Consider the following 72,089-nt stretch of genomic DNA (forward strand, 5'->3'; position numbering starts at 1 on the left):
GAGAGATGCATTGGAGTGTCACAGGTTTGGTCCTTTCAGAGGCTGAAGAGCTGATGGCCTGAGGCTAACATCTATTGTCACACAAGGACAAAGGACAGAATTTAACTGGATGATTAACTGGATATGTCAAAACAGTCAAATCTGTGTGAAAGGGACCTTTTTGCACAGTTATTTCACACAACAATTTTGCAGAATAGAAAATTATTTATGTTATCAGACTTGCAAGCAAGTTGAGCATTGACTACAAAGGGACAAAGTAAAGTCGGACATAAAAACAAAAAAGGAAATTTACAATAAAAAAGTTGATGTGATTGTGTTTAAAACATTTCTAAACATATGAAAAACAGATTGTTTCCCCTAAATGACATTAAAAGATACGTGTAGACTTGATAACATTTTTATGATTATGTTCAGATTAAGACATTTGCACAGTAGTTGGGGTCTCTAAAGTTGAGAACCTGCTGGCTGAGTATTTTATAATATTGATTTAGACTGATATATTCAATTACTTTCTTATATAAAGATAAATAAAAACATGCAACACTTTATGGTTCTATAAGTCTCTGCAAGTATTTACATTTTCAAATGATCACATGTACAACATTGTCACTTGCCACTAACAATTTTTAACAAATCATGCACTATGTTGCACCATGTTTACACAGATGATCACTTATGTAACTATGTAACAAAGAAAAATCAAGTTTCTGATAATACTGAACTTGTCACCAAATCTGCAGCATTTTTTTTTAAAAATGATCATATAGTACATTTAACGAACACATCTGTTTTTCAATATTTAAATCCAACTTTACCATGACATTGTCATGTTGCCACTGAGAACATCTGGTATTGCTTTCTTTGTATGTTAGTGGGGACCCTGGCATTGCGTGCTGTTCAAAGTGCAGCACCCTTTTTCTCTATAAATGCACAGAGAAAATGTTCGTCTGGACTTGTTGCATCATGTCAGCAACAATCTTATCTTTGTCTTGGAGCTCACCGTTCAAATAGTCCAGTTTTCCAGTAATGTCCGTTAAAAATGCAAGATCAAGTGTCGACTCAGTGTCCTCCATCAGCGACGTGTCTTCGCCTTTGGATTGCAAGATGTTTTAATCATCTCCTCCTCTTTGCTGACAGCTAGCTTGTCTCCACGGCAACCGTTGCTGTGAAGACCAGTAGTCCTGATCTAAAATGAAACACTTGTTGTTGTTTAAATTAAAAAAATAAAATAATCTAATTTAGACCAATGCAAGTGTGATTTAAAAAAAAAAAAGAATAGCAACAAAAATCTTAGATGCTGCTCACTGCTAAGTGGCGCTATGGTGAGCTATTTTTAGAACAGGCCGCTGGTGACTCGTGGTCCTTGTGGCCGTGGGCACCATGTTGGTGACCCCTGATCTAAAATAATAAAATGTTTTGATCGAAATTATTTTGTGTTGTGCTCTGGAGAACTGTTATTATATGTTGATGTACAGTGATATAGTCCAAGAATATAAATATGGAGCTTGACAAGAGGTAACATTTCCACTTTAACAAGCGCAAAGGTAACAAATGAGACACGGCTTGTTTCATTCAAAGTCCCCAAAAACCGTGCACAATTAAAAACTACTTCAAAATCATCTGATCCTTATGAGTATTTTAATCCAGGCATCACAAACACGATCCCTGTTCTCTTTTTGTAGTGCTTTTCTGTTTTCTTTAAGCTGTGCTGATACGCACACTGGTTGGACTGGTGTGTCTCTATTTTCTGCCAACAGATGGGGGTGTTGCTATAGTAACGGAGGAAAGCATAGTGCGTGACTGAAATGTTTTCTAATAAAGACGATCGACATAAATCATCACAATAAATGTGATGGCCATTACAGGTGTCTGATTAGACCAATGTTTACACCTGGATGATATGTTGAATATGAAAATAATTCCCTATTTGTAACATATAGTTATATTTATACTTAATTAGCGTATATTGTAGGGAACATAAAAATATCATTTGGAACAAGAGGGAGCAAGTATAAGGTGCTTTTTATTTGAGAACTAAACTAGTTTAGCTACCCTAAGTAGTTTTATGTATAATTGCGCTAGATGACGCAAACAACGGCCACCTGTCGCTACGCAAAGTTTTAAGTAGATAGAAAATATACATCAAACCTATAAGTATGTAACACATTGTGGATCTTGTGAGGTACATGTTTACATTAAAGGCGTTGTCGGCGTCATGCGTGATCGCCATGGCTCATCAGACAAGGAGTGGGGGGGGGGGGGGGGGGGACCCTGACAAAAGACGAGAGAGAAAGTAGGGTTTGTTGGCCAGAAGTTACTCCGAAACCCTTTGGGACTATTCAATGCAACATCTGCCAAGGGTGGCGACCCCTTTCACACCACTCCCCTGCGTTCATATAGCATTTCTAAACGGGCTTTTCACCAGTGCAATGACACAGCGAGGAGAGTGAGCGAGCAGAGATATCGGTAAAGGCTTTATTGGACAACCCCGCAGTGACACCCCCCACCAGGCTTTTTTTTCTTCTCGGCTGTGCGCGCGCAGGAGCAGCTGTCATTGGCGCTTGTGCCCGCGCGCTGCATTTAGCGAGACTACCCTGTTTGAAGATTATGCTGCAGCTCTTGGCCATCTTGTGTCAGACAGGATGAGAGTGTGAAAAAAACACCTACAAGGAGAGGAGCGTTTTTTTTCTTCTCAACGTTGACAGGCGAATACCACAGAGGCAAAAATCACGTCTGCTATCGGCGCTGTGTGTGTTGGAAAGACCTCGTACGAGCTGTGGATTATTCCTAGGACATCACACTGAAACCATGAGCTGGGGGACAGAGCTATGGGTGAGTCCTGGTGCACTTGTAACGTTTGCTCTCGCTTTATCATTGAGTGCGTGCGTGCGTATAACGGTTCTCAGAATAAACATGCGTGTGACAATGCGCAGTACCCCGCTTTTTTCCGCTAAAAACGATGTCTAGTGAGCACGTCTTTATGCGTGTTAGTGTTCGATGACACAGGCTAAAGGGGGGCTAATTTGTAGCAGTTATTGCGTGAGATTGTGTGTTTTATTACTACGAGGTGGCATGGTGTTGTTAGCAAGAAGGGAATGGTGCATAAATATGGGCAGCTAGCGTTAGCTCGCCATCCATTTTAGTTTACATTTGAGCCTTTCAAACCACGCTTTTGCACACACCCCCTCGCAATATAACACGGCAATTCCCGTTTCCCAGCGCAGACAAATCGTTGTGGCTGTTTGTTCTCTTTGCGGCGACGGTTGCCTTTTTTTCTCTTTGCTTGTTACCGTGTAATGAATGCATGGCTAACCCGCAGATAAATGCGCACATCTCACAGGCTGCATTATCAAAGCAAGCAGAGGAAGTAGATAAGGTTAAGTTCCCCTAGTTGTGCATCTCTGATCCTGAGGTTACTAAAACCAGAGGCAAATGTTGAACTCGTTCTTCCACTAAGTAGCAGGTTACACTCATTTCACTACTTATGGATTTATTACAGTCGCTACTTTTAAGCCCCCCAGCTGTGTAGTTGTTTGCATTCTCTAAAAAGTATTTGCATCTACAGAGAGATTTCAGATAGATTTTGAAATAAAAAGTTTTGCCATAGTAGCTGTTTCGAAATAGTAGGTTAACGCAGGTGTTGCTAATCACATTAGCGAAGGATCAGAGGTGTAATTAATGTGATTAGTAACACCTCTTATTTCATGTCAAGATAGTTGCTGTGAAAAAAAAAGAAACCGCATACTACATAGGCCTGTCTGAAAAGACAATAATATGGTTCCTGGAGTCACCAAGACCTTTATGAGCAGCAGCAGAAGACAAAGTAGAAGCCCGGTGACCCGACTACAATAAATTCCTCTACCATGATGTCACTTTTAAGCCTATTCCTCTTTGAAATTGACTTTCAGGCAGTGTTGAACTTCTTACAACCTGGAAGTAGCCCTCATCAAGCTAGCTGGCATTTCCTAATTTGTATTCAGACACATGCTCACACTTGTAAGGCAACCATGTAAAGAAAAAGGAAAAAGCAAAGCAGTAATGAACATTACAGCACTCTTTTTTTATGACTCGATAATAGGTAGTTGCTGCAAGTGTGAAAGAGTGATTCTTCTCCCCCCCAGAGGTGCTTGCTTGTTGGCTGTTTCACAATTAATTGCACGTTTTAAATATAGCACATGTGCTAGTTTGTGCTTTGGCACAGACATGCATGAAGCCAAGCACGGAGTATAGATTTGAACCCGTCAGGAGGGTCAGAGTGTATTTACATAAACTCACGTTGCACCGTTTTTCATGCAAATATTTATAGCAAACACAGCTTCTTTTAATATGAGGTGTTCAGCTTGGGAAATGTATTTGCTTGGTTTTTACCTGTGTGCAATATATCACATTACAGTCTCTTTAGGATTGCAGCTTGGAGCCCTTTTTGCCCTGACACAAACAGCAGTCTAAAGTCAATGTTATAAGTTTGATTTTTTTTCTTCTAGTAGACATCAAGTGGTCTGGAGATAGTTAACGTAGGGATGTTTTTTCATTTTAAAAAAAATGGAGGGGGAGCCACTCACTGAATTCTCCAGTAATTTACCTGGTCCAAAGTTCACAAAGAAAACCATTGGCACTCCACATTTTGTTGCAGTTTTTCTGTGCTCTCTGTGTATTTTCATTTTTGTACCACAATGCTTGGCTGACAAATGCTATTGCCTAGGTAGTCATGCATAGCCAAAATACCCTTGAGGTACTTTACAGACTTTCATGTGTACCTTTTGGTCTGGAAAGCATTTACAAGTTTTTTTTGCAGAGAATAATGTATTACAACCAGATGCTTGCTTTTTTTTCTTAGCAGGCTGAATAGAGTCCAGACACTTGATTCTTCAACATGCAGGTTGATTTGAGCAGTGCTCTGCAGGTGGACAATGCACACAGCTAATTGGGCTGTCGTCCCAACACAGCAACCTCAGCTATGCTATTGTGGCAGCACCCACACTTTTAAGTAGAACAAGGATGTAACTAACCAGTATGTGGTTGGTTAGATTGCATAGTTGTGCCCTGCATCTATGCACGATCTTTATTATGTACAATCCAGTTACTTTTATGTTTATTAAACAAATATAAGTAGACATCCCTCACATTTGAAGAGCTATAGGCAGAAAAGTTTTCACAATAAAATTGTTATCATAATAACTGTTTTAAGATGAGTGCACGGTTTCAGCATTAGCTGTCACAAGGCTCGAGTGTAATGTTGCACTCACTTAATGCAACGCTATCCATTTGCTATAAATCTAGAGAGAACAGCATAGCTGAACATGAATGGATGAAATATCAAAAATTCTGCTTGCGTAAACCATCCATTGCTTAATCATTGCAGCTGTAGTTATTATCCTGGCACAACACAAATTACTGGACATTAGCCTTAAAAGGAGCATGCAGCGTGACAGATGAAGGTTGAGTCACGACATGCACTGGACTTTTTCAACAAGCTCATCCTGTTGTTTCTCGCTTTGAACAGGAAAGTGTATGATATTTCAGGAAGTGAAGTAAAAGTAGAGCACAGTTTCTAAACTCTTAGCCACATGGTGAGGTAGTGCAAACAGATCTTATAGCGATATTTCTCCCTTTGCTGCTTTGTGGAGACAGTAGAGTATAACTGAAACTTTATCACAATAGAGAATAAAGTGTTAGCAGAACTGTATCAAATTACTTTTGTGGCTTGCAAATGTGAGCGTTAGACAGACTAACAGGGTAAATAAATGAACTTGACTTGTGGTGGGTCTTTATTGTTTGAACTGCATTACTCACAATGAGTAAAGCACCAACCAGTCAACTCCAAAATGTTGAATACCTTTGGTGCAACATCACAGCACCGATAATAGCATTCACTGTGTTCTTAAAGAAAGGTTTTGAGAATGTTTACTGGCATGCCATCACACTCATGTCCTTGTCACAGTACCAGTTAGATCAGTGTTACAGAAACAGTGTGTCAGAAGAGCCTAGCTATGGTTTGCAACATTATTTCTAAACAGCATTTGCCACTGACAATACAACCTAACCAGGATATTAAACATCATTACATTCTGACAAAATGCTATAAAAAGTAAGTTGGCATCAAAGTCTTTGCAAGATTGTTAGGAAATAACTGGCTTTCTTTTTGTGAAAGCAGAGAATTGAGTAAAACAATTAGAATCACATGCATGCACAAAAGGGAATAAGCATTATGTACAAATGTGACCGAATGGAACGAAACAAGAAGGAAGTCAAATGTGGTCTAACTTGTGACTGTTTCAATGTGGACCTGGTGTCAGAAAAAAATTACAATTTTGTTCCTAACTATAGAGGTCTTGTCACCTTTAATTAAAAAAAAAAAATCTAAATCAAGTCAGATTGAAGTATTGAAGAAAGCAAGACCGCAGCATTTCCTCTGAGATGTTGCTCAGATGCACAGTGTAGAGCTGGTGCTTTAAGCTGCAGAGGTGCTACTATATGAAGATCAATGAAAGAAGAAGATGCACATAATATTCTCAAAAACCAAAGTTGCATAGCTGTGAAAACTGAAAAAAGAAGTTAACCTCACCTTCTGGCTTTACAATGTGACTATAGAGCTTTCCATTATGACACACCTTGAATGTTTCACTTCTCTCGTGTGGATAATTTGGGAACTGGACAGAAGCTGCTTTTCTCACAGTTATGTTGGAGTCCACTAAGTCTGCACTGCCTGTAGGATGTAAAAGTGTCTTTTCCTGTGACATAACTAATTGATGAGGCAACATGGACAAGGCTGAAACTCTACTCAGAGAGCAGCAGCTTAAGGTGAGTTGAGCTTTACAGAAGCATCTCTGGATTTATGAATGAGGACACAATATCCCACAGAAGTGAAGTGAACTTTCCCAGTTTCTTTGATTGTGCATTGTATTGTATTGACAGTTTCACCCAAGACATGGATCTGTGTATTGGCCATCAAAAGGGAAAGTTGTACGGTTTGGAGAGGATTTGTAAACTTGCTTGCTTTCTCTTATATTTTTAATTGGAAATTTTAAGTCAACACCTGATGGTTTTAGTCTTGCATTTGCAGCAGTGAAGTATTCAGGGCTCTTTTCCTGGTGGTGTTTTTGGAGTCTAGTGTTAGGCAGATATTTCCCCAGTGTTTTCTGCTGTTCCATTTCATCTTGATTCAAGCTCCCCTGGGGTCTAGCCTCATCCCTCCTGGTGTTCTCTTGATATTCAGGGCACTTCCAGGACTGAAACCTGAGCTAGCTTGTTTCTTTCTATCAGTGTGTTGGAGTCAGTGGGGGTCAGAGCCTGAAACCCTTGGCAGACTACAACCACCATTGCTCTCACCATTAAATCTTGTACCCGTCACCACCCACCTGCTGACTCAGTGATACCACTTCCAGTCCATTTTCTCTTCTCCTCCTCCTTTAAGCTCTTGTGATGCTAAAACAAAGATGAATGAATCTGGATTTGTTCTAAAGGCTCTTAAGGAGTGAAGAGCAGAAGAAAGTGGTATTCATACAGAATTGGCTCACAGCATTTTTTTTTAAATTAGCTAGACCATTTAGAGTAGAATTTGATTTGATTCTCATTTGCTGGTTTCTTAAATGTGAAAATTTGGTGCTTTTCAGATGACACGTGACTTCCTCCACAATGGGAGCGGTTTAGGCTGTTTTGTCATGTTGTCCATGGAAATGTGACTCATTTCCTCCCACCACAGAGTGTAACTGTAACCTCTAATCTTTAGTCACCACCTCTTTTGTTATTTGTAAAGCCAGACTCTAATCATTGCTGTGACAGTGGCAAATATACAGCTGTTGAACTGCAGTCACTCCAAGTTGACATGTTGTCATCTGAACCTTGTAGCTGTCTGTATTATCCTAATTGCTGTTATATTGTACTGCATACTGTAAGTGTGACTTGTAGTGATGGTAGTGTATTTATTGTCTGTTATTTTTGCGGCTTTTACATTTTGGTTATCCCCAAAGACAAATTGTATGTGATAGCACAGATGTTACATATAACCATCTAGGAAGCATCAGAGTGTGTGTGTGTGTGTGTGTGTGTGTGTGTGTGTGTGTGTGTGTGTGTGTGTGTGTGTGTGTGTGTGTGTGTGTGTGTGTGTGTGCGTGTGTGAGAACGTGCTGAAAACATGGGTTTAGTGGTTGTTGTGAATGCACTTCCTGATACTTTGCCTTCTGGAAATCTGTTCATTTTTATTCAAGATGTGGTCAGACCATATTATCAGTTACTTCAGGACTTGATTCATGTCAAATTTAGTTATTTAGTGGTAATAAAAACTGGACCATGCAGACATCCAGTTACTACATGTTTGTCTCCCACTTTTTTAACTGCGGGACTCCATTTCTACCAATTACTCTAGCCCACTCATACCTTTCTTTAATATTGCTCAGTAGCTCTAGTCTCTTACACTCTTTTCATGTTCACTCGTTTGGAAACAGCTTTAAAATACTGTTTGTTTGCTTTGACCATGTCAATACAGCATTTATGCGTTGTAGTTTTTTGGGGGGGATGCACCAACTTCTTAAACAGGCATTGGTTCTTCAGCCTCAGTCCCTTCAGTTTTGATTATATCTGTGATATTCCTTCCTTTACAGTTAGAATAAGAATAAGAACTGACTTCATATTTTATGGTTAATAAGTGACTGTGTGAGCTTTTTTGAGGCTTCCTTGGAAAACTACAGTGTTGTAATGGATTCTGCTTTTGCAGGATTCTGCATTAAACCTATTTTGTCTCAGCTAGACTGGTATTTTGAATAAGGTAGAAGGTAAATTGTGTGCACTTACATTAATAATTAATAGTTAATGATGCCAGGCAGAGAGGACAGAGAGCACTGATTGTAGTGTAAAATAGCTTTAACAGTAAATGCCATTTAAATCTTTAACCCTGATTCCCATTCAGTAACAGCTATGTCCCTCACATTTCTCCCTGAATAGGTGTTGCCCTCCATATACTGTACATTAAAATAGAAAACACTGCATAGAACTTTGTCAACATTTTTTTTTTTGTGTAAGTGCCTCCATGATGAGTAATCTGCCTGTCTTGTCAGGCAGCCCCTAAAAAGAGGCATCTTTACTCATATCCTGAGATGAGGCATGTTAGGGTGGAGCGAAACGACTGCCACATAATTTAGAGATTGCCTGGGAAACTGTAGCACATATCTCAGCTCATTTAGATAAGTGAAAGTACTCCATGTTCCCTAAGGCCTTTACCTTGTGGAGAAGTAGTACACATATTAACATGAGCGTAAAAGAGAGAGAAATGAATGGATTTATAAAATCCAGTTATGGTCCCACAGTTTGTGTGGCCTGTTAGCAGATTACTGGCTTTTGTTCAGCTGTGTTGGTTTAACAAGTACACTAGTGAAAAACAAAAAAAACAACAAGTACACTAGTGAAAAACAGCGCTCTCTGTTGTATTAGCAACACTGCTCCCTGACTGCGCTAGCAGTAGTTGTATGACTTCACTTTTAAATTGTGTTATGCCACTCAAGTATAAATGACTTCTTGCTGATGTGCGCCTTCACCTTAAAGAAAGTGGTTTGACCCTTGTTATCTGAAGCTAAGCTGGAGTGAGTTGGAAGCATTTGCAATAAATGTTCCGTGTCACTTCTGAAGAAAGTCTCTAGCAAGACAGTTGGGTCAAAGTGTAAAATACATAAGATGCAAACATGCTTAATCTAGTCTCTCATTTACAACCACAATGTTTGCCAGCAGACTTAATTATAAGGTAGTGCAGTTTGTTTGTGTTATTTTTCTTTAAATTACATAAGTCCCATGGCAGCCATAATTTGATTTTAAGACTTGTTGACAAAGATGTGCAGTAATCTCAGACAGTATAGTTTGAGCCACTGCAAAGGAACATGTTGTTAGTATGTTATTCAGTGGAAAGTATTTAAATCGGGCATGTCATGGCAACATGTAGCATGACTGCCTTGAAACCCGGCATCTATACTATTAGGGACAGCTGAGCAGGGGTGTCATTTAGAACCTGAAGTCACTATTAACTCACTGCTTTGGCATGTGTCTGTATTTATTTACCAAGCAGCAACCTCTGGGCTTGTAAAAATGAAGCCAATGTCCAAGTGCCAAAGGTGCATTTCCTTAAATGGCCTAGTGAGGCTGGTTCCAAAGATGAGCAATCTGCAGCTGTGCAGTTACCACTCTCACTTAAAGTGTCTTCACACTTAAAAGTTATTGATGTTTGAGACATGGTTGCTTTTAATGCAAGGTGGGTGCTGAGACTGTTTTGGTGCATGTTGGAGCTTTTTTAAGCTCATTATTTTACATTATCTGACACTAGACTGACAGACACTGCAAGAAGTCTTTTCATAGCTTATTTATTTATAGGGGATGAATTTTAGCAATGACGAGAGGGATTGTGTTTGTGTAATACACCCTTAGCTATGGATGCCTTGAGCTGGTCAAACTGGTGATAACTTAGCACTGCCATTAGCACTTAGCAATCCTCTCATAATTTAGCTGTTAAAAAATAAAACAAAACAAAAAGTAGCAATAGTAATTATGGCTGAAATCTTTAAAACAGTAGTTCAGGTAAGTTCACAGAGGATCTTTCCTATGTGCTATAATAGCATATATCTGCAATAAGCTAATATCAGAAAATGCTGTTACAGGTTGATTCAATTGCAAGTTGTTTGCAAATTAGAGTGCCAGACTTAGGTAAAGTATAGATCAGCCTATATGTAATGGACAGTCAGTACACCTCTTGCTTTAGTGATCCATTTATATAATCTTATGAGGCTTATGGACAGGGAATCTATCACAGTTAAATGTAGATAACATTCAGCTTGAAGAAATGAGAGATGATTATCAACTGACAGACTAAAATATAAATTCATTACAGTTCATTCAAATTGGGCATTTTCCAAAGTTCAAAGTTTCCTTCATTCCACAGACCGTGTTATATAAAGGATTAAAGAGCTTTATCCTCCAAAAAGAAGAAAAACAGCTCAGCAGGAACAATGGCTAATGTGTGTTTGCAGGATTAGCCACAAAGCAGCCTATTGGGTAGTAAAGGTAGAAGGGGGTGTAGTAATCAGATTAATGACTTCATGGTTTAATCAAGTTCTGTGCTAGTTCCTTCTCATTATGCTTCTTATTCTTGGTGCATTCTCGGAGTTTACACTGGCCCCTGTGAAATGAAAATGTTTGCGTATTAGGTATTATCAGGAGTCTTTGCACCACTGTATTCTGGATCTTCAAACTATCAGCACTCAATTATTATTCCAGGACAGGTTTTTCTTTTCTCTTTTATCCCAGTGAGACGGATTAATTTGCGACTTATTTTCCTATCCTGTTGCTTCATGAAAACAGTGACCATGTTGCGGAGAAGAAGTGAGTTTTTTGTTTTTCTGGACAGTGCTCTTTCTGTGATTACACAAAAAGAGGAACAGAAAGAAGAGCCACCGCTGAGCCCTAGTGACGAGTATCTACAGGTGCTACTGCAGATGAAAACGACCAGTGCTGTAAGTCAAGTATTTCTGACTTCAGTCATATTTGCACAGTGATTCGTTTAGTTCAGACAAACAGCAGGATTAGTCAAAGGTATGGGTAACAGTCATAAAGGGTTCTGATATACTGTCTGAGTGAAAGAAGAGACGCCGAGCTGCAGCAGAACTTTCCATTTGATGTCCAAACTTTCCTTCTTGAGTTGGCTATGACTAACAACTGACATGCAGAAATGTCCTGTTACATAAATGCCACACGAAGCTCTTCTTATTAAAGGAGCAAACCTATGAGAGCTCATACTTCTTACCAGTGTTACAAGACAGAAGTAAATAACAAGATAGCACAGTAAAAAAAAAAACTATAGCTTAAAGCAAGAGTGCATTATGCACATGTGCATGAATCAACTTCCATCCTTAAATTTTCAGACCATCAGAGGAGTTATTTCTATAAATACCTGCAGTGCATGCAAACAAGAGTTGTTTTACGTAAGGTCATCCACCGCCTCAAACAGCTGTTCATATTTTACAGGAAGTTTTGCGTGTATGGTTGCTGCACATGTGCATTTGCCCTGGACACGTGTGCCTTGTACTTTCACAGTTATTTTCATATTACCTAACATGAGACAGTTGATAGCTGATCCTAAAAAGTGATAATAAAAATTGTTTTCATATCATCATCAGTTTTGCTGTTGTTGGTAAGGCTGAGGCAGGGGGGCACTGTATTTGAAGAGTGTTCTACCTGCTAGTCTTTTTTTGCTTTAATTCATTATGAGGACATAGGTAAATTTAGTGCTTACACCATAATAAGTCCTTTTAACCCAAGTTATGATGCCTCTGAGTGTACTTTCTTTCTTTAAAGTTGCCATTGCCCGTAAGTTTGCAGGTAGGCTACTTATTGACTTTTATAACTCACTGAATTTTGTGCTATTTATTTGTGCTATTTAAATACTCCACGCTGCAGCTGGTGGAGCTGTGATTGAATACGTGTACCATTTACAAAACTATTATTAGACCAAACCTACTTTGAAGTAATCATCATAATTTCACACTCAAAGCCTTAAACATTTAACATTAAAGTTAGTGTAACATCCTAACACAGACCGGCTTTTAGATGGTGTTTGATAATGATTTTGTTCATAGTTGGAGATAGGGCTGCCACGATTAGTCGACTAGTCACGATTACGTCGACTATTAAAATCGTCGACGACTAATTTAATAGTCGACGCATCGTTTGAAGCTTTGTAAGATCACAAAGGACGCAGGAATGAGTAGTAGGATTTAAGAGTGTAATAACGGACTGAAACAGAAGATGGCAGCACTGCATGTACAAGGATGCCAGCTGCCGTTAAACCCCGAAGAAGAAGAAGCTGTGTCCCAGAATTCATAGCGCAGCCCAGCGCAGTTGTCAACAATGGCGGCAGCTAGTTAGTTTTAACTTTACTCTTATTATTCTTTCTTGGTCACAAAATAAACGTTTAACATATTTTCAGGCGAGAATGTAGCTGTGTAAACCTCAAATATCTGCTCAGTTTATCAAGACACCACATATTTTCAAAAGCGCTCCGACGTTTTCGGAGACGTCTGTTACCCACTAGCTCGTTAGCTAGGCGGGGGCAAGGCTAACTAGAGCCGTGAGAACACCGGACTCCCGGCAAATCGTTTTCAAACCCACCGCCGTCTTTCGCTAGTCAGGTTAAACATATATATAAGTCACTTAGATAACTTAAAAATGTTATTGTTTGGCTTTCTTTAGTATTTTATTTGTTCCTGAGTAAATCGGTTTGGCTGAGATTAAAGTTATAGTTTTTGCACAGCTAAAACTGTCAAGCAGACAGCTGATTATCAGAAGTGTGAGACGCTGGAGAATATACTCCGGTGTCCTGTTATATTTTAGAAAGCAAGGAGTTTATTAAACTTCACCGAAACAATCTGCAAATTTCATTAAAAATTAATAAACTACCATATTGTCTTTATTTTTAGTTAGCACAAACACTTCAAGCTGTAAGCTAATGATAGTTATATAAGACCAGATGCTGCTGGTGCAATAAGCTGTACGCTGTACGTCCAGTGGATGATGATCTGATTAGTCGACTAATCGCAAAAATAATCGGTGACTAGTCGACTATCAAAATAATTGTTTGTGGCAGCCCTAGTTGGAGACAAGTGACGAGTACCTACAGCTCGTGCTGCAGATGAAAATAATTTTGTTTTGAGCTGTAGTATGCAAACAAATGCAAAATTTACACTCGACTGCTTATTTTAACAAAATGAAGCAACACATCTGTGACTTGGTGTCAGGTAGTTTTCAGCTGACTAAAAGTAAACTTTCAGTAATTTTACTAATTAAGCCATTTGGTTTGGGGGGATTTGTTTACCACAGTTGTGAAAACACCTTGGATTTAAAGATGTAGCTCTTTAGTTTAAATCAATCGTGACCAATTTCTCCTCCTGGACTAGGGGGTCATACCGAGCTATGGAGGCATTGTTCCACCCCACTTTATTGGACAAAGCCTGATGTGTGTCAGAGAGAGGGTTTGGCATCTCCACCAAATATTTGTTCTTGCAGCTGAACGCCCACTGTCGTGAGGAGGCACAAGAAAACGCTGCATTGACCCACTCAGGGGGACATCAGTTTTCACTCCATCTCTGAGGGTGGTGCTTTTGTCTGGTCAGTAAAAAGCTGTATGTAACGTTCTGAATAATCACTTAATAAACCAGACCAGGACATTTTGTGCAACTTTGTTTTTTTTAAAGTTGAGGCTACATTTGGTAGAACAATTGGGCTATTTGTTTTTTTTCTTTCTTTCTTTGGTGTGACCCTCACAATTTAATGACCAGTTCTCAGTGAAAGCAGATTCTTCTCATTCGGGACGGGGTTTGTCAGCTAATGAGACTCAAAATAGTTTGCTCATATTTCCCGTGATTAGAGTTTAAAGCTGTTCTGATACCCATAACACTAGTTTGGTGTGAAACAAAACAAAAACCTCTGCAACTCAGTCAGTCAGTGGTCTGTGTAGGAATCCCCGTCATTATATACCTTGCATGATTCACTTCCACCAGCAAAAGTCTAGACAAGTAGAAAAGAAAGAGCTCCTCCTTTGACAGCACAGGCCTGCTGTTCTTGCTCTTCAGTCAACGCATTGACCCTTCAAAATAAAGGCAAAAGCATCCATGGACTTTTGCACTGCTCCCTCTCTAGGTGAGCATCTGTCTCCTCGACCTCTCCGGGTTACCCTCTGTGCTCGTGTGACCTCATCACTTTCTGCTCTTTCTTTTCATTCAAAGCCTTTCAGTGGGTGGTTAGACTCCTTATGTTTAAAGTTGAAATCCGATTAAAGGCTTAATTGGAATTTTGCAATTGCATAAATAAAAAAAATAAAAAGCGATGCATCAAAATAATTTCAGTAAAACATTTCCCAGTGGGGACTTATTGTTATTTTTAATTTATTTTTCATTTACTGTAGAATTGATTACGTTGCAGAGAGAAATAAATGAAGCACATTATACAAACTCTTTACTAACAAAACAAAGCCAAACATAATTCATACTTTCATTTTTTAAAGTTATTAGTCTGTAATTCCTTTTCATGTTCTTTCCTCTGAGTTGACAAGTGAAATAGCCCCCCCTCGCCCCTTTTTCTTTATTCTTGTGCTTTAATGGCATATTGATTTTTACTGTGATCAGCAGAGCAGCAAACTGACCTCTTCAGGGTTGGTATGAGTCCAGTAATATAAGAAGTGTGCCCAGAAGTTTGCTGATGTAACACAGGGCCTGTTTCAGGTGCTTTTTCCATGATCTCATTATCCTGGCTGTACAAAAGGAGAGATAACTATGCTAAACGGTTTCCTTTTGGTGCTCCCTGCATTCCTTCATGAAGTGAAAAGTCTAGGGCTGTCCTAAATACTCACATTTCGCTTAGCAGCTTTGGTAGTAATCAAAAGCAAATATCTCAATCTTTAACCTCTTAAGCCCCAAGCCTAACTGATCTCCTGCCTTTTGCCCCCGTATCAGGGGGCGTTGGGGCTTAAGAGGTTAACAAAACCTGGGGAGCAGGGTGCTAAAGATGATTGATCTGATGCCTTGTTCTTTAAACATAATTTTTATTTTAGGCTAATTATTTTAATTGTTGATTCTAAGCTTACTAAATATCTGAATGTAAGCGTGCTGATACTCTCTACTGTCTGCTGCTGAAGAAAGGAGAACAGACAGTAGGCCAGAAAATAATTTTTCTGCTTCAATACTATTTGTATATGACTTTACTACATTTCTTTTGACAGTTAAAGAAATATATACTGCTTAAAAGGTGCATTTGTTATTCAAAATCATTCAGTGGTTAGGAACTGATTATTAGGATAAGACTATTTTATTGTTTCCCATAGGATAGATAATAAAATCTTCATAGATTAGGCCACTGTTACATCCAAAAACGCGTAACATCAAAGATAACAAAAAACCCTGAATGGATTACTCCAAATCCCTTCAAATAGCTCTTATTGCTAATGTTGTTACGATAAGAAAAGAAGCCCCTTCTTTCAGTTGAAGGAAGAAGTGTAAGGTATACATCATGGAAGCAATGAAATGACCTGGAAATGTTTATTTTAAAGCTACTGAGACCCAGATTGGGTCAAAAGATTAGTTTTGACTTTAAATACCACTAAATTCATAGCAATTGTGAAATTTAGCCTGAGGTCTTCGTGAGGTTTGATTTAATTACACTGGTTTTCAAAAGCTCTGCTATTATCAGAGAGGTTGGAGTGATATTTTAAGGGCCTGAATGTTGGTGTTTGAATTTTTTTTTTTTTAATACTAGTCGCTGTTCATATATAACTTGTGCCCTTTTTTTCATTAGATTTTGCATAGAGGGAGAAGTTCCAACCACATAATATCATATATTGTTTACAAAGTGAAATATTTCTGTGAATTTAATCCAACAGGAATTTGTAACCATTCCAGTGAAACTGGCTCATCTTTGCCTCAGATGAGTTGATGTGTTGAGAAAGCCTGTCTTTAAATGGGGAGCAAGGCAATGGCCTGGGCCTTTATTATTTGTGGGATTGCAAAAGTTGTTGTTCAATAGTATGTATTAGTTCAGATTAAGTGGCAGTCTGATACCTGCACTGCAATCTTCCTAAAACGCTCAAGAATAACTAGAGTTTATGAGGCTGACCCTTATACAGATATGCATTAGTTTTCTTACAGCCCATGGACCACCTACGTAAATTTAGTAACTGCTAATGTTCCCTTTGTTCTCAGTTTGAATCTGTTTTCCATTTCCTGAATAATAAAAAACATTTAGTCACACAGTTATATTTATTTTCTTTTACATACGACCACACTAGTACATGTGGCTCACTGACTGGGACGGTATCCTGAAAAAATAAGTGCAGTGGACCTGGGTCATCTCCTGAAGGGATTCCAGCATATTGGCTTTGATAGCAATAAAGTCAGGTGTCCGAGGCAGCAGATGAAAGGATGGTTGTCATAAGGTATTAGTACAAGGGGCAGTAGGAGGATTAATGGAATGGATTGTTTCAAATTTAATGTCTGTTAGAGGTTTTGTTTGTATTCAAACCACTTTTGTTATCATATTCCGTATTTCTACTTGAATTTTTCTCGTGTTTTTTAGGGCTACGATTAATTACACTTGATTGAATTTTGGCAGTCATTCATTTAGTGTGTTCCGTGTCAAAAACTAGTTACGTTTTCACAATTCTGCAGAGCAAATGTATGTATTATATTGGCTAATATTGGCTTAGTTGACTGGTGTCGGTCTTTTGGCAAGTAGCATGACATTTAATCAGAGATGGTGAGCAATTTGAATCTGTTGGGTCACATCTATTTTGTGATTCCTAAATCAGACATGTGGAGACCTTGCCCAAAAAGAGCCAGCACCAAGATACATAAGTCAGTCATGTGGAGGTTCAGCTTCAGCTGTGCAGTGACAGGCCTGTTTCTTGTTATTGTAATAAACAGTGTTGTGAAAAAGTCTTTGCTCCATACTGGTTTACTATTATTTTTGTATGTTTGTCACAATTAAATGTTTTAGATCATCAAACAAATTAAATAAGATAACACAAATGTAAACAAAAGGTCTAATGTCACACTTTTTCACACAGGGCTATATAGGTTTGGATGTTTCTCTCCCTTAATAATAAACACATTCATAATGTAGCATAAGTGTATGCTTTAAAAACTTTTTTGTGGCTTACTAGTTCTTTAAATTGAATCAGCGTCTTCAATGGTCTCATGGGATTAGCATCTCTGCTCATCACGTTGACATTGTGGTTTGAGCCATCATCTTGTGAATGCACATGCATAGTGGAAGTTTTAAAGTTTTTAATTGAGCAGTTCTATATATGCATGTTTTATGTTCCTCTATCCATTGAAATGAAAGTTATGCCTGAGTCTACATTCATATAAATAGAGCCTTCAAAATACCTGACCTTTTATTTGATGCCTGTCAAGTAGAGGTACTTACTTTGAAATATGTGGGGTCAAAACCTCCCAGCAGAAAGGTTTAAGTCTGCCCCACCTGATACGTTTGGGAAGTCAGTAACTCCAGTTTATCAATAAAACCAGCTTGAGATGCTCCTGTTGTTGAGATCATGGCATTACAATACAGGATTGAAAATGTGGTGTGACCTAATGATAAAGTATGAGTATATGCTTGTGTCTTACTTTCACATAATGCATTTCTTTCTTTGATCGCACTCTCTTCTAATTCATAATTTATTAATACACTTTTTCTCTTGTAGCCTGCAAATTGCTTGGTTGATGGCTTTTCCATTTTACTTCAGGAAGTGTCTCTTGATTCGTGATCTCAGAATGACTCATCATTATCATGGATCCATTTTTTTATTTATTTTTTTATTTTTTTAAATTAGATAAATGGTAAAGTGAACAAGGTGACAATGTTTACAAGACCCCAGCAATGTGGGCTAGTCCCTCTTGTAATTTTAATCCCCTCGCATATAATCCCGCCTCTTCTGCCATTTCCATTCTTTTCATGACCCCTCCCTCTTTTTTTCCGCTCTCTCTCACTGTCCTCTCTCATCCCACTTATTCCACCTTACGGCTGATGGAGCATTAAGCCTGAATGCTGTGGGCAGCCATAGCTTCAGATTCAGAGCGTGCACTTGAGTGAGCCACTGCTGCGCGAGTTCCTCCCCTGGTCTTTCACATTCTTGCTGTTTCTGGATAATCAGAACTGGCCAGTTTCTGTTGTTATTGTGTAGAAGTGGGGGTTCATTGTTCCCCATAACGTTACCCCTTTAACTGTGGATATCTAGAGCATGGTCTTGTGGATGCCCTCTCCAAATTAACCACAGCTTTTTGGTGCTCTAATTTGGAGGACATCGGATGGACATTTTCTGGATTTGGATATTTTTGAATGATTCCACGACGAGACACAGTGGATAAGATGGTGCCCCTACAAAAAAGGGTAATCTGAGTTATGTGTGCAGAGGAGGAGAGGAGGGTTTTGTGTGCATGATGTGGGTGCAGCTATGCGTGCTTATTGTTTTCTGTTTTGTGCCCTGAATGCTGGATGTCTGTAATAATTTTCATCATGAAGTAAATATTGTTAATTGCTTTAATTGGAACATGGCGTCTCAGAGTGAGCATGTGCTTGGGTGATAACAACAAGCAGTGGATGGGTGTCTGAAAGTTTAGACTTTAGGATTGATGAGGCAGAGTTTAATTTCAGTAAAAATGTGTAAATCTGTTGATTTCATCTTCTGCTGAGTGGCTCGTTGATGAGGAGTGATTGCTCATTGAAACTGACTAACAATGCAGAGTGCACCGCTACCCCTCACCCTCATCCTTCTCACTCCATTGTTTTTGCTTGAGTAGCAGTTAATTGTGTGAAGGCTTGTTCAAAGGTGTGCAAGAAATTTTGATCACCCTCTAGACAACATTTTGTGGCTTCAGTAAAGCTAGAAATATATTTTCCTGAAGTGTTTGAATATTTTGCACTTCTAACAAATAAGCCAGTTTAACACACCTTCTCATAGGCTACACTAAACCTCTTAAACTTTTCATCACCACAACCACTTCCTGTGTCTAGGGTAAGAAAGCGCACTTTGTGGAGGATGTTCTAAAGTGCCCTGCATGGTTTGCGTTGAGAATTAGAAAGAACTTTTTGCACTGTGCTTAAGAGCAATTATCTGCACTCAGGAAGACTACCGACATGTTAGAAGAGAGGATGGGAGATTGTTGGAGCCGCACTAAGGTTGTCCGTGTCTTCTTTGTTGTTCACCTTTGGAATTATTTTGTAATTCTCTTGGAATTAAGCATACGATTGTTAGTGAAACTTTGCACGTATGTAAATCGATATTCCAGATGAAGGCTTTTCTTTTTTGAAGTGATGAATTTCAAGACGTGACCTCAGCCAACTAAAGGCTCATTTTTTCCTCACAAGTCATGAACGAATCATGAAGAATGAGTTCAGTCTGAACAGCTGTGTTTGGTTATCAGTAGTGAGGATTGCTGCTGCTGCTACTGCTGCTTGTTTTTATTATGAGCTCTACTTTTTCTCTGTGACAGACCACAATTTGAAATTAAATTAAGAGTAGCAAGGGGAAACTTGCTGGAAAATGACTCGGTGTCAGGAGGAAAGTTGCAGGCTTATTCCAGGAAACACGTCCTTTGAAGAGTTTAAATCACAATTTAGGTTGTTTGAGATCAATTACTGAGAACAAACCAATGCGTGGCCTGTGGGAAGCCAGATGAGCAGTAGTCTACAAACAGAAGTTAAATTTTAATAAACTTAATGATTAGTATGAGCAGTGCTCAACTGCAAAGGTAAAAATGCAAGTGGGCCAGAGTAAGTGAGCAAAAGATCGACAGTAGGTCCCTTGCAGTGCCGTCATTGAACTGATTGAATCGTTTGTAATGCTTAACTTTCTTATTACAATGTAAATGGCATTACAGAGTGCTTTATTTTCCTTCTTGAATGATGTAATCACCATCTTCTTCTTTTCTGCAGGATCAGTTTGACAACTTGGAAAAGCATACACAGTGGGGGATCGAGTTTGTGGAAAAGTACACCAAATTTGTCAAGGAGAGATCAGAAATTGAAACCAACTATGCAAAACAGATTAGGTGAGTATTTAAGTTTACTCAGAATCACATTGTAGGTTGCAGAAGCAGTTGTAATAATGGTGAATGTTTTCCTCTTGATGACATAGATAAAAAAGACACACACAGAAACAGACACTACAGCAGGATTTGACCTACCGAAGTGCCCTTGAGACTGAATCTTAAACACCACATTTTGAAGCTGACCTTGACCTCTGGCTTCCCATAGGAAGAGGAGACTAAATGAACAATCCCATGTGGGAAACCGTGCATTGGAATACAAGTTATCAAGAAATTCTCTTATTTTCACAGCAGTGTTGTTGTTTGCCTGCAAGGAAGCAGAATTACCTTATGTAACTGCAGAACCAAACATGCAAGCGGAAGAGGTTGTCTATTCCCCTCCATCCTTTTTGTCTGTGAAGAGTCTGTCTGCTGCTTTGCACTCTCTCCTGCGTGCTGTCTGATTGTGTTGCTAGCTTCAGTTTCAGGCAAGAGGAAGTCAGGTTGTGGGGGAAGGGGGTGAAGCTTGTGTTTCCATAGAGATTACTAGGTATCAGCATTATCAACCCCAGGTCTGACCCAGATTTTTTTCCCCCTCCAATCACAAGTGTTGGTCCCGCCCCCTCCACTGTGTTTTGCTGCAGTCACTTATTTTTTTCAGGGGAAGTAGTGGGAGTGTATTCGGTCCTGCATTGACAGGATGCGCTTCACAAGACCTCTTGCATCCATGCACAGTGGGAGATACCCCCCAAATCCACAATCCTCCTATTTAAAGAGGCCAGGCAATATGGCTAATGCTTTAAGTATTGACCCCCAACCCCCAGTTTCACAGAATCTAGCCACTACCATTCCAGTATTCACAATGAAGGCCTCTGTAACACGCCCTGTGATCCTGTATGCAGACCTTGCCATGCCTGTTTCTTGATAATTAAGTCAGCTTGAGATAATAGGACTATCTGTCTGTGTTTATATGCATGCATTACCTACATATCTCTGTATTCACTAACTTTTCAGACCTAAATACGGACACATGCAAACAGAGGTGTTTTTTTAATTGGTGCATATAGTTTTCCTAACTATTAATTTTGTTCTGTTCTTTTCTTTCTGCAAATCTGCTAAGTAATAATGTTGAACTTTAAGTATTTAAGGTCCTCTTTTATTGTCTGGATCATTTTAATGGCATGTAAAATACATTGCCTCAGTTAAATAAAATTAGTTAAATTAAAGCACCGCATTAGTAAAATAAGGTGGACCTAAGGTGGGCTTGTATGTAAACAAATATAGATATCCAATAATTCTGTTAGTTACTAGCATCTGTCACTGTGTGTTCCGCTCATCTAGCTATAGTAGGTTTATTGACCTGGAGGCTCTCCAGATGGTCCGAATGTTTTCAGGGCTTACTGTTATCTAGCATACACATATACACACAGATATATGTGCATATCGACATGCTTGACAGAAAAGCTAAAATGAGATAGTTGGGACATTAAGACAGAGGTTTTGTGACTCATTGAGTTTTCTATTGTTTTCAACACACTGGTTCTTTGTTGTGGTGCTACTTGGCCATACCTCAGGACTAATTACCCTCTGTAATCAACTTGATTTGTGACATCAGGTATAATCTATTGGGCACACTCATGCTAAAAAAAATGCAGAGCTCTTAAATCTAATAAACTAATGGAACTAATCCTTTGATCTAGTCCTCCTTTCTCCCAGCTGTGTTGCTGGGCAGATTTTTCAGGCTCAGAGGTAACGTCTTTAATCACAGTAGACAACTTGATAAGTCACAACAGGAAATGCACAGGTGTATTTAAAGACATTGCTTAACCTTGTGCAAGTTTATAGTTATGGTTTAACTTGCTGGGTTGCATATGAATCAGTTTTTTAATTTAAAAAAAAATAATTCAAATAATTCTTTGTTCACCCAGATGTTATATCTGGGTGAACAAAGACTCACATTTTATATTCCTCTAGGCCAAAGGATTAAGAGAGAAAATGTTTGTCAGATCAATAAGCCTGCAGAAATGGGTCAATTATGGGGGAGGAATCATCAATAAGTGAGGCCACAGTTTTAACACAGTTGCAACAAATGCTTCGTGAAACATATGAAACACTTTGCTTTTCTAAAGAACTGAATGCCATGTATGACTATAAATCTACTTTACACCATTTCATCACCATACCAACCACACTGCACCAATCCATGAATAATCCTCTTTCCCTGAATTGGTGTAAACATGCACAATGCTTCAGTGTAGTCATTGCAGGGGCAGTGCATTAATGCCCCACCCTCCTCTCCCCTAGAGTCCAGTCTGGAGTAATCCAAATCAAAGTGGGAATAAAATCTTGCTGAAAACACACTGGTAGAGGGAGAAAATGTTATCAACTGCTTCAGAGATTTTGCCTCAGTAACGGTACAGAAAAATATGGAGACATATCCTCTTAAGTTGCCCCAAACCCCATTTAACCATCCTCATTTAAAGCTAGTTGTTACCCTAGTTTCAACACATTTGCTAAATATGTTGCTGAGTTGAGTGGGACACATACAGTCTGACACGTGGCTTCTGGCTGTGAGTGAATGAATGAGTGAGTGGGAGCTAGGGCTATAATTAGAGGTTGGGTGAAAAGGAGAGAGAGATAGGCACATAGATCTGCCTAGCAACAGTGCAAACACCACTGGAAAGTCGTGTGGGGGATGTGGGTATGAGGGAGCTGGATGGAGTTCATGCAGACCCACATTATATCTTTCTTAATACATTTATTATTTATTTCGGCATGAATTAAGCAAGCTCTTGTGCAAGCTGAGGCATTTAGGTCCCATCACTGAACAAACTGCTGGAATCCCAGATCAAACACAGTCACCAATGACTGTAATCAGCTCTTTGCATCAGTTTACATTGACATGGTGTAATAATTTGGACAATAATGCCACCAAAGGTTCATGACATTAGACTGGAAAATTTCACTTTCTCCTTTTCATGTTTTTTCTCTGTATGAGTTAACAAATTTGTGGCTTTTTCATTTTGGTATGTCTTTTTTTTGTTAGTCCACAGCTTGGATATGCATTTTTAATTTGACAACAGTTCCTCTAAATTAGACAAAGGATCCTAAAGTGCAAGCACACAGTGTGCTCAAATCTTTCAGAACATTGAGTATGTTATTATGATTTGGTGACAGAGTCCCAGTTGGCTGATAATGAGTCTGGCACAGTGTCTTTATGAAACGAGTGACATGATGTACTGTAGCCTGCAATGCATCACGTTGCTGGGCTGCATGAAAGACAGTGATAAATGCTGCTGTAATGACATTAAAGGTTGTTATTTGTGTTCCACACACAAACACAACCATGCATCTATAGTTACAACCATGTTTTATTTCATCTTTACACATCCCTGTTCACTATATGTCTCATTTTCCCTCCCCCTCTTGGCCCTGCTCTAGTCACGTACTGCTAACATACAGCCAGAGTCAAAACAAGGGTAATGGCTGCTTTAGAACAGCTTTATTCTGGTGACTGGCTCTGCATGCATGCTCCTTAAGGGCAATGATTTATGACATGAAGAGAGAGACCATAGCAGCAGGAGCAGAAAGCACTCTGCTGGATTGAATGGTGTACTTGAATGATCCTTTGGCAGGTCCATAAGGGCAGTGTCAGGGAAATATAATGGCAGGGGTGCACTACTGGTCTGAAGATAGGGCTCTTTGTAAGAGTTCCAGTAAGGAATATCTGACTGGAATCTTTTTCTTTACAGGAATCTATCAAAGAAATATCAGCCCAAGAAGAACTCCAAAGAAGAAGAAGAGAGCAAGTAAGTTAAATGATGCTGCATACGAGGTAAAAGGAATGCTGTGAAATTTTGAGGTGGAGAGAAGAGCCAGCAATTTTTTAATGAGTAGAAATCACTGGAAACATTTAATAGAAATATATAAAGTCATAAAGCATCATTTAAATGGGGATTTGTTATGTTTTTGCTGTAGTCTTGTATATAATTGGCAGATATGAGAGTGGTATCCTCTCATTATCTCTGTATTTAAAAACATTTAACTATTCCTTTACTTGTTCTCACAGAGGTCGTTTTCTTTCAAAAATGAGCCATGTTTTTGGTAGCCATGTCTTTCCTCTGACTTCATTTCCTGTGGCCCACTAGGTACACCTTCTGTCGAGCCTTCCTAACAACACTGAACGAGTTAAATGATTACGCAGGTCAACACGAAGTTATTTCTGAGAACCTGACATCTCTTATCATCACCGAACTTGCGCGCTACCTACAAGAACTCAAGACTGAGAGAAAATCGGTGAGAGCTTTTGATATCAGATCTTTGGTTATTTTCTTTTTCTCGGTATTTGATTTCTGTTTCTTCTATTCCTCTGTTCCTATGCCATAAAAAACAAACTTTGACTTCAGACAATAGGATATGTTTAAGGAAAACAGACACAATGGGCTTTTTAACAGTGCTTCCCCTTTGCATGTTCTGTTCTCCATGAACCGAGGTCATCCCAGAGTAAATATAGATACACCCAAAGGCTCACCAGAAGAGCAAAACGTGACTGAGTGAGTCCTTTTTATGGAACACAGTCTTCGTCTCTCTGTCATTACACACTTATTCCTTCTTTTAAACCAACTAAATATCGGTACACCACATGCTATTCTTAAACATTTAAATCACTTTTATCATTACCATTATAAAGTGATTAGAAAGAGTGGTGCACTTGCATTGTGTGATGCATAGAAATCAAAGAGTGGTGGAAGAGCAGAAAGCGAGAGAGAGGATAAGACCTAGCCACCTGGGAAAGTGTTCTGAAAATCTTTCATGAGCTCTTTTGTCTTGGAAGTCCTGCTGGGGGAACTGGAGTGGAAACCCAAAACCAGAGTGCTGCTCAAAGGCTCAGTGACCTTTTTTTAGATTGCGTTTTCATTCGCACAGGCACAGACATCAAGGCTCCTACATTTAGTCTAATGCAGGCCATTTACATTTAGTCTATGGACCACATCATTAGTGATCATAATGAATTTTAAGCTAAGTTTTAGATGGAGATGCTACAGAAAAAAACGGGAATTTCCCATATTTGCAAAGAGAAATCACACACCCCCAATTCATTTTTTACTTTGGTTTAGCCTGCTTCATACAGCAAAGATCACATACAGACTTCAGATTTGTCTCTTGTTGTAAAGGTTGATTAGAGAGACTCCTGCTGCTCGCAGGCTGCAGAATGTCACTTTGACCCCACTGTTCCTTCTCATTTCTCTGCACAGTTCCTCTTTTTCTACTCTATTTAATTCTTAAATATATCTGTTTGTCCCTTTTTGATCCTTTCTCATCCTTTTTACCCATTCTTTTCTTTAGTCATGTGTCTTGACTAAAGAAGCCTAAAGCAGTATATCTTCAGTTAGCTAGTACTGGGGGTTCCCCTTCATAGCATAGCCATAAAACAAGTTTTATGGCTATGCTATATCCCCTGTCCAGATCAGATAGCTTGTTCTGTACATTGGGTTTCTCATGTTTTGTACAGTGTCCTTGTGGAGTAAATTTAACCTGTTAAGCTTTCAGTCATTTAAATGATTTTGCATTGAGATTCAAAAGCACATTCATACAACTCCTGAGTACTGGGGTGTGACTTTGGCTTATTTTAAGTGTTGAAAAGCCTGCTGACAAAAGCAAATTTCCAGCTATAGAAAAACATAGCACTACCAGAGAAAGTGATATATTGGGTGTTGTTTGTAAAGCCCCCAGCTTCCTATCATCCACTTTTCCCCCCTTATTTCTAAGCACTACTCAGTGTCCCCTCTGCAGCATTTTGTTTGTGTTAGACAAAGCCGTGTAGGCAGACCCAGACAGTGGGATTAGAGGCTGAAGCTGGCCCCTCCAGGGTTTATAGGAAGCTTATTGCGCAGGTAAAAGCCACATTACAAACCCGGAAATGAAAAAAAAAAACCTCATTAAGTTCTCATATGGACTTGTTTTGTAACTTTCTACACTTCCCCTTTGCTGTCTTCTTGAGTGAATCGCTTGCTAAACTCAGCTCGGGGTGGCATAAGAGGTGGCCAGCAGTGTTCTCCTAAAAGGTTTAACATAGCAAATCTAGGTGTTTTTACAAAGGTAGAATCACATTTTATATGCTGGACTAAAGCTGTTGTAAGCACAGTAAGAAATATTTTAAATATTTCACAGTTGTGACAACATACTTTCTTGTTTTTGCATTGCTTAATGTCTTAAAGTGTAATATGAAATGTTGAAGAGGGGGCAGGGTTAATATGGGATGAAGGCTCTTTAAGTCTCACTGGACTGTTTGTGCTGAGGAATCATAATAAGGTGTTCAGTCAGCATACTGCTGTCCTTACCGGGTCTCTGACCACAAGGCTTAACTGGCCTCTCTAATGAAGACTGCCGAAGACCCTTAGACTGTGCAAGACTTCCTATAACTCATCATAGGTTCCCTTTTTTATATAAGTATGTGACATATTCAGCCAGGTAGAAAATTTAAAAAAAGAAAGACACTAGCTCATTTAGCTGCAAAGACCAGAAAAAAATGCATTGCATTTAGTGGAAAAGCAATAGATACTAGGTGCTTTTGTGCCAGAAAATATCATCCTTGTTGTTCTCGTTGAGGCAGGCAAGAAAGAGAAACCATGGTAAAAACAGTGCATCACTCTGGGCTGTCCTCAAATGCCTTCTTGTGTTGAGTGGAAAAGCAAATAGGAAGGTGAGAGGGAGAATTGATCGTTGGATCTTCCAGTAGTCTCTGCATGCATATATCAATCCAGAATGACTTCAGTATAAACAAACGCTGCAGTACCACTAGGTTTGAACTGTTGCCTAATGGATTCGACATGAGGAGAAACGTCCCAGTGGAGCTTTCATAGGGTTTAATCATCTCTGTCGTCTCTAGAAGTCCACACAACCTGTGGCTATTTCCAGTACCTAATGATTATATGCATGCTGACAGCTGTATGAGGCTGCAGGTTCACATTCCTATGACCCAAGTCAAGTCAATGAATGAGTAATATATCAGTTAACTGCTGCATATGCACAGATGTGCACGTGCACATCTTGACTCAAGTGAGCTTAAAGATGCACATGCTAAGCAGTAAAGAGGTTTTCTCTTTTACGTGTCAGAGAATACAGATTTTTACAGTGGATAAGGCAGCTTGTGAGTGCACATCACACTCAGCTCAGCCTGGAAAAGGATGCCAGTAAAAAGAGGCATGTAAGGATCATGGTTGTGAAAACCCAAATCTCTGTCCTTAGATGCCTCGTATCTTTGTCATGTGCTATGGTACCTGGATGGTATTAGAGAGTCTGTGTCGCAGCATGAGGAATTCCTTTATTTATGAAGGATGTGTCACAGTCATGAAAAAGCATGCCTACTTTCCATTATTAAGTGAATATTCAACTTTGATCTTTGATTTCATATTATTATTATCTAATCCCACTTTTATTAAACTTTAACCTCCTAAGACCCGAACTCTTTCATGTCATGCATTTTTAATTTCTCTTTGCTATTTGGGCTGATTGGGACCTGATGAATGTAAAAACCAAGAATTACCAGATTTTATTTTAATTTTTACCAGATTTTTGTTACTGAAAGAAATGAGATCCACATATGAGGACGTTTATTTTAAAATTTTATAGAACAGTGGCAGTATACTGTCCTCGTAAGTGAATATCAGGCCCTTGTAGAGCAAAATTTAGTATTTTGGTCTAGACAACCAAAAATGTGATGTTCACATATGTGGACTCCAGGTCCTAGGAGGTTAAATATGAATGCAGCAAAAGGATGAATTCTGGGTCAAGAATTTTTTAGGCCTTTTTCTCTCACTTGTTCTGGTAATGGAAATGGCTTGAGGTCACTGAACTGCTCTCAAATGTCACTGCAGTCACATGCTCTTATTGATTAGCATGAATGGAAAAAAGATGACATGCTCATTGAGTTCTGAATGGGCTACGAGGGATATTTGTATCACCAGGGTCTGTTAATTTAAACACTGAGAAACCAGTACGGCAGAGCATCTGCTCTGATCGCTGTATATGTGCCGTCCCAGGTGGCTGATGGCTCTTTTTATTGTGTTTGAAAGTAAAACTGCCTCATTTGTCCCTGTAGTCAGTAAATCTTCATCCTCCAGCAGATCTTGTAAACCTGTTGGAGCTGTTTATCGCAGTTTGTTTATCTCCATAGATATTTGTTTTTTTTTAAAACTAGATGATGTGCAGATTTCTTTTTTATAAATGTGGTTATAGAGGTAAATATTTGGTTGAACGAATTCTCCATAGTAACAGTGATGTCATACGGTCTGTGAGCTTGTGTTGTGTGGAGAGGCTTCACATTCACTTATCAATTACCAAGAATTACTTTCAGAGTACATCATTGAAAAGTTGGTGTTATTAAACAGTCACCTGCAGGTCCTGGTTAGCAGATTTTTTTTTTTTTTTTGGCTAGTTAAATGTTGCATTGTTGGGAGCTGACTTTAGCAGTTCCACAGTGTCCTGTTTTTTCTTTTTGTAACGCTCAAATACTTCCTCTGAAACACTGGAACACTTCCTTATTTTACTCAGCTTCCCTCGAAACTTTGGGAAATGGGAAGTGTGAATGCCTGAGGTACACCAGGTTGCATTCTCACTTACTACTCTCATGTCATTCAAGTAAGATGAACTTTTAAGCCTCCTGCATCATTTGTAATTTCACATCTCTTGCTTATTTAATCAGAATACCAACTTCCTTGTGCTTCCCAAGCACTGAAATACCAGCAGCGTACAAACAGCAGCTTTCTGTTCTTTACAATAGCCTGGGTCCGTTATTGAATAGCAGCATCGATATTCAACTCAGCTACTGGTCCCAGCTTCCGCAGTCTGCGTTACTATGGGATACCGCATTAATAGTCAGGTCCCTGTGCCATTTTCATTTTCATTTGATTCTTTTTGAAGTCCTGTGCAGATTAATCTTTCTGTCAGCAGTTAAAGAAGTATTTGCATGCTTTATAGCTAATCGCAATCTATTAAAAAAGAAAAAGTTTAGATTGTACCCGTGTGTTTGCAGTTCCAGGGGATTTGGCTGTGGTCCACACAGAGAGCTGTAGAGGGATGTGCTCTGTCGTCGGGCCAAGTGCACGTTAGTAGGCTAAGCGAGGCCATGTACAAAAAGCACAGCGTATTTGCTGTACAAGTTTAGACTAGCAGCTGCCACCTAGTCCTCTCCAATATGCTACAGTTGACATTGCCAAAATCCTTCATTGTGTGTTTGCCTCTAAATAGTTTCTATCATTTAATTCATGCCTTGTTCTCTGTAAATTTCTATTTTATGTTGCTTCAGCTGCTATTATAGAACTTCATCAGTTAGCCTTTATCTGTTTCTTATTCTGCCCACTTTGCTCTGGCTGTTACTATCATGTTTATTAATACAGTTTTTTTTTTGGGAAAGTACAAACTTTACCTGGTAATGGCTCTAAAACAGTTAGGGGAATACCAACATGATTACTGCTTAGTCAGACATCAGAGCTGTCACACAGAGAAAAGGGGGATCATCAGACTAATCATTAATATTGTTTGTAGGTCACAGTATTGCAGTGTTTGACCAACAGAATTTCCCTCATCCAACAGTAGATTCATGCTTTTAGTAGTTTCTTTCAACACGCTTTCTAATAAGCTGTTTATAACTTCTTGGTCTTATGGATATATTTTTTTAACTATTTCTGGTAAGAAAAAAGTAGGATTTAGTAAGTTTTATCAAATAATATGCATTCTGTATTTGCATGACCCTCAACAGAGAGCAGAGAGGACTGCTTTTTAAAAACAGAAACCTTTGGTGCACAGCTCTGCTATGAGCATGGTGCTTTGTGAAGACAACTCTGTGTACAGTATCTTTGACTGGTTTTAATGATTTTACTGTTAACCTGTTTTTGTCACTGTTACACACTTTCTCTGGAGCTGTGTTGGTACCCCTGTGGTGAGCCTGTGGTTAATCTTTCATCAAACAGACTTTTAGCCTCCTGCTCAAGCTTGAATATATCTCTGAGCACTAAGCTCGTGGGTTCTATGGTCGTAATTTTTAGAGTATGTACAATACAGTGTCTATTTGAATTTGCACAGTTGACACTAATACTTCACTGTCACAGTGTAGGAACTATTCATAGTGGTTAATGATTACCTCATCTAATTTGTAAACCCTACTATATCAAAGACATGTTCATCTGATTTTAAATCCCTTGAGCTCATAAATAATATGAGAGAAATTAACAATTCTGTACTTTTTCTGTTTTCTCTTGCAGCACTTCCATGATGGGCGTAAGGCACAGCAGCACATTGAAAGCTCGTGGAAACAGCTGGAAGCGGTAAGTGAACCTATTTACGTGCAGTTCCACAGTTGTGCACTAGTTGCAACAAATACATACTGAGCTTGCATCATTTGCAACTATAACATTATGAAATTATAAATGACTAAAATAAACCATTTTTTCTGGATCGCTTGTCAGTTTCTCTTGGCTTGGGAGCCAGAGGCACTTCAGATTTTCGTGGCAGCCTAACCCAACCTAGAAATGAGTGTAATACAAGGTGAAAAAAACAAACAAACAAAAGCAATACTTCTTTGAACAAACAAATATCTGTTTCTTTATGAAGGATTTGCTCCAGGCATTTTAGATCATTCGAGTTATTTCCCAGGTGAAGAGTTGCTACCAGTCAGCAGTAATAAAGTAAAATATATAAAGCACATCATTATCAAAAACTGCCAGACATGAGGTGTTAGTGGGAAAAATATAAATCAGCAGTGGTCCTTGTACAGAAAAACCTCCTGTTATGTCCTAAAATCTCAGTGTACATTTTCTTTTACATGCAGTGAGGGGGACAGAAGTCACACACTGTAAATAATAATAATGACATCAGATGAATTGATTGATACACACACTGCCTGAGGTGCACCTAGTACTGAAGACTGAAACACTGAAGTATAATGTAAATATCAGCTGCTGGCAAGATTTTAAGTACATTGTTTCTCGTGCTGAAAAAGTGCAGGTCCAGGATTTCTGTTTGTATTTGTAGTAAAGAAGCTCGAAGAGAAATTGCACAGAACACTACTTCTTATCTCTGGCTGGCCCCTTTGACGGGGGAGAGAAAGCGTGTGAGAGAGATGCCTTGTCCTTCTCAAACTTCTCTGTGCACTCAATGGATACCATTGTATGTGAGGCAGATAGGCATAGTTCAGAGTGCACACTAGCCCAACAAACACTGATTGTTCAGTTAGAGGGGTCGAAAGAGGGTTGGATGAATGCTTGTTTTTCTGTACACAAATGACCACTATGAACATTTGTTTAATCTGCAGACTGCAGACTTTAACAAACCCTGTTCCTGTGTCAGTTGACATAAACTGACCTCTGCTGCACACAACGCCAGGCCTTAAATGTATTTGACGTACACGTACACATTATGACGTCCATTACTGTGCTTATTTAAAAGTCAAGTAATATAGCGTTCTGCTATAGCTCGTGGCAGGAATTGACTGATGTAATGTGTGTGATCTCATTAAATCATTAAACCCTCTTATTTCAGAGTAAAAAACGGTTTGAGAGGGAGTGTAAAGAGGCAGAAAGAGCACAGCAGTACTTTGAGAAGATGGATGCTGACATTAACGTGACTAAGGCTGACGTGGAAAAGGTATGTGTTGTGTCACCTCATATCCAATGAGCTTGCCCTGTACCCTTCATGCTTAACACGACTGCCTGGGCTTCTCACCCTCCCACCTAGCAACCTTTTTGTCACGATTTTCTTTTCCACGTATTCCCCCTTTTATGCCCCGATCCTGAGTCCTCGTTCCAATGAGCCTAAAAGACAGCAAAGACTGACTGATGACGTTCTTGATGCCAGGAACTGTGCGAAGAAGCTGGCATTGTCCCAGCAGCACAGTGATCTGCTGCTAAACAAAGCTGATAGCAGCAACAAGTCTGGATTATCTATGTAGAACAGCCACCAAACATCTTTGTTTAGTATAAAAAGGTTTGGTTCTCTTATGTGTCTTTCGGTTTATACATGTAGGTTTGTTTTTACTTTTTGACTGTGAAAAACTAAATAAGTAGTGTGCTGTTTTAGAGATTATATGTCCTGTTCAATAAATCATCACAAGGAGCAATCATCCGATTCTCAGAACTTGCAGCCCACAGTCTCCTGGGCCCGTAGCTGATGTCATTTCCTGTTGTCATGACCAATTAAAAGAGCCCTCAAAATCTCAGACCCACACAGCTCCCACGCCCGCAAGGCATCATGGGTCAGCAGCACATGTTCCTGCTGCTCATCAGCTGTTGGAGCAGAGCTGAGGCTCACAGTTGACACAGTTCAGACCTGATTATTATGCAAATATAGGCTGGAATAAAGAGCCTTTCTACACTCTGGACATGCAGCCAGAGAACTACAGTCATCTTAAGAGAGCACTGAACTCAGCTGGAAAGACAGCAGCTCAAGAATCTATTGTTGAAGCAGGAGTTGCTTCAACAACTCATATCAGAGTTATGTTTATTATCACACAACATTCATAAATTGCACATGATATCAGCAAATGAAACGATCATTTGATTTTCACTTTATTTGAGTTCAGCCTGTTTGTAAAGTGGGGACATAAACTGTGTCATAGTATGCCAGATTCTTCACAAAATAGTCTTAATCTTACATTATAGGTACATATGCAAGCAATGTTCATGAACAGTGTATGAACCGTAGTTAACTTGACAAGCCCATTAAAACCACTGATATTGCCCTTTTATTTAAATACATCTCTCACATTACATATCATTTAATTGTGCTTTAGTCCTCTCCTAGTCCTTCTCCTTTGGATCATTTGGGTGAACTTGGCTTGCTTTTTTACTTACTCATCTTTCAGGAAAACCTGAAAGATGATCTTGTCAGCGTCTTTCTATAACAGGTACTTTTCTTCCAAAAAGTACAAAAAAGCAGAGCTTAGTGTTCTTATTAAGATATAGAGTATAGCCACTTAGACACTTGCGTTATTACATTTGCTGCAAAATACATGCACAGTTTAAAGGTACCCAGATGAAATGTCACAACCACAGCTTAGTTTGCATTTTAGTCATAGTGAAAAATGTTGCTCCATGAGGAGGTTTGGGGTGAACAGATAGGTGGTGGCATGGTGGTAGGAAAAGCAGAGAAAGAGTCATGTATATTTTGACCTGTCCAAATCAGTATTTTCCAGCTAAGTTGGCTAAATATTTAACAGAGATGTATTTTGAAAGTTCACTTCAACTAGATGCTTTTGTCGGTCATGCAGTGCCCTTAATGCAAAAGAGCTGCTGTTTGTCGAGCTGGAGTTTTGTGGTTTTAAGCACAGCTGGAGCAAACCTCTAAGTGTTCTCTCTCCACCTCTGGCAAACAAATCCCTTAATTAGGGGTTTGGATTTGCAGCCCAGATATCCACAAACACAGTTACGGTTCTTTGAGGGACCCCTGGCCCTCACACACACTGACAGACTTCCCTGTTGTGGATTCTCCGTCATAAAGTATAGGGACACAACATATTGCCTTCCTCTCAACTGTTCAGCCTCTACCAGTAGCGGAGAACAGCAGCTTAAAATCCCACTACTTTAGTGGTGATCGTGTTTGTTTATTCTGATACCAGCTTCCTTTTTTAGCGATGATTCTCGAGGTGGTGCAGGAAGTGCATCTATAGCAACTTCTTGTTTAGCTAGAAACAGCTAATAATTCTTTTGTGTGTATGTGTGTGTTTGTAAATTTATTTTATGCCATGCCTTGAAGCGAAGTTTCCATAAGGTAGGTCCAGCGAGCAGAGAACCCGTATCTGTCGGAACACACACTGTCTCGACTTGTGTCTCGATATACACACGGTCTCCTGTAGAGTCTGACACATAGCCTCAACCAGGTCTGTTACCACGCCCTGTCCTGTCTGACTGTGGCTTATCGCGCTGTCTGCTGCTGTACACTTTCCCACTCTTGATTTTTATGTGTAAGAAATATGAGAGAAAGGCTGATTATGCTAAGTCAAACCTTTATAAACATTCATGCAGTTTGTGTTCCACATTCTCATTATTTCATCAAACTCTTCTTTAAAATCCACATTTGACAGCTAGATAAATAACTTGAAATGTGTAAATATGTATTTATACCCATTAGTGACAGCTAGCAAAACAGGTAATTTCCAGAAAATGACAACAGGATGTGATGTGGCTGCAGGCACAGCAACTCGTTTTGAAGCACTGGCAAAGTTACCATGGTGATAGCGCGTACCCTCATTATTTCTAAACACATTCAGTACACTTTGCATGCACCTACACTTGCAAAGCACATACGCTAAATGCATGCTCACATGCTGGCGTTTAGAATTTAAACAGCTGGACTTCTCCATGTGCTTTTTAGCTTTTCTCTAGATTTCACGTTCCTTGTCTTTCGTAGGCTGTGTGACTCACAGCCAATCATTTTCCACTGAGGTATCATTTGTCATCCCTCATGTGCTGGAAATAATGTACCTTTGTATCTGACGTGTGTCTCGATGTACTCTGTGTGTGTGTGTGTGTGTGTGTGTGTGGTGTGTGTGTGTGTGTGTGTGTGTGTGTGTGTGTGTGTGTGTGTGTGTGTGTGAGTAAATGAGTCAGTGAGTTAGAGATACTCTGCTCTTGCTCTTAGTTCGGTGTGTAGGTGAAAACTGGATGAAGTCCTTTAAATGTTTCCTCTTCACTATGAGAGATCAGGGTTATGTTTCCTTGGCTGGCTCATACAGTTATACAGCTGCTCTTTTTTCTGTGTAGCCTTCAGCAGATTAAATGCTGATCACAATCACAGGTTCATGAGGTAACTCTTTGTTACAGATGACCCATTGAAATCAGTATTTATGTGAGGACGGCCTTAGGTCTGATGGAAAGAGGAAACAGATAGGAGTACTTAGCTGCACGCAACACTAACGCACATACACACAACCCGCACAGGCTGTCTAGCTGAGATAATCTCATCTCCATCTGCTTAGATTCGTAATAGGCCTCTCCTGCAGCATTTCTGACTGCCTTCCTTCCTTCCCTTAGACTAGCTTAAAATAATCAACATTATCGACAGCAGAGGCAGGCCAGACGGGGCGGACAGAGAAAATCCAAATCCCTCCATTCTGCAGCCTGTGCAGGCTGTTGTCGTCTTCTTTATTTGTTTGTTCTGCCCTACATATAATCTAATGCCAAAGGCTGTTGCTGCTTCACAACTCTGAATTGCACCTTTAGATATGCATTCACAAGCTCTCTGTGAATATGTGTGTACATATGCATGAGTGCTCATATACACAAATAGTTGACTCATTTAGGTTTTTATGCTCTGGCTGTGTCTGTGGTCTGTTTTCATCAGGGGACACGAGGTTAGTGAAGAGAATGTGGTTGTGATATATGTGCTTGTGTGTGTGTTTTTTCTTCAGGCACGACAGCAAGCTCAGATGAGGCACCAGATGGCTAGTGACAGTAAGAGCGAATACGCCGCCTACCTGGAGAAGTTCAACAAGGAACAGAATGAACATTACTATACAATTATTCCCAACATATTCCAGGTACATACAACAGCTCTGCAGTGTATGATTTACCTCAGCCGATTTGTCATAAAGCTGGTTTTGGTTCATCAGTGTCACCATTAAATAGAAATTATTTACTCTTCCCACGTGAGAATATTAACACCTCCAAAATTATTGCATTTTTTTCTGTTTTTTCTGTTTTTTCTCACGTAACCAATGATTGCACAGTAATGCACTTTTATCTTGTGAATTCAAAGCTGTTTGCAACTCGCTACACTCAACCCCCCCTGCAGGTCTGTTGCTAAAATTACATTTTTGTCATGCAGGAAACACTGACAGAAGCAAGCAGTCCTTATTTTAAGTGCAGTTATTTTTGTCTTATCTTCATCTTACAGTTACAAAGTTTGTGACTTTGAATTCACTGTTTTGTAAAGTTCATGATTTTTGAGCGCTCCCATTTCCAGTGTTGTTTGGTCTGACCATCAAAGACAGCATCAAAAGACAGCACTTTGAGATAGATTAAAGGGTTTTTGATTTTTTCCAGTCAAACTCTACCCACACTTTTGTTTATGTATAAATATGCTTGTATCGAACTGTAGAAACTTCAAGACATGGAGGAGAAAAGAATTGAGAGGATATCAGTGTGCATGAAGACATTTGCAGACGTGGATCGCCAGGTGCTGCCCATTGTGGGAAAATGTTTAGATGGCATGACAAATGCTGCTGAGTCCATTGAGCCCAAGGCTGTGAGTATCTGTCTATTTATCCATTTAGTCAATTATTTCCTTGTGGTAACAATACTAATTGGCAATAAATCCTATAACCTTGAAAAGCCTGTGTATTTCCCCTTAAATGGTGCCACAATAGTAAGGAAAATGCATTTGTGGGTTGAGTATCGGAGAATGTGGGTTTTGCTAATGAAAAACTTGGAAGATCTTTTGGATGACTGAAGTCTAAAGAAACAAAACATACTGGCAATTAAACAATTTCTTCATTTAACAAACAGGGCCTCGGTAGCATGTGGAAGAAGCATATACAGCTGCTCTACAGCCTCTCTCTGTATATATTATAATATCTGGGTGGTCTTTATCCTTCAAACTTGGGTCCAGCTTGGGGGTTACTGCTCCATTACCATGGAGACCACTCTTACCTTCATCCTGCACATCTTCTCTAGCTCCTCTCTCAGCCTTTGTTACTTCTTGAGCTTGCTGTGTTCCTTCTTCCAGATGTTGCTATCACTCGGTATAGCTGTATCTGTCACTACAGTCGTCCTCTCTGCTTGTCCACCACTGCTATGTCCAGTTGGTTAGCCATCACCAGTTTGTCTGTCTGTATCTGGAAGTCCCACAGAGTTTTAGCGTACTCTGGGGGCCTGGGGGGGGGTTATCCCATTTTCATCTTGAGACTTCCAGGCTATACTCAGCAGAGATGTTCCTGTATACTATGCCAGAAAATTGGTTATGGCATTCCATATATGCCCTGCCTGTTAGCATCTTGAACCCCTACTATTATATGTTGGATTGTCTCAGGAGCACCTCTGCACAGTCTGCACCTAGTGTCTTGCCAGCTATATATGTATACTATATACATGTACCTCTTAACCAGGTCTTGGTTAACCCATCACTGTATGGGGGTTATTACTCAATCAGCCAGTCTATCACTGACAACCCACACAATCCCAATTATGCTTTCACTTAAACAACAAGTAGTTGAAGTCTTGGGGGACTTGTTAAAAGGTGAAAACACCTCGCCTCTCCAAACAAAGTGGGAGGACCTTGTCGTAAATAGAAAAGCTGTACAAGCTTATTCAATTACTATAGTCCCCTCTTACAGTAAGGAAAATTAGTGACATACATTTCTTTAGCTTGTATGTCACTAATTCTTTAGCTTTCTGTGTTAAAAATACTCCTCCTTAAAGGGGTATTACCCTGATATTAGACAGAAAATTCCATTAATCCCTCAACAGATGTACTTCACACCTGGTGAAAGCAATTGTGTAATATGTGTGGTTTTGGAAGGAAACTTATAAAGACTGAAATAGTAAGAGTGATTGTGTCATTAGGATTATATCCATTTTGGCTGTAGGATTACCATTTCTGACAGAGCTGCACACTGGGGATGTGAAATCTGAAAGACACGTATATTTAGGAGCATTTATCAAGTGAAGGCGTTTTTGAGAATATATTACGAAAAGTCACAGAGAATTAGGCATTTAGTGCTTCCTTTTTGGCTACTCTTTTTTATTCAAATATGTTTAAAGTGGATCTGAATAAAATGCAAACTTCAACACCGTTATTTTTTACCTTAAAGATGATGAATGCCGGTTAACAGACATGGTTTTTAGTTGAACAGAGTAACACAGAGTTAGGTAGCCTAACTCTGGTAAATGGTAACAAAGGCTAGCTATGAGTAGCTGTAAAGCGCACACATTAATGTGTTAAATCTTGCCCCGTTTCTAGTCTTTATGCTAAGTTTAGAAAGCTGGCCAGCTGCTGCGGCTTCATATTTCATAGGCAGATGTGAGAGGTTTATCAGTCTTGTCATTTATCTCTCCTGGAAAGAGAACAAGGCAGTTTCTAATATGTCAGACAATTCCTTAAAGAAAACGTAAACCAAGGATTAAGGTTGTGTCTCATTGCTTATAGTTATTTATTATTTAAATATGTAAAAGGAGAGCAGCATTTGCCTGTGTTTAAAAGTGTGATATATTGAGCTGTCACATGTTGGCTGCCTGCTGTATGACAAAAAAACCCGAAACCATCCGCTGGGATCACATAGTTTGTGTATGTGTAGCTGTGTATGTGTGTGTCCTTGGCTAGGCTCCAGGAAGATGATTCTGTGCTGGAGTAAACAACGGCAGGGAATAACACATCACATGCTACTTTTCCTCTGGCAGATACTCTTCCTCTTTTCTTCTTCTCTCACATATGGAGGACACAAGAGCAGATCTCTGACCCCCTGATCCTAACTCCAACCAGACCCTTTGCTATTATCAGTTCAGAAAGGCTGGTGTGCACTGCAACTGATGAATGTGCGTCTTCCTGTGTCTGAGAAGCCTGGCTGTATCCCCGACCTCAGTGTTTGCTCATAACTCCTGCCTGACAGATTTAGGCCTTTTCCTCTTTCTTCTGTAGGCCACAAACTGAGTAATTCCAGCTTCTCTTCTTTCTTGACACACTCTTGAATTGTTATCAGAGAGAAAGTGATATAAACAACTGAGTCACCGGGCCACATTTGTGTTGCGTATAATCACCAGACCTATGATGCTCGAGACATTCTCAAACAACAAAGACCCTCCCTTTAGTTATTGTTTGGTATCTGAAAAGCTACTTTGAAAAAGTCGTTGACGCAATTAAAGAGGTTCCAGGATTAAGGGTTCTGCTAACTGCTGCAACTGTCGTCTCTCACTAGGACTCTAAGCAGGTGGTGGAGTCCTTCAAGTCCGGTTTCGAGCCCCCAGGAGATGTAGAGTTTGAGGACTATGGCCAGGCCATGAAGAGGACAGTATCTGAAACCAGCCTGTCCAACACCAAAGAGAGCAAAGAGAAGCCTGGTGTCAAGGCCAAAAGCAAACTGTGGCCTTTCATTAAGAACAAGAACAAGGTAACAATGAATGAACACCTTACTCAAAAATCACTGCTACACCCGAACGTATTGCAAAACATCACTAGTTGTGGTGCAGTTTCCTCGCCTGGAGCTCACTTTGCACTTTCAGGAGATTTATATGGGCTGGGGTGGAGGGATATTACAGGTCCCATTATGTTTGTTCTTATGACTTTTTATTTAGTGGCTGTAGAAATATATGTGTTCAGTGTTTGTAGTGTGTGTTACAGTCTTGGTGTTGATTCTGTATTAAATTTATATATTTTTAATAGATTTTTTTGACTTTTGTTCACTATGTTAACTTCAGAAATTTATTGCTAGTTCTCTGTTATTATTGCCATTTTTGTTGTTATTATTTGCCACCCGTTTCCTCCCCTGGCAATCACCCTCACCGATTTTGGAGCCTCCCTTTCATAACACACACTAATATATTTCTACTTTTCACTCTATGAACGGACTCAAGTGGCAGATATTAACTTCCTCTTGGATCTGATGTAACAGTCTTCCCTCAGTACTTTTCCACTGACTGATCATCCTTGAGTAGCTTCCTTTAGCTTCCTGTGTCTAAACATCAAGACTGATCTCTGGCTGTCTTATGGGCTGGTGGCACTGTTGGTATTGAATTAGAACAGAGTGTGATTGAGCAATCGTTTGTGAGTGTGTGCGCGTGTGTGTGTGTGCACGTCTGTGTGGGTGAGGGAGAAAGCGAGTTTGTGCAATGCTACATGAGAAACCCTGGTGTGCAGAAAATGGTGCAACCTCCCAAAATTAAGGCAAACTTGTAAAGGCAGAATTGGGGAGCATAGTGTACAGAGAGGTATTTACACTGTACATGCACACAAGGACACATGCATGCCAACAGAAACACAAAAACAATATTGGTTTACAGAATTAAAAAAAAGATTTCTTAATCGCGCACCAGTGCATGTGCAATGTGCATCATGTGGTATCCTAAAACTCATCACTGCTTCACTCTCTCTCCTTAACTGCTGGTTGATGAATTATGCAGTCAGATGTTTTAGAGCCGCAATAAGCAATTAGATTAGGCTGATGATGGCCTCAAATTCAGCAGCTGTTATCCTCGGGGATGTGGTGAATTACTCGTCTTAGCTGGCATGTTGACGAGGTTGGGAAAGTAAAAAAACAAAACTCAAACGGAGGTTTCTAAAATGGAAGCCGGCATGCGCTTTGAAACTCTTCGCTGTTTGCTTTGTGCATCTGCTTGCTTTAACACGTTTGTGCGCTTTCTACTCACTCTGGTCATTTTGTTCTTTTTAATTCTTTAATTTTTTTATGTTTTATGTGTTGAACAGTTTATTTTTTCCCACAACATAACTGCTACTCTGGGTTTGACATCCCTTTGGTTGTCTTTTATGTTCCTTTGGGTTTTCTGTTGCGTGTGTTTATTTTTTAATATTTGTAGGAGGCTTATTTATTTTGTTTTGTGTTCCCTCCTCCTTTTCCTCCTTTGTCTTTTTTCGTTGGATTCTCGACCCCTTCTTCTTCTTCTTCTTCTTCTTCTTCCACGTTTTTCCTCTTCCTCTCCGTCACGGCTCCCTCTCTTATTGGTAGCTTATGTCCCTGTTAACGTCCCCCCACCAGCCCCCACCTGCCCCCCCAGCCTCATCCCCACCCTCACCCTCTGCTGTTCCCAACGACCCCCAGTCTCCCAAGCAGCACAAGGAGCCCCTCTCCCACCGCCTCAACGACTTCATGGCCTCCAAACCCAAAATGCACTGCCTCCGGAGCCTGAGGCGAGGGGTAAGTGTGTGTGTGTCCAAGCCAGCTTTGTGCCTGTGTTTGTGTGTCTGTACACCTGTACCTGAGCTGTGTGGCTGCTACACTGTATGAGTGAATAATCCAAAGACGTGCTGAGCTTTCTTGGATGGTCATGATGGCTACAGCATCATTATTACTTCTGTTGCCAGTAACCAATCAAGTGTAAGCAACGCGACCTCCAACAAGTGTCCCACCTTCACTCATACAGTGCTCAGCTTTTGTGCTTCTCTAGCATGCTTCTGTAGAGCATTACCATTACCTATTGACTCCATGGTATGTGTCCTACTCACCAACAGCCTCTTCATCTTGTCCCTTCATTCTTCAGATTAACTGTGCTCACAATGACAGTCCCTCTCTACCACCTTGGGTTTTGCACGTGCTAGGAACCAAGAAGAAGGTTAAACCTTCAAGTATGAATCAAGCGATTGGTATGGTGGGAGAGTAAGTTTAGACAACTTCCTGAGGGATGGTTTTATCAGCACCTCTCCAGTGCCCTTGTGTGTGTCATCACAATTTCTGCTCTAAAGTCCAGTGCGTGTTTTGTAGAGATACAGGCGACAGTTGCTGGGGAAAGTCACAGCATGCTTTCCTGTCCTTTCTTACTTCACTCTCCAGTTGTCCGTGACCTCAGGAATGGGCTGTAACTCCCAATGTTCCTTCCGGACTCCACAAATATCGTTTTTTTGTTTATGCTCATAATTTGAAATGGGAGCAGTTCAGAGTAAAAACATTGGTTTGAATTGGTGCTAACATGACGTCTGAAAAGGCAAAAGAACAATGTGTTGCAGTAGTGCAGTGTGTGAGTATCGAAGAGGAAATGATTCAAATGAGGCAGTGCAGAGGGAAGTGCGTATTTCTTTCGAGCAGGTCTATCAGGAAGTGCATGTTTCTAAAAGCGGATGTGTTGCAACAGCTCATGAGAAGACAGATAAAAAGAGTTAAATCAGATGCATTGTTTTCAACTATGCACAGATTAAACTGAAGTTTGACCTTATTCTAACATTTCATGGTATAAGAAAGGCTGAATAAAGGTTTAAAGGTTAAAAGCTTTATCAGACCGGAAAGCCTTGTGGAGATCTTTAAATTCATCAGTACTGCTTTCCATTCCTAACGAGGGTGCATTGAATTGATCTGTAGGTGTTTTTACATCTAGTGGAAGTTTATTTTCTGTGTTTAGATGCTGGTTGATGTAGATTACCGTGTTAAAATATTGCTTTCTTTTTGGAATAAATCTAATAAAACATCAAAAATGTAGGTAACCATGGTAACAAGCACTTTATCACCATTTGGAGGTAAAAGGCTTATTTTCTCTTCCTTTTTCTTCTACTGTCTTTTCAAACTAGGGTCATCATCATAAGTCTGTAGGAAGTCTAAATATATTGGACTAACGTATGTGGTAATGTTAAGATGTGGTTTTGTACGTGCCTGTGACCTCTCAGCGATGTTACTCACTGAATCAAAAAGTGGTATCGTGACAGAAGACAGTGCATGTGCAGAAGGCTTTGGAGAGCTAGAGTAGGGAGCTCACCATGTCATAATGGGAAAAGGTAATTTGCCTAAAGCCCTACATGATAAAAACCATTTATCATTGCTTAATCCATCCATCCTTTTTGTGTTGCGTATATGGGTACACAGCATTTAATTTGATTCAGAAAATGTTTAACCTAAAAAGTAATATAATATACTAAATAATTACTTTCCCTTGGTTATTGTCTTGAAAAGACTCAAATGTAACTCCAGCATAATCCCTGTTTGAAAATCCACCAATAAAATCTCTTACAGTCACATTCTGTCATTACAGCTGTAGGAAAACAAATAAAATACACAAGTGTTGCTGTAGTCGTGTCTGTGGGGGTGGGGTGTTGTGTCTCCGCGCAATGGCAGGATGTCTACACCTGCAGGAGAGCTTGTGTGCACTGCATATGAGATGTCTAATTCATCCCCAGTCACTGTATGTGTGCGTGCACGTGTGTTGCTTCTGAGAAAAAAGAAAATGCGTCTGTGTCTTGAGAGTCAAATTAAGGCAGCATACAGTATAAGAGCTCAAGCACATCAGTGTTGTTTCCCAAGTTCTTATTGACAAAGCTTTATTCTCTCTGATGACCACACAGCAACAATCTCCGCGCTCTCTCATTTATCACAAAGAGCTAATGAAGAGGACTCTGGGCAGACCCACGTATGCTTTTGAAGCAAGGCAATATGTTGTAAGTGTGTGTGTGTGTGTGTGTGTGTGTGTGTGTGTGTGTGCGTGTGCGTGTGTGTGTGTTCGGCTTCAGTGAGCACCACACCAGATATGTGTGTGTGTGTGTGTGTGTGTGTGTGTGTGTGTGTGTGTGTGTGTGTGTGTGTGTGTGTGTGTGTGAGAGAGAGACAACAGGTGTGTATTTGGCGTGTATAAACATTGAATAGTTGTGGATGTGTGTGATTAGTAAAAGCCATGTATAACACAGGCAGTAGCCTCATTAATAATTGTCTGAGGAAATTTTCACCATTAATGAAGCAAAACATGCTCACAAAGGAGGCTAGTGTCTGTGTTTGGCTCAGTATTGATCACATGGTTGTGTGCAGAGTCGGAAGAATGATTTTAGAAAATGATGACTTCATCCCTCATCACATGTGCCAGCTTGGGGTCTGCTGTGTCTCGCAGCTGTTTCAGGGCTTCCCCACTGAGCATCTACAAGGGGTCAATTCACAAAGTGTCACAAGCACCTGAGGATGTGAGAGTTATAAGGACGCTATTTATGATACTGAGGAATTACCGCTCTTTACTTATTAAACCTCATGTGGCTGTATGACACGAGGTGCTGGTTACACTTTGGGTCTGGGTCCAGCTTACAGTACCCAGAATTTACCCCTCTGGGGCTTTCTTTGTGCTGGTGTGCCATAGTGCAGCAGTGTTATCTGTCTGTAATATAACTGTTGATCTGTGTCTGTCTCAAGAACAAATCTAAAACGCTCTTTACGGAAAGCTGCAGCTTTTAAGTGGTCCCATGATAAATCACACATAAACTTAGTAATAAAACAAACAGCTAGAGACATAAATGTAAAAATGAACAGCAGTTATTGACTCAAGCTGCTAATTTATAGGAAACCCACTGTAAACAAAACCGAAAGCAACCGACAGCAGAAAAGAAGTTATGCTGCTCGTCAGGTAGCGCTGAGAAATCCTGAAAGCCAGGCTGATGAGTGCAAACAGTTTTGTTCAAAGGAAAACAAGTCCTCAATGCAATGATGAATGCAAAAGTCGAAGCTAGCTTAAAAGGCTAATTTTCACATTTTTTTCTGGCCTGTTGTTAGAAAGGGAGCATAAAATTGGAGTATAATGTGTCGTACAGAAGCAGACCAGCTTAGACTTTTTAGCTAATTATTCTATAAACATTTTAATTTCACAAAAACATCAAACATAACTTTTATTTAAATTGTGAGAAAGAATATGAAAGGATCTTTTGGACCAGCTTTACTTGATTCTTTCACTTCAGTTTTTATCAACTTTCAGACAAAAATTTCTCTTTTTCATTTCCGGATACAAAGTCCATATATGACCCACCGGTGACAGAAGCAAAGGCCTGTGTCTTTGCCTGCACTTCTACAAAGTAGTTTTTATACATGTGAAGGTGTGTGTGTGTGTGTGTGTGTGTGTGTGTGTGTGTGTGTGGGGTGGGGGGGGGATCACATAGCAATGACCATAAAAGGCCATTCACAGGTGGATGACTTGATTAGTGGATCTAAGTGAGTAGAGCTCCTCGGTGCACCAGCATGTGACCTTTTAACAGGATTACAAGTCATCTGCTCTGGTTCTACCAACCAGTTGTTGTTGTTAACCTGCTCTGTTCTTTGTATTCAGAACCATATCCTCTCCAAAGTCCCTCGCCAAATTCTATCGCTGTTTTAATTTTTGGCTTTCACTGAGCCACTTGAGTTTGCAAAATTTAGAGACCCGTCTATTTCTAAGCTGTTCTTCACGAGTGTGAATATTTGGTTTCTGAAAGCATCTCTCCAGTTTGTCTGTGTACAGTATCTGCCTCCATGTCAACATATGGACCTGCTAATGTGGTAACATGCTTTTGGCGCCCTCTGCTGTGCCCTGTGTGTCATTGTGTAGGCAGCAGAGCGGGATCAAGAAGTAAAGGGTACATTGTCCTCTGTCGTCGTTGTCATTCTCCCTCTACTTCTTAATTTGCATCTGTCTTCCCTTAATTTTTCTCAGTGACTTCATGCTTTTGCAGTAGGTTGGCCTGTTAGCCAACTTTTCTTCCCATTTCTCATGAATTCATCATGTTAGAAATGTTAAACTTCACCACATGAAAAAAAAGAGCGGGGTCTTAGTAGCTAAAATCGTTTCTGATAGAGCTTTTTTTGTAATTACACAGCTAGTATATAAATCAGATTCTTGAAGTTTTAACTACTTTACCCTCTTTTCCTTTTATGGTGAAGTCTGGCAGAGTAAAACATTATTATAAAAATCACGGAAACTATTTTTGTTGAAAGGAAAATAAAACAAATGGCCGTAATATTCTCCTCATGTTGACTTTTATCTGTTGTCTGTTTCTCTCTCCTGCTCTTCGCCATTTTTCTCTCTTCTCCCCCCATGAAGCTTTCTCTCAAGCTGGTAAGCATGACCGTATAACTGCACGACCGTAGCGGCATGACCATAGCACGCATGTGACGTCGTCCCAGTAACACAGTCTCAATAACGTTCTGTACGCTGATATGTTTTTGGTGTGCTCTTTTTTTTCTCATTTTATTTGTTTTGGATCTAATTTAATTATTAATTAAGTTTTGCTGTAACACAACAATGGACCTGAGACTCACGTCGCTGTCTCATTTTTGTGTTATGTTTGTTTGTTTGTTTTTATGTTGTGATTGTGTTCCCGTTTTGTCTCTCCCAAAATGTGTCTGTGGTCTCTGTGATGCAGATCACACTCAATTCCCACGTCCGGAATCTCATTGAGGTGATCAGATTTACTCTGTGTTTTATTTGTCTGTCCTTTAGTCTGTCTCGTAGTCCTTCTTGTCTCAGCTGATTGTATGTCCCTGTAACATATACTAATTGCCGATCTGTAGAAAGCGAGCTCCTGTCCTTACACTGCATGCCACTTCGGTTCCATTTATTGATTTATTGATATTTTTGTGTGTGGTTTGTAAATCTAACACTAGCGAGGATTTCCTCAAAACATAAGGATTAGTGAAATTGTTTAATACTTTTGGGAATCCTTTTCATATTTTGAAACATTCACTTTATGGTGTGTTAAGGGATAATAGTGATACACACTGGAAGTACTGGGAAACAGCTGTCCTGGCTTTATGCAGAAAAACCTAAAAGTTCTCTAACAGTACTTTATCTGTTTTACCTGTTTAAATATGTGAAAAAAAACCCCCAAAATGGACTAATTAGGTATTGGCAATAAGACGAGAAACTCATATCTGTTTTTAGGGCTAACTGGTATATCCCAGTTGGAGAAATGGCCTGCCTGCTTTGCCTGTGACTCGCCTTTAGTATCAAAGCGGATCAGAGAGAATCTCTTTGTGTTTCCGGCAAACAAAACTAAAAAGCTTTAAGTGGATAATTAAGCAAAATTCATTTTCAAAAATCCACACGAGTCCGAGTCGTGTCTCTCCATGTTGATTTGTAAGTTGCTTTGCACAGGGGGAGTGTTGATGGGATGGTGCATAGCTTCAAAGAAGAAGTAGTTGATGTAACATAACATCAGAGTATCGCCCTTCATGCAAGGCAGAAAGGAGGAGATCTTCCCCTCTGGACAGCCGTTTCCCTGTCCTTCCAGTCTTTATGTTAAGCATATTTGTACAGACATGAGTTTCTTTTCTGAAAAGAAAGTCAACAAGTGCATTTTCGCAAATTTTAAACAGTTTAAAATTTTTTTTTAAATGTTGACATTTTACAGCATATGCTTGGTTTGTTTTTGTACGTCAGTGCCTGAGTCAAATAAGACTGATCAGTTTGAACCTTTTCTAACAGTCCATCAACTTTATTGACTACAACATCAAGTTACTAAATGCCTGCATATAGTTTTAGTTTGTTTATTGATTAAATTTAATCACGTAGAATAAATTTACATTTAGATCGTAGTGCCTCACTAGTCTGAGGATACGTGGATACGTAAACACTAATGAGTCATTTCTGTACTGTGATGTTTCACTGATACGAGAGCATGACATGCCTGCATGCTGACTGACAGATCTTTGTTGTGTTGCATGCCTTTAAGTGTTGCATGCTGATACGGGGAGAAGGGGTAAGGTTGCCGTGGTAACTATCTGGCTCATGTGATGTGAATCCTGACCTCCAGGCTGTAGATCCAGCATTTATTTCCTGTGGTGCCACTGTGACCCATCTCAATGAGATCCAATCACAGGCCTTGACCTCTTCAGTCCACACAGTTCAAAGATTTTCTGCCGATATGTCACTATTTTCGTTCTTTTTTTCCAGCTAATCATAAACTCACTGAACCACAATGCTGCCCCAAATGGAGTAACAATATAAAACAAAGGCCTCATTGCATCTTATTGCGAAATCCTATCATTAAAACCTATGGATAGTCAATTGTTTTTAAACAACAATAGTAGCTTGAACGCAGTATATATATATATATAGGGTCCAAAAAATTAAACCATGTATCAAGTAAGCTGTACTGCAGTACCAACATTTCTGAGTTATTCCAAGACTTACAGAAGCAGCTAGTTAATTACCTTATCCTTACTGATCAATTTATTTATTAGTTTTGATGCTTTGTTTACAGATGTTTACAGAAAGACTGAGAGGCAGCGGAGCAGCATGACTCATTCTATTCAGTATTACAGTCTCAGCAGGAAACATGACTCCTGTCAAGCCAACCTCTTGCAGCTCATATAACCTTCATTTTAAGAAAGAGCCGTTCCTGTCAGAGAACAGATCCATTAGCTAGCTGACCCTGAAACACTATATGCAATGAAAGGATGTGGCCAAAACTTTATTACATTTCCGTTGCATTTACAGAGCTCTAAATTAGGTGTGGCGACTGAATAGGTGAAAGGCCTCAAGTCTACAGAGCTAAACATCCTAAATATCACAGAGTGTGTTAGAGAGCGGCTGCAGTATCTCCTTCAGTGATTCAGTTAAAGCCTAACAGGAGCTCCATTTATTTACCCTGATACCCATTTATCCCTGAGTCTTGTTTCACAGGGTTAAAAAAAAAAAATAGAAAAAACCCCAAAAACAGAGAGAGATACTGCACCTATCAAAAACTGATTCCTGCTAAGGCACAAAAAGGATTACTGAAGTTGGTTATTTTCTTTGAGTATTTAAAAAAGTTTCCATGGTGTGATTTTTTTTTTTCAGGGTTCTGTACCGGAGGACTTCAGTCACCTGCCGCCAGAGCAGAGGAGGAAGAAGCTGCAGGGCAAGATCGATGAGCTGAGTAAAGACATACAAAAAGAAATGGACCAGAGGTATTCAGAGGGGTTTTAATCTAGCGTTATAAATCTTTCCATTCTGTTCTGAAGCCTCAAAGACTTACAAATACTTGCTCTTCCAGAGATGCTTTGACTAAGATGAAAGACGTGTATATAAAGAACCCTCAGATGGGAGACCCGGCCAGTGTGGACCCCCGGCTAACAGAAATAGGTCAAAACATTGAGAAGCTCCAGTCTGAAGTACAGAAATTTGAGGTAAGTTCAGTGTCTGTCTGAGCCCCTATTCCTTTTTGAGTGTTAATGTTGGCAAGGCTGTGTTGTTTGGTTTATCTGAAACAGTAAATAATGAGGAGCTCAGACACACATCTCCAGCTGGGGTAATTCCAAAGAAGACTGTCGCTTATCCATATTAGGAGAAGATGCAAGGCAGCTGCAGGGATTGGCTGCATGTTCCATGTTCTCTGTGCAGAGAGAGAAGTCCCAGAACAATGGCCTGGTTTAACCGTGTAAATAAATGGGGGAATGCAAGGATGAGGTGTTCGTTCTGTGCTAGGTCCTTGCCGAATGTAAAGTTATCACAGATAAAAAGAATTCCTCAAGTTGTCATTCGTCCAAGTTGTCATGTAATAAAAATGAAAAGCTAGAGCCAAATAATGATTGCGTGTGTTTCAGGGCTGGTTAGCAGAGGTGGAGGAGAGGATGCCGTCTAAGAGTGATTCACACCGGAAAAGCGGACTCTATGAGACCCAGAATAGCACAACAGTGAGCAACAACTGTGCACAGGACAGAGAGAGGTATGGTATACTTTGGCAAAAAGCAGCCACAGAACCCAGAGTTTGTAACACACATGACTTTTTGGGAAGAAATCGATGTGTGTTTTCACAGTATATTTACTGTGTGTGTGTTGGCCCCTGAGCAGCCCGGATGGCAGCTACACAGAGGAGCAGAATTCAGAGGTTCAGGTCAAAGCCCAACCCATCCCCACCCCAACCACCACGACGGAGTTCGATGACGAGTTTGATGATGAGGAGGTCCTGCCTACCATCGGCACCTGCAAAGCCTTGTATCCCTTCGAAGGTAACTGCAGCCACATTGGTTTAAAATAAAAACGGTCAATGTAAGTATGAAGCCTGCTCGTTGGCTGGTGGCTGCTGCTGAGGTCCCGTTATTTCTGGAAATAAGCTGAACCTGAGTCTGATGGAAAACGGGTGGAGGAGTTTGTTTCCTCTGAATGAGGAGGAGGAGTAGGGATGCGATCTTTGTGTTCAAATGTGTGGAGGAGTATGAATAAAAATACACTCATTTCTCAGTTGCACTATTTCAAAATCAAATTTGGAAAATTATTCAAAGCTGCTAAACATAAAGCTCAGTGCATATAAAGAGGCGGTAAAGATCTATCTTACTTTAGCTGTAGCGATTGCTGGGTTAACGGTGAAATTGTGGTTCATTGTATAGGTTAAACTAGTTTTTCAGTTGTTTTTCAGTTTTTCAGACCTTTGATGAGTCATAATCATGAAAATTAGAATAGCAGTAATAAAGTAATTCTGTAATACTGCAGTCATTCAGTCATTCTGGAGGGTTTTTCTTTCAGCAAGGCTACATAACCAAATGCTACCTGCCCTACTGGCAACAAGAAATGAGAGAAAAGTCCCAGGAATAACCCCAGTCCCTACTGTTGCAGATTACAGTCACGTAAATGAATTACAGTTACACATATTTCCAGAGAGCTCACCGCCCTGTATACCTTGTGTTTTGGCATAAAACCTTCATACTCAAACATTTGTTCAAAAGTAAAAAAGGAGTGTACTCTCAAAAAAGCAATTTGATTACAGATAAGGTTTCCACATAATTGTGTTACGCAAGTACAGCGTAAAAGATTAAACTTACTGGAATCTGGTCTATTGAGATCTACTTGAGCAAAGCACAACCTTTAACAAAGCAGCAAAGTTTAACCACATAACGACATCACAAAAAACAAATAAACTGTAACACAATAACGTTCATCTTGGAGTTGTATTCCCTTAATTATCTGGTTATGGTTTTTTGTAGGGCCTCAAACATCTTGGCTCCCCAACCCCAGCCCCCCAGCTCCAAAACTGAATAAGAGGGGCTTACACTGAGTAACACTTTCCTAACTAATGTATCCATAAATGTTTACTTTTCAGAAATAGATTAAATTTAGAATTTCTGTTAAAATGGGTGGATCACATGAAGCACTACTAATTGTTAAAACTACCTGTGCTTATTCATATATGTTGACTCAGGACATGTTAAAGTGCCTGTGGAGTTTCTACAAGTAGTCTCTGACTATATCCCTGCTGTACAGCATCTGGTTTTGCTTCCTCTTTTCTTGCATCTCTGATTTTCAAAGTGCGCTACTAATCAACATGGTTCCTATTAATATACAAAGCCAGCGTTCTTATCTTCTGTTGGTTTGCGGCTGTTCTCTCCTGCAGGTCACAATGAGGGCACCATCTCCGTGGCTGAGGGTGAGCTGTTGTACGTCATAGAAGAAGACAAAGGAGATGGCTGGACACGCGTGCGGAGGAACGAGGATGAGGAAGGATACGTGCCCACATCCTACGTTGAAGTGTTTTTGGAAACGAATGCCAAAGGTGCTATGACATACATTTAACTCAGCAAGTTCTTGCTATGACAGTTTTTGTTACTCTGTATTCCATTCACGTGCTGAACGAGTGGGGCAAGTTACAGAGATTATAGATGCTAGTTCAGACACACACACACACACACACACACACACACACACACACACACACACACACACACACACAGACACTTCACGCCGCTCCACAAAGAAGGAGCAATCGGATTTGTCCATTGTGCCTCATAGCGTAGCGTGAGCTGTGCCAATCAGATATCATGTCTAAGAAGTGTTTGAGGTGAAGCCTCTCTTATTCACGGCAGTGCCACCTAGTGGTCATTGAAAATAAAACATGGCACACTCAAAGCTCATGATGGCGCAAATCAGCACCTAACAGTGATCACCTGTATATTTGAGACATTCAGTATTTGATTTTCTTTTAGGTTTTAAAATGTTGAATAACAATATTCTACTCAAATAAAAACACTGTTAATTAAGACTTTGAGCCAGAACTGTGGCCAAAGCTGAATCTGTGTGGTGATAAATCAGCTGAGTGAATGTAAGCACCATGTGAAGAGGCAGTGACCATCAACTCAAAGTTACATTTTTAGACGTTATTGTGTTTTGGTCACTTGACGTACCTAAAAAGAAAGAATGCTCAATGTGCAATCAAGCAAATGTAATTTAAATCAGCTGTACAGTATGAAGACATATCAAGAGATATTTTTGTAGGTTAAACTAGATTAAAAATCATGCTGCTGCCTCTCAAGTGTTGCATGCTCTAGATAAATTACAGTGTTGTTACAACAAGAACAAGTTATTTTCCCCTGTAAGGGGTCATTTTTTAAAATATTGTCCAGTTTAATAACATTAATAGCCGCCTTATAATGTTTCCTTTTTCTAAATTCACCTTTTGATAATGACAGTGTTGGGTTGTTCTGGTCCTTTTTTGCAGGCCAGTGGTAAAAGAATAAAGGACTGAAGTATTAGCTGAAGTAAACTATGTATGGTGAGGCTGAGCTGGGATATGGAGCTGGTCATGACTCTAAAGCTTTGTGGTTTGTTTGCATCGGTCTCTGAAGTGTTTACACTAAAAGCATGGTGTGTGTGTGTAGCCTCTAGGTCGTTTCAGTGCTCTGTTACTCTTTTCCAAGATCAGGGCTCTCTCAAAAATCACTCTCACTCTTTTAAAGACACAACTCACCTCAAAATAGAATTTACACATTTTTCCTCTGGCCTCTAGTGCTATTTTCTTACTGTGCAACTACATCCACTAACTGTAAAAACCATGCAGCTAGCTAACATTAGCAGAGGGGGGCACCATTGATGTAAATGGTAAATGGCCTGTATTTGTATAGCGCTTTACCCCACATTCAGTCATCCACCCATTCACACACTGGTGATGGCAAGCTACATTGTAGCTACAGCCACAGCTGCACTGACAGAGGCGAGGCTGCCAGTCACTGGCGCCACCGTGCCCTCTGACCACCACCAGTAGGGTGAAGTGTCTTGCCTAAGAACACAACGACCGAGACTGTCCGAGCTCGAACCGGCAACCTTCCGATTCCAAGACGAACTACTAACTCCTGAGCCACGATCGTACATGCTGTCACTCTGCTATGAATGCCCAGTGAGACAGTTTAGGTAAACGGGTTTTACATAAATCTGCTCGCACCAAAACAGTCTAGATCAGGGATGACAAAAGCATTTCACACTGTGGACCACATATAGCTGCATACCCATTCTACTCCTCTTTCTGTAAGTGTAAAAAAAGTCAAATTAAACATTTAAACTTTGAGATATCTTAATATAATTTTTTAAAATAAGGTGCAATTTCAACGGGACATCTCAGTTTTTTGTACATAATAAAGAAAAGCTGCTGTAGTAAATGACAGAAATCTGTTAGAATGACTCTTTGGGCTTAAATGGTAAGAAACAAATTACAGAAAAAGTTTTAGGTGTAGCACATTGGCTGCCCTGTAATTAATAGCATTTTTCTTTTGTTAATTCACAGAAAATACCTTTTTTTTTTTTTTTTTTTTTTTACTGTATACACATTTAAAAAAAACAAAACAAAACGTTTCTGTCATTTCATTTTTTTTTATATAACCGAATTACTTTAGTGTAGTGTGAATAGTTATAGGCTGTTTTTTATCATTAAAGATTAAGCTGGAAAACTTATAAAGAAATTTCCAAAGCTGTCCAGTGGGCCTGGTTAGGAGTCTTTGCCAGGCCGATTCTGGACCCTTGGTCTTATGTTTGACACCACAGATCTAAAAATAGTACTACAGGCCAGATATAGTATGATTTTGGGAGTTGGAGGGTCCCTTGTATCAGTTTTGAAGATTTGTTACAGCCATAGCATGGCCGTATGTGCGAGGTGTAACTCTACATCAGGTTTAACACACAGAAATTGTGAAATTTGGTGTGTGCTGTGGCGTTTGTGGGAGTTTTATCGTAACAGGATTACAGCGTGTTGTGATAGTACAGCCATTTCATTCTAACATGCATTCAAGCCCAGTGGTTTTAGTTAAACAGATGCATGTTTGTGTTAATTCAGGTCGTACAACACACGTCTTTCTTGGAGATACAGTAGTAGTACCAGTTTAATGTAGTCTCATATTTAATGCAATGACCTCCTCTCCATATCTGAATATATGGGTTGGTCTTCACTTCTTTTTAAAGCTAACTCTTCTTTTTGTTATTTTTTGTTGTTTGTATTTTCCTTTTTGAATTACAGATTCCTAAAAGTGTGAGGCTGGCTGAGGAATGGCAGGGCAAGCAGCCTCGGAGAAACCACCACGTTCCTCACATGCTCACAGAGTCAGAGAGAAAGATGACCTGAGTCTAAAAGAAAGAGAGACGGCCGATTAGAACGCATCTGAATTTTCCAAACAAACAAACAAAAAGAAAAAGTTTAGACAGAACGCATCGAAAATTTAGTGCTCATAACTTCTCCATTTTTAACCCCCATTCAGCAGTCACAGCCGCAGTACACAAACGGCTTTATGTTGTTTGCAGCAACGCTTTGCTTTTTAATGAAACTAACTGCTCGCACCATGTGCGGTCATGACTGAGGCTGCTGGCTTCCCTGGCTCTGCCACTTCTCTTTTTTCCTTCCCTTTGCCCTGTGACACACAAACACACACACATACATGAAGGAGGGTGTGGTCAGAGACAGGACGGAGACCGACAGGAGCGGACGGACAGAAGAAGCAGGTGGATGAAACGCTCGCTCGCTCACTGACTCGAGAGAATCATCCCAGCTTCATCTGACGCCACAAGATGCTCATACTCACGCCTTCCACTTAAATCAGCTCTGTATTTGCAGGTTTCACTTAACTGGAATCAGAAGAACTGAAGGTGCTAATCATCTGTCTTTGTCTCCTGTGCTTCTCATGTACGTTCGTTTGATCTCAGTGGTCGTTGGTCTTTTGTGTCACAGTTTCCACTTTCCTCCTCACCAAGATCACTTCCACATATCCAGGACCAGCTGAAGGGGCAGAACTCTAGATGATGGTGTCATCCACCATCCATACCATCCAGCCATTTCTTGTTCTGTCACTGGTGCCTGTTCCTCTCTCTGACCACACCCCACCCCCTTCCTCACCTCCACAGCCCTTCCCCCCTCCCTCAGGCTATGGCGGCTCAGGCTAGCTCCCTTGGCTGCTTTAAGCCTTTTTTTGTTTTTTCTTTTCTTTTGCAACAGGGCGGGGGTCCCTCAGCATTGTGGTGTGCTGCATGCTTGCCCTGTCTTCCTCCTCGCCCCTGTGCTGGCGGGTTGGAGGAGGCGGTGGGGGTGTTAAGCCTGCTTACGCCCCTTCCCTCCAGCCTTTAAGTTCAGTTAACCCTCATTGCCTAGTCATACTGTTTGAATTAACCTGAATGCTATTGTTTGGGTTTGGTGCCTGTGGGTCTTTTTTTTTTCTTCTTTTTTTTAATTACGTACATGTTTTTTCAGTCATCTGTTCAGAAAGCATGTTTCCCTGTTTTTAACAGAAAGTAAGTGATCTCAAATTTGTGTAGTTTAATCACAAAAAAGGACGATAGGAACCCAAAGTGTCATTATGTTTTTTGTTTTTTTCTTTTTTCCTGAATGATCTCATGCATAGATAGGTCAAGGTTGTTTTGTTTTTTTGTAAGTACAGTACGTATGAGAAGTGTTAGTTTGCTATGTTTTGATCAGAGCGTCTAATGCAAGTTGTTAGTTTAAAGTTAATCACCTTGTGGAAGTGGCTCCACTTGGTCCAAGCAGCACCCAAAAATGAAACCTATGAAGATATGAGTTACACCCGATGTTTGTAACAAGCTCCACCTACTGTCTACTGTATATGAAAATATACTGTGATCGTTTTCCTGTGAGTTTTTGACTGAAATGTGACAACACGCCGATCATCACCCGTTTTGGGCCTTAACCAGGTTTCACTGAGAGGAGGAACGATGCTGACGTTCGCTGTGGTATGGTGAGGAGACGAAGATGTGATTATCTCGAGGGGGCAAATTTCTAATCATGAAACTGTCAGGGTAGAGAAATGATGTCCACTGATTCCCCCTGCTCAATGGCACATAATGCACGTGATTTTTTAACATTTTTGTTTCATATATGACGAGTGAAGATTCTCTTTTTCTTCCTTTTTTTTCCTCTCTTCTTTTTTTAAAGCTGGAATGATATGTTGTTGCTTATTGTACCTGAATGGGACTAAAATCCCTTAACTGCAAACATGAGTAACCGTTACATTGTTTTTATGTTTTGGATGAAGCCATCGTATATTTGTCTAATGCAGAATTTTATGAACACTCCCCGTGTGGAGGAATGATGGACGTACTGATCATTTGGACTGCCGATGTAAGGAATGATCAAATCCCTGCTGAATCAAATACCACGTTTGCTTTCGCCCCTCTCATCGCTTCACACATCACGGTGATCAAACAATGTCTGGCAAATGATATGATTAAATCCGATGAGGCAGCAGTAGCTTTAGGGCAGGCTTTGCTCTGACACGAAACCACCACAAACCTTTTCTGTCGATGCCCCAGAATAACCCGCGTGTACAGTGGAAATGGCGTGATGGAATTAGAGAAAATATATATGAGTATATAAATAAAGTTTAAAAAGGAAAACATCTATTTTAACTATGGAGAGTCTTACCATTACTTTATCTGCTTTGCAAAGTAAGACTTCGTTTCCTTTGTAAGGTCTACCAGATGGTGTGTTTTTGCACTTTTTCGTTTGTGTTCCATTCGGTAGGCCACATGCTTGTGTTTTGGAGCACTGAATACTTTGTATTGTGTTTACTGTGCCAATTAAATATGCCTGGAGAGTAAACGGTGTATTGTCTGCTTGTTTTTCTTCTCTCGATGAGCCACAAAAGTCACATCAATCACCATTAACTGCATCAGCAACTTGAACCATAAAACACAATGTGAATGGAGACAGATAAAGTGTGATGGCAGGGCTTTATGATTTAATTACTCTTAACACAGACCACTTGTAACACACTTTGTTTTATAACTAAAGATTCTTTTTGTCATTTTTATACTCGTGTTTTAATAATTTAGCCCATTAAAATGATGCAAGGATAAAAAATGACAAAAGCATTACAAGTTGTGAGGGCAAAGAATGACTTGCTCATATTTCTTCTTTGTTGGAACAACAATCCAAATGTGAAACCAGTTAACTGACTTTTTCTTACTCTGCTGTTCACCATACAAATGTGGATAATTTATTATATTATTAGTCATTTTAATGAATACATCAACCATTCCTATGATTAAAGGCACAACATTTGGATTTAGTCATCTACTATCAGAAAAGGCAACACTACCTTTTACAAGTCTCTTTTACAGCAGTGGTGTACCCAAAGCTACTCATGCCCCCCAGAGGTCTGTCAGCTTTAAACCCTTTCATCCACCCCTCCTCTCATGTTCACATGTGTTCAACAAACGCTGAACTCATTTTTCAGTCTGGTCTCTGGACTGCTTTCAGTTTACCATTTACTACAGTCAGACATTGCTGGTTAGCAAGCTGCCATTAATTTGTGACTTTAGTTGCGCTCAAACAGTTCTTTATGTTTATTGACGACAGCTGTTTACCCGTGATTACTGATGGTAATCCACACTTCACATAAAGCTAATATTTCAAGACGGCTATAGCCATGTCATTCACGTCTTTGGTAAAATATTCCATATTTCTATTCATAATTTCAACAATTTTTGCTGCTTATTTGTTTAGCTTCGCAAGCAATTTTAATGCTAACACAGATTTGCTTACCTGTAGTGGTAACAGCAGTTTTTACAACTCATACATGGCTTTAACATTCAGCATTTGGCCCTATATCCGACCCCACTGTGCAGTGGTCCACTGGGCAACGTGTAGCCCGGTTTGGAATCTGTGTGCTAATATGTACAACTGCAACATAGCCTGAGCACACTTGCATTGCTAAGCCCCCCGCCCCCATGCCACACTGCACTGTGGTTACACAAAGCTTTGTATATCAAAAACTTTCCTTTTTAGCTCCAGATGCAGTCCCACATCTCGTCCAGCAGAGGGTAGTCGTGCTCCATTCTCAGCTATGGTAATGTCACTTGAATGGTTGGGAGTGTTACACTTTTTATTGCCTTATTTTTCAGCAACAGTGCTGGAAAAAAAGGAAGTATTTTTCAGGGATGGAGCTGAAAAATAAAACGCAGATGGTTCTTGAATTATGTTTAGTGCTCACTGGACAGACCTCAGTTTGGATCATGTTGTGTTTACTTAACTCTCTCTCTCTCTGTCTCGTAGCATTTTATGTCCAGTGTACTTTTTTAAAAAGGTGTTCGTACTAACTGTACTGTTATTGGATTGCATCTGGCAGTCAGACACTGGCAGTAGTCACATATATTGATTCTGGACCACTAAGCTGCAGCCTGATAAATCCCAGCTGCCCCACTGTATGCAGGTGCATGCTGTGTAGCAGATGCAGCACTCACTTCCTCCACCACACTTCACCACACTTTCAAAAAGCCTCATTGGCTTTTGCTCCCTAGAACTCCCCAGTAGCCTGAAAGGGCTAAAGAAAATTAATTGCTTCAGTGGATCCTACAAGGCAAGGAAGTTTGTGTCGTCAACACGATTCAGAGCTTCTTCCACTTTGCTTTTTTTTTTTTAAATTGGTTTATTCAGGAGCGAGTTTATATCACATGCAGGAGGTGCCCTGCAATAGCAACATTTTCATCTGTAGTCAAGTGCAGGAAGAAAGGCATGTTGCAGCCATGTGTCATCCTCAAAGTGCAACATCACACAGTACATGTGAAACAGATGACAAGAGAACAGACGAAAATTGAATTACAAGACATAACTGTAACCAGCTAAGCTCACATAAGTCATTCAAAAATAGCTAGCTTTTGAATTATTACATTAAAGGTGAAAATAAGTAGATGGCAGCAAAGCGTTACATGTTCATTTCTTTCATTCGCCTGGTTGGCAGGTTTACTTCATTTGCTTTCTGTGGAGATGATCACACCATTAAAATAGGGCCACTGCTTCTAGCTTTAAGGATTGATGATTAAAGCTGCCTCAGACTAATCTTCCATCTGTCTTGGAGCCCAAATAAGTCAGGGAACAGTCTTTACAGATTTATGGGCTAGTATCACTCACTCGCTGATGGATCCTCACACCTTTGTAGGAAGTCATGTACGTTTTATTGTAACCAACAACAAGTGAAAATGGTTTGCTGTTAGCTACACACAAACTGATACGTTGCTTTTGCTTTGATGACTCTGGGTATCCATTTACCATTTATAACATATGTGTTTACTCTATAAGGCTGGTTCTAAAGAGGCATTTTTATTGTTGTTATTTACGTTACACATTATTTCTAGCTTCCACTAGGGGGCGATACCCATAGTAACAAAAATACTTTGAATTCTTTAGATTGTCAATGGGAAAACAACCCTTGGCTCTGACCTCAGTAAACACTTTCTTGGTGAGTTTTATTGAATAAAATGAATAAAGTCAGTTTTATGAATTTTGGCCATTTTCAGTGTCGAAAATAAGGATTATTCAGGCTATGCTCACTTGTGATTGACCAAGGATGTTAGATAATGAGCATGTGGCATTTTGAGATTTATACTGTCTATGCAGTGCTCTCCTATAATACTCCATGGCTTTGTTCATACAGTACAACTGTTAGTTGCTTCAGTGTTCCAACACCCTCTAATAAGAAACACAGCAGTGCAGCAGGATGAAAGTAAGGCAGGAGAAGATTCTGTTCTGCACAATCAACTGACTATTCAGTCCTAAAAATTGGACTGAATGTGGATGCTGATGCTATGGCTCAAGGGTCTGTCAGACCACTAGTTTGTTCCAGGCTTTACAACACTGTACAAATATAAATGGGGCACAGAAGCTGGGAATAATACTTTTACTATAATGGCACAAAGAAGCTGGCATTTGCTTTCTTTAGTTAGTAATTGCTATGAAATCTGCTAGAGGTCATATCCAAGTTAATATGCATTGTGACAAGTTGGAGCATCAACTAAGAGTATTCCCGTCAACTTTCAGATCTATTTTGTTTGCAAAAGATAACGCCTGCTGAACATCAGCATGTTATCTCTTTCTTTTATCTTTGTTGGCTTGTTAGCATGCTGACATTAACATTTAGCAAAAAGCATAGCATGCTTACAGTAGCTGGTTTTTATTTTCTGAAAGGTGTAGATTTAGATTTAGTATAATCTTACATCTAAATGACCCTGTTATTCTTTACTCAGACCTCCTCTGTAATTTTACTTATGTAGCCAGAAGTATGAACTTAAGTAAAACCATATATTTGATGATTTTAGAGTGATCTCCACAAAACCCCTCCAGAAAAAGATGGTCTCATGACTTGGACTTTGGCATGATGACTTCAAAGATTCAAAATCCTTGAAAATCCCAAACTGGCCAACTCTTCATACGTCACAAATTTAAAAAGGGTGTCGACTTGAACACTCTATGCTACTGTTGCACTGTCAGGCTTTTTCCAGCGAATCAATAAACCTGGTGTATAAATTCAGCAGCTTGTTTGGAGGTTTGTAAGAGACTTTTTGCCACTTACCACAGTCTGCTTTACCTGCTGCTTTCGCTCTGTTCCATTACTGCTATGTTCCTGTCTTGCCTGGAGTGAGAGCAAGCCGCCTGATGGGGAAAACACACCTCTGGAGATCAGCCCAGTCTGTCCCATCATTAACAGCCAGTGGGGGCTGGCATCCATCTGTGAAATGAATCAAGGCTGTCACCTCATAAGCTACCTTTGCAGCTTGTTTCATTCATTTATTCATGTATTTTTTTACTTCGAATTTGGCATTGTAGTTCAAAAGGTCCTTTCATTTTAGTGCTGTTTGAGCATTTTTCATGTGTTAAGTCACCACAACCTATTTCAACTTCCTGAACAATTATGATTGCTACATATGATCAAAAAAATATTTAATGTTACTACATGTTCTTCATGTCCTTTAAGCGATGCCAGCCGAAAGGCCCTGCGGGCCTCGTGGACCTCTTTCTCCTGTCCTTCTGATGACGCTGAGCGTTAATACAGCGCAGGTCCACACAACGAGGAAGGCTTTTCACAGGTTTTGCAATAGCAACGTCAAATTAATCCTGAAACGAGTAAACAGCTTTCATTTGTGAACAGCGCTCAGCTCCTGGCCTGCCGCTGCTCCGTCTTTTTCACTGGGACCATCTTCAGCTTTGGCAAATTTCTCAAAGCCAAAATATGCTGAATCCTTCCCAAAGGTATGACAAATGTGGGAAAGGAAGACACAAACCACCAGTCAACAAAAGAAGCTTGGCCACCTCAGACCACTTGGTGGATATCAAGCTTTGCAGACACAAAGGCCATTAATAGCCAGTGCTTCAAAATTTAAAAACAAACAAAATGACGTCAGCAGTGGCATTTCTCTAAATTAAAGTGCAGATGTTTCTCCAGTGTAACAAAGAGGAAAGCTAGTTCCTCCATCTGGAATAGCTATGCTGTCAGCAGACCGGGTCCTGAGCTGAGCTAATACTCGGAGTGTGGCGCTTGGTTTCTGTATTTTTAATATCTTGCACATTACAGCCAAGACTGTCAAGTCAGCATTGTACAATACAACCTCTTGCCACTGCCATTTGGCAATAAGCACTCAACATGGCTTACAAACATCTAACTACGGAGCAAAGATCTCTGATTTATGCTTGTCTGTCATTTGGACTCAAGTGCAGTCATTTGGCTGAGCTGTCCTCTTTTGGCCAGAAGCCGTTTCCTGTTAGGTAAGACAGGCAACTGGGGGCACTCAAGGAGCTGACTGAGTGTGGGAGCTGCTGTGGCTACAACATTCACGCGGCGGATGAATGCAATGACATTCCAGTTGGAAACCTCCCTGAAGGGGCCCTCCTCCTATCCACCTGGCAGGTGTATTGCTGTTTGATGGAGCGGTCCAGCGTCAGTGCCTGCATGGTGTTATCTCCAGGTGCTCATGATTCCAACTACAGTCCAAGGCATGCTTGTTTGTGAGTGACAAACTCCCCAGAGCAATGCAATGGGCTGTGTTGTGTGTTTATATGTGTGTGTGTGTGTGTGTGTGTGTGTGTGTGTGTGTGTGTGTGTGTGTGTGTGTGTGTGTGTGTGTGTGTGTGCGCGCGCTAATAGGCACATTTACCGACTGCTCCTTCTAAACTCAAACTATGCAGAAACTTGAGTTGTATGTTTTAGATGCACTCTGTTTCATCCCCGCAGTGGCCATGTCAAAGCAAGCAACCAATAAAAGTCATGTTTCTGCTTGACTGTTTAGCAGTGGCTGCCTCAGTTAGCATCCTTTGTTTATCAGCAGCTTCCCAGCAAGTATTTCAGCGTTGAATAGTCGGTGGCCGTCTTTTCAGGACATCTAGTCAAGGTTGAAAGATAGTTTCAAAATCAAAGTCGTGTCGACGTAGAGGCACAACTTCACCGTGGAAATCTCCTGGACTTTCTTTTTTTACTTTCCAGCAAAAGAAAGTTAGTCTTTAAAAAATCTTTCATATCAGTAAGTACATTTTTTGCTATAGCACATTTAAACTAAAGTGCTTCACACTAAAAGTTTTTTTTTTTTAAATCGCTAAACAGTACAACTAGCTTCCATGCTTACTGTTTCTTATGAAAACATGACAAACTCTCTCAGAACCTTTTTTTGTTCAACTGAACTACCTATGACTACACATTCACAATGTGTAACCTGTGTTTTGATCACAGGTTTACGATGGTGTCAACGGGGGCAGCAAGGCAACGACTGGAACGGTTTGGCATGTTAAACTCATAAGTGACTGGAGACAATTTGAGCTTCCTGATCTCATTGTCAGGTTCAGGAAACCAGTTTGAGATGATTAAGCATTGTGCAATGGATGTAATTGGTAAACTGATGATGATAAAATGACGGACGTAAACAGTAATAATACTCAGGTAGGCTGTAGCATTTCAATAATGATCAGTTGGTACTAAGATGCCCAATGTGTGCCAATTAAATATCCTCACATCATTACACCGCCACCATCAGCCTGAACCTTTGATACGAGGTAGGATGGATCCATGTTTTGTTTTTTTAAATGTTCAATCCTAAACCTGCTCACCAAATTTCACAGCAGACCAGGAAATGTTTTTCTGTTTTAGTGAGCTTGTGTTAATTAAAACTAGCCACACCTTTCCCGTTTCATCTGACAGTAATGGCAGGTGGTGTGGTCTTCTGCTGCTGTAGTGCATCAGCTTCAAGAGCTCAGAGATGCTCTTCTGCATACCTTGGTTTTAATAATTAGTTATCTGGATTACCGTTGCCTTTGTATCATCTTGAAGGAGTCATGGTCATAATTTCCCTTTCTCTGACCATTCTCTGTTAAAAACCTAGAGATGGTTTTGTGGGGAAATCCCAGTAGATCATCAGTTTCTGTAACACTCAGACCAGCCTGGCACCAACAACCACGCCGCAATCAGTCCTTTAGTGTTTCATCACTTTTCTCCATCATCCTGATACTCACGTTAAACTTCATCAGGCCACCTTGACTATGTCTATATGCTTAAATGCAATGAGTTGCTACCATGTGTCACAGGTAGTGGGAAAATACGGACTCAGTCGCGGAGCTCTGGATGCAAAGTACACAGTGCGTTTATTTACAGTGCCCAAAAACAGTTTCAAAACACAAAGTGAAGTGCAAAGTCCAACAGTGATCTTCTCCAAACTCCCAGTGGTGCGCAGGTGAGTTTCCAAAGTGATTATCCAAGTGTGTGTTCTCCTCCAATAGCTTAATCCCGCAGGCTCCTTCTCTCCAACCTCCAGCTCTGTATCTCTTCCTCCTACAAACAAGCAAAAACAACAGGTGAGGAGGCTAGCCAACTAAAGCTAAGCTGCAAGTCACAAAACACTCTTCACTACCAAGCTGCAAGTACAATCCAGCATCAACTGCCATCTGGACACACAGTTAAATACCTCAGCCCACAACGAAGGATGATCAGTGCTGGGTGGCAAATTAGGTGCAGGTGTGTCAGCCATTGGGTGGAGGAGGAGAGAGAGAGAAACACACATACACACACAGGCAGGTCGCCCCGGGAAGGACCGTCCGACCATGACACCATGTGATTGGCTGATTAGATATTTGCATTAACGATCGGTTGAACAGGTACTTATAATGAAGTGGCTGGTTAGTGTATTTCTGTGTATTTCTTAAATCAGCTATTTAAAAATAAATAAATAAATAAATATTAGCCTATATTATATAACGTTCATATTGGTATTATTGATCTCAATTGTCCAAAACCAAAGTTGCTGAATCACTGGAGCTGAATCTTGGCTCAAGGTGGCTCAACTTTGTGCTGGAAGCCACGGGCACTCTACTGGTCTGTCTTAAAAAGCATAAAACCTTAAATGGCATTCGGAGAGTGAATCCCCTGCCAACACACAGGCCTTGATACTGCTCTCCATGAATGTTGATGAAACTGGTAGATTATGTATAATCCTGCTGACAAATGGACAAACAGACAAACATCACCGAGCACATCTTACAGAGAGAGCATTCAGAGCTGCAGGCTGGGTGTGAACGTCCTCTTCAACTGATTCACAGCATGCACTACTTTCCCCAATCACACCCAGACTTGTAAAAGCAGATGTGAGCTATATGTATACATTGAGCCTGGAGGGGTGCGGGTGGGGTTGGAGGTTGTCAGCAGATACTTTTCACTTTCTGCAACGAGCCTGACTGCTACTACCCACTCATCTCTGCTCTTCAATTACCTGCTGCTAATTAGAGACGAAGGCGTGCAAGCGTGGGTCAAACGCTATAAAACACCTCGCAATCGAGCAGAAAATCTCTTGCTATGGAAGCCTTCTCCTCATTTCATTTCTTTTTTCCCCCTCCTTCTTCTTTTTGCTCCAGGCACTGGCAAAATTATAACAGATCCCGTTTATTCTTTGGTGCAGTGGTGGAAAATATGCTGCCACTAAGTGGGAAAACTTGAGCAAAAACGGCCCAGATGAGCAAGCTCAGGACTGCTGCATTTGCTTTGACTTGAAATTTTAAGTGTTTTGCTGAAATGCACTGTGCTAACAGAAGCTTGTTCTTTGGAAGGTATGGCAAGCATCATACTAGCAGAAGGGAAACTAAAAGAGACACCAAGACTTTGATGTAGGCATTAAAAACAGGCTCATGTGCTGTGATTTTTCTGGTTTTGGTAGACTGTAGAAAAGCTTATTCTCCCTGTGAGCTCAGTATTTCCACTCATTGCTAAAAGTGTTTTTTTTTTGTGTGGATTTGCTTCGGAGACAACAGCAGCCTTTAAAGACATCCCTTCCACCTGTAAGAAAAAAAAAGAGAAACATCAAAACAAAAAAACTGGTCAACAACAAAATTCCTCCGCTGACCTCCTCACCTTGACTTGTAATTTGGTCTCAACAGTGGCTCGGAGCCACTCACGGCTGGACTGCAGGGTGACATTTTTACTGTAGGGAATGTTACTGTGGAGCTTCTCCCAGTGTCATCGTCCTCTTTTAGATCCCACATTAAATCACACACATACACACACTCATAATCATGCACACACACCGCTATGGAAAATGACATTTGGAAACAAACTTTAGTGAGCATGCACAATGAATACCGCAGTGCATGAGTGTAAGGAATGCCTTCACCGCAGGACAAAGGAACGTCTGTTGCTCCAGCCACTCTTTGTAATCTTTGGACAATTTCATAAGGTCTTTTTCTCCCCGCCATGACTGCAGCTGTGGCAACCATCCAGACCATTTGGCTATCTCTGACTCCACGCAGCAGTACCACAGAAAACTCATCTCCCAAAAGTAGATGGCAAAAGCACTCATGTGGAGCCAGCAGTGAACCAACAGATCCCTGCTGACTCCCCACACTGGTACACGCAGTCAGAGCTCACTGGAGATGAGGGGTTGTATGTATCTGTCGCTTATAAATTCAAATATAAAAGGACTTTATAGTTTTGTTTCAGTTATAGTTTATTCTGTTTCCTTTTACAAAATAATAAATAAAAGCTGTTGGGTGGACATCGTCTTTAATTTTGACTCTTCTGAGAAAACTGTGTTTGTGAAATGAAATACCAGAGAAGTTGACCAAGTAAGTGGGTTTAGAGATGACTCATGGCTGCTGTTATGAATCATAGATGGAGCAAACCCCAGCTTCTGGGGGGAATAAGTATACTCAGAGGTGGAATGACCCACAAAATATGCAATAATTATTAAGCTTTGTTTCCAGTGAAATCCTAAGCTACCTGTAGGACAGAAGATCAAATTTCTTCTGGATTTAATTCATGAGATGACTCTGACTGCGACTCTTACTTGTCTCATGCCTGAACTGATTACCAATTACAGAATTTGTGCCTGAGGCAGTAATAACATGATAAAAATCAAAGTTTGGGATATATATCTGAGGTACATTTTTTTATTTACAAAAAAATAATGAATTTAACACAATTCAGGTGACTACATACAGAACTTAGAGGATAGAAACAAAGTATCCTATCACGCTAATATCGATCCAATACCAAAATCCTTGATTGTATAGATACAAAGTTTGGATCGATCCCCTGTCTTTTGACAGTCAAAGGCAAAAAAGGTTAATTAGCCTTGGATTTAAAATATGTCTGAACAATATTCATATGTCTAATGCCAGCTCCTTCTCATCTTTTAGTATGTTTTTGTGTTTATTTGCTCAGTTTTCTTCTGCTAATGGCCACCTCATCACCACCCCGCCGTTTGACCTTTGGCTGAATCTTGTGGATACAGGCTGTTGGCCAGTCTGGATGTTCTGGCCTGTATAGACCTGTACCTTCTCCCTGAGGGCAGCAGATGGAAAAGGTGGCGCGCAGGGTGATGTTGGTCCCGCAGGATACTGTGCACCCTCCTCAGACAGCGAGTGGGGAAGATATTACTGATCTCTGGCAGACTTGTTCCAATAATTCTGCCAGCTTCTTTCACCACCCGCTGGAGTGCTTGCTGATCGGCCTTGGTGCAGCTGGGGAACCACACTAGAAATCCATACGTCAGAACGCTGCTGATGGCACAGTTGTAGAAGTTCAACATCAGAGATCTGGGAATGTGTGCGCTCCGCAGTCTCCTCAGGTAGTAGAGGCGCTGTTGGGCCTTCCGTACAACTGAGGTGATATGGTTGCCCCAGGACAGGTCCTCGGTCACAGTTACCCCCAAGAATTTAAAACTGCTCACCCTCTCCACCGCCTCACTGCCAATGAAGAGAGGCAGATGGTTGTTATGACCCCTCTTCCGGAAATCTACAATGATCTCCTTGGTCTTTTTGGTGTTTAAGACCAAGTTATTGTCGTGGCACCATGACTCTAGTTGTTGCACCTCTGTCCTATAGTTTGTCTCATCATTGTTGGATATAAGTCCGAGCACTGTAGTGTCATCTGCAAACTTAACAATGAGTTTGTTTCTAGCGTGTGATCTGGTGTTTACTTAGAACATAAATAAAACTGACTTACACTTGACTTGCAACATCTGACAGGGAATAAAAAAAACACCCCATGCTTGCAGATTTCTCAATTGTATGCAGCATATGAAATTCCTGCAATTAGTACAGGATAATTGAACATTTTATTTCTTTGGATTATTATTAAACACATTTGTTAAAATATATTCATTGTTGATGTCAGATGTAGAGGTAGAGTGTTTCCAGATGATGTACATGAAACAGATCATTCATGAGTATTACTATTTGAAGCTTTGCTTTTTCTTGTATGACATGCCACAAATGCCATTCCACAGATAGATGAGGGGGGGGGAAAAAGCTTCACATCCATTTCCAGTTTAAAGCATTGCTTTCATGAATAATGAATAATACTTTTTTTTTCTTCTTGTTGGTTCCTGATTTGTTTATTTCATTCGTATGCAGATGATATACGAGTTTACAATCAGACAAAGTGACAGCTCAACACTCCACTCCTCAGATTTGGAAAACTAACAGGAGACATTATGCTTCTTATTCTTAAAGCAGGTGAGTTTTTGCAGCTTGAATCACATTTCCTTAATGATAATCACATAAAGGCAAAATCAAAAACAAGCATATTTTTTCCATCTGGGAAGCATCTCTGCAATTACACGCTCCCCCTTCTTTACTTTCTTCCAAGACCAAGAAAAACTGAGTCATGTTTTAGTTTCCCCAGAATCTTCTGGTGCACTGTCTCGGGCTAAGCTGTCTTCAATGTCAGAAATGTCAAACTAGTCAATATTTACTGGTATCATAATAATAAAAGAGCAGGAAACATGGATCTATTCCTTTTATGTCTCAGGACAAGGAAGTACAGTATTTCATTGAAGCAAAAAGCTTTTCTGCACCTATCCTTTTTAGAAGTATTGAGTCCTGTATTCTTTTTCTCTGTTGCAGTGGAATCAACCTCTGCCTACACAGACTAACGTTCAGTAATCTCTCACTTTTTTCAAAAACACCCTGTAGATGTTTTTGGTGAACACATTAAGCTTTATTTAGATTTTCTCACCATTACAAATAGTGGGCGTGCTTGTGCTATAACAGACATGACACATTTTTCCCACATGAAACATTAGCAAAGCTAATCCTGTGCCTATTCTAATTCTAATATAGTTTATACCCAAAATTAGCCCATTGCTGGCATATTCAAACTGACAACTGCCAGTCCCAGGTGAAGCATAAAAGCAGTGGAAGAAGCTTTCACAGTAGCTATATATTTTTATGCTTTTGAGCTCCATCTGAGCTGGAAAGGTTGACCAAATTAAAAAAATGTTCCTTCATTAATCGTTCTGTCATTGTAAAACTATTAGAACTTATAGTGAATTTGATTAAATTTGAAATTTAAAAACACTGTAACTGAATAGAGTTTGATGTAAGTAATTTCAATTGTTGCTGGTGGTCTATGTTTTAAAACTGTTTTAATATCTTTAGTGTTGTAAATACACTGCTCACGATATTGAATGCAAAACTGTGTTTGAAAAAGTCAGTTAAAATACAAAATAATAGTCCAGCACCTCCAGAATGGAGACGAGCAGGATTGCTCTATATCCCAGCAGGGTGTGGACAATGTGGAGTAGATACAAGAAGGTGGGACATTACACAAAGAGAGCTGGAGAAGGGCATCAGCCCAGCAAGAGGAGCAGTATCTTCTGCGTTGGGAGTAGATAAAATGTCCTCAAGCGGACTACTCGTGTGCAGCTTGATTATAACTTGCCAGAGAACACCAGAATTGCAGGCCCAACACTTGTTCTCTTCACACATGAGAGTAGGTTCTCAGTGATCACACATGAAAGAGTGTGGAGACACTGTGGCAAACATTACGCTGCAAATTCATCACGGATGGTCGACTTTAGCAATGTGTTAGTGATCACTGTGGAAACATGTCCCTGGAGCATCGGTCAGACCTACAGGTGCTGCCTTATGGTATCCCAAGTGCTGTTAGGTACCAGGATGAAGACTCAGTGTTAGACTTTGTGCTGATGCCCTAGATATTGTCTCAGGGTTGAAATAGTGACAAGGACACTAGGAAAATGTGAAACCAGAGAAAAATCAGTCAGGAGGGATGAGGAGATAACAACGGTCTTTGGTCAACAAAGATTTTTGGGGGTGTTGGCTTGTTGTATACCTTCAGCACAACTATTGTCACTTTAATTTGCACCGAAGTAGGTGGATTCAAATGGGGAATGATTCCTAACTGGACAGACTGATATCCCTGAAGTTTAACTGACTTTGTAATACTGTGATGATTGAATGTTTCCTTTTTTGAGCAGTGCAGTTATTTTTTCCTCTCTTCCCTCTAAAATTAAAGAGCAGTGTTATTAAATAGAGATGGTTTGGAGAGATTTGAAATGGTCTCTCAGTAATTGGACACTTCACTGATGCTTTTTGTGATGGTATGTTTTTAAAGGAACCATGGTAAAAGTACCGCAGTGGTTCTCGGTTTCATTCTTGTAACTGCTAGTAATGATTTTCTCAGCCTGACTTAACGGAGTCAAACTTTTTTTTTTGGCCATTGCTTGAATTCACAATTCACCATCTCGGCAAACTAAAACAAGACATTTGATTCTCCCCCGACCAAAGCATCAGTTGGCTCGGAGGTGTAACCGAGAGTAACAGAGTGCCCGGAGGTGCCACACAGATTGGGACAGATTAGCCTCAGCTGGAAGATTCATCACACTGCCTTTGTAGTGAAACCGCTCAGCTAAAAAAGACTGAGAGGGGATTTGGATTTAGAGTTAGAGGATAAAAGCAAGTTTTAGTCTTATTTTTAATCACAACAGACAATCAAAAGCAATTATTTGTAGGCTGGTGGGATTACTTGCTTTGAGTTTCGTGTCCTCAAAAGATCTTTTTACAGTCCAAATAGGAGGGACGTTTCGTACAGGCACGCACCACAACAGCTTTGCACGTGGGTGGGCTGGGGATTTAAACTACACGACCAAAGTGATATAATCTCATTAAAGTCTGCAACTGCTAAACTGATCTCCTACACAGGTTTAAATACATTGGGCTGATGGAGAAGAGTTATCTGCCAGTGCTACACTCAATTGTTCACATTGTAAGCTGAACGTGATACGGAATTTATTTTTCTTGAGAAATTAGAAGATATGATCAAAACTTAAGAGATCCAAGGCTCTGGAGAGAACTGTGAACTTTTCCAGACAGTTGTAGTGGATGTGGGAGAAGCACAGGTGGAACTAATGACTTTAATGATCCCTCTGTTCCATTAGGTGTCCCAGTAATTCATACCAAGTGAGTCATCACCCAGAATGCCAGACGCCTGGAACTAGAGCACCTAAATGGGCCATAGCCATTGTTAATGGTGTTAGCTACACCTGTGGCTGGAAAGTCAGAATATCCAGCATGAAAGGTCATAATTCCATACAGCATGCTCACTGTTTATGGTTTCAATTATGTGGTAATTCTCACAGTTTTTGCTCTTTGTGCTAACAGAGGACACTAAATGCTCACTGTATTGTAAATTAAGCTGCGACTTCCGAAAGACACTGCTCATTAAATTTCCATCGAGCAAACAAAATGTGTTTTCACAAGCTTTGTTTTCTGAGCTGTCTCTGGTGCTTTGTCGCCGACATTCACAATCATTTTTTAATGTTTTTCAGCTGTGCACAGTCCTTCCTCTTCCATTGTGCATGGCATCAGCAGAGACACTCTTAAATCTCCTTTAATTGGCTTTTTGTTACCATTTGAGACCATCTACAAAATTACCCCATGCTGTATTGAAAGAGATTTGAAAAAGGATATTTTAAACTACCTGTTGAGACCATTCATTTGTTATGAAAAAGTTTACTGAGCTATAAAATCAAATAGGGATGCAGGGTCATTTTCTCATTTGGTAACCAAAGTAGTCCCCCACAGCTGGAAGGATGCAGGTTTAAAGGTGTAACTTTTCAGATCAGAAACTATGTATATATTTTATATACAGTGTTTAAGTGGAGCTAAGTCCAAGATTGATTTGTACATTACCCCCTTAATTTCTCTTCCTTAGCGATTATGCATACAGTCATGTGAAAACAAAGGTTTTCACAGGACCAAATGCACTTGATTACCTGATCTTCATCAAAAATGAGCACCTTGCAGAAGTGTTGGCAGTTTACTGAAGCATTCAGGCATGTGTGAAACCAGTGCCACAATCTTACATGGAGTGGACATCTCAGCAAAATCACCCCAGGGTCAGATCATGCAATGCTCTGAGAGGTACATCTCAGACAGATCTCATTTAGCATGCTAAATGTTAGGGTTCATGACAGTACAATCAGAAGAAGACTGAACAAATATGGCTTGTTGTTGCCAGGCGAAAGCCTCGTCTGTCTGAATAGAACACGGCAGCGTGCAATAACTTTGCAAATTTACATCTGAACAGCTCACAAAACTCCTGCAACAAGTTTTTGGACTGATGAGACCAAAGTGTAGATGCTTGGCCATATTGCACAGTGCCATCTTTGGCAAAAGCCAAACACAGCATATCAGCACAAACACCTCATACCAACTTCAAGCATGCTGGCGGAGGGCTTGTTTTGTAGTCAAAGGACTTTGCAGTCATTTTGAATTGACCATGAACTGAATACCAAAGTATTCTAAAGTCAAATGTGAGGCCACATGTCCAGCAGCTAAAGCATGGTCCAAATTAGGTCATGCAACAAAACAATGATGCCAAGC

The 72,089-nt window shown here is 40.1% G+C and overlaps 1 protein-coding gene across 29 annotated transcripts; it reads left to right on the top strand.

Annotated features, from left to right (window-relative positions):
- The first annotated feature begins 2,219 nt into the window (after positions 1 to 2,219).
- Positions 2,220 to 56,764, top strand: fnbp1b (formin binding protein 1b). Of its 29 annotated transcripts, none has more exons than XM_080303544.1 (19): positions 17,849 to 18,912; positions 20,458 to 20,573; positions 24,302 to 24,358; positions 24,698 to 24,845; positions 30,812 to 30,874; positions 32,088 to 32,192; positions 35,953 to 36,081; positions 36,642 to 36,788; positions 39,454 to 39,645; positions 41,218 to 41,406; positions 46,019 to 46,033; positions 46,341 to 46,376; positions 47,649 to 47,675; positions 48,758 to 48,867; positions 48,954 to 49,086; positions 49,504 to 49,624; positions 49,738 to 49,908; positions 51,288 to 51,446; positions 52,389 to 56,764. In XM_080303544.1, the coding sequence occupies exons 1-19, from the start codon at positions 18,862 to 18,864 to the stop codon at positions 52,397 to 52,399; spliced, it is 1,980 nt and encodes a 659-aa protein (XP_080159670.1). In that variant the 5' UTR covers positions 17,849 to 18,861; the 3' UTR covers positions 52,400 to 56,764. The 29 variants fall into 29 exon arrangements, with proteins under 29 accessions (XP_080159676.1, XP_080159685.1, XP_080159671.1 ...); XM_080303547.1 differs by having other exon boundaries at positions 17,942 to 18,912; positions 54,174 to 56,764; XM_080303549.1 differs by having other exon boundaries at positions 17,976 to 18,912; positions 49,504 to 49,625; positions 49,751 to 49,908; positions 54,174 to 56,764.
- The last annotated feature ends 15,325 nt before the right edge of the window (positions 56,765 to 72,089 follow it).

The sequence above is a fragment of the Astatotilapia calliptera genome, chromosome 7, assembly GCF_964374335.1.
Source record: "Astatotilapia calliptera chromosome 7, fAstCal68.1, whole genome shotgun sequence".
Classification (NCBI taxonomy): Eukaryota; Metazoa; Chordata; class Actinopteri; order Cichliformes; family Cichlidae; genus Astatotilapia; species Astatotilapia calliptera.

Bases quoted from the DNA above. Each gene is read 5' to 3' on its own strand.
- fnbp1b (XM_080303543.1), top strand. From the start codon at position 18,862: ATGATTCCACGACGAGACACAGTGGATAAGATGGTGCCCCTACAAAAA. The intron at 18,913-20,457 runs GTAATCTGAGTT...TCTTTTCTGCAG, and splicing joins TGGTGCCCCTACAAAAAAGG to GATCAGTTTGACAACTTGGA. The intron at 48,868-48,953 runs GTATTCAGAGGG...TTGCTCTTCCAG, and splicing joins CAAAAAGAAATGGACCAGAG to AGATGCTTTGACTAAGATGA.